Source organism: Sceloporus undulatus, chromosome 3, assembly GCF_019175285.1.
Source record: "Sceloporus undulatus isolate JIND9_A2432 ecotype Alabama chromosome 3, SceUnd_v1.1, whole genome shotgun sequence".
Taxonomy (NCBI): Eukaryota; Metazoa; Chordata; class Lepidosauria; order Squamata; family Phrynosomatidae; genus Sceloporus; species Sceloporus undulatus.
In genome coordinates, this window is record NC_056524.1 from 115,806,302 (window position 1) to 115,878,390 (window position 72,089).

The 72,089-nt window shown below is 40.1% G+C and overlaps 1 protein-coding gene across 2 annotated transcripts; it reads left to right on the forward strand.

Moving 5' to 3' along the window:
* The first annotated feature begins 10,775 nt into the window (after positions 1-10,775).
* On the forward strand, positions 10,776-51,050 carry NDFIP2 (Nedd4 family interacting protein 2). Of its 2 annotated transcripts, XM_042457658.1 has the most exons (9): positions 10,776-10,966; positions 29,097-29,256; positions 30,682-30,818; positions 32,972-33,031; positions 37,902-37,989; positions 41,569-41,693; positions 43,900-43,966; positions 46,114-46,219; positions 48,814-51,050. In XM_042457658.1, exons 1-8 carry the CDS (start codon positions 10,913-10,915, stop codon positions 46,215-46,217), a joined length of 795 nt encoding a protein of 264 aa, XP_042313592.1. In that variant the 5' UTR covers positions 10,776-10,912; the 3' UTR covers positions 46,218-46,219; positions 48,814-51,050. The 2 variants fall into 2 exon arrangements, with proteins under 2 accessions (XP_042313592.1, XP_042313593.1); XM_042457659.1 differs by lacking the exon at positions 32,972-33,031 and having other exon boundaries at positions 10,777-10,966.
* The last annotated feature ends 21,039 nt before the right edge of the window (positions 51,051-72,089 follow it).

Consider the following 72,089-nt stretch of genomic DNA (forward strand, 5'->3'; position numbering starts at 1 on the left):
ACAAGAAAGCTCATATATAATGTCTACATTAGCCATAACAAATACTGTCAGCCTCTCATATCCATGGGCTCCTGGTACACATATTTGACCAACCACTGATTCAGCTGTAGTGAACAAACAAGGCATGAGGCTGGAGAGAGAATGAAGATCTGTCAAATGGTGGGAATCCAAACATAGTGCTTGATGTGAATCTATGCCTCCCACCTCTTCACAGATTCTCACTCTTTCTGCATCCTCACACCTTCTTCATTCATTAAACAATAGTATGTATTACAAGTATTTACATAGCATTTACATTGTATTAGCTGTTAAAAGTAATCCAGAGATGATTTAAAGTATATGGGAAGATGTGTATGATTTTTTTTTTACAAATACGACATCATTGTACATAAGGCACTTTATCATCCACAGAATTGGTATCCAAGGTGAGTCCTGGAATCAGTCCACTGCAGATATGGGGGGCAGACAATACATGGTAGGCTGGACTATACTAGGAAGGCTTCCAAAAGAAAAAGAACAAAGAGTATTCCTTTGATAAACATCAAAAATAAGATTGAATATCTAGTAGTATGTATGGGAGTTGCAGTCCAACACAGCTGGAGGGCACAAGGCTGGCTCTGGAATAACCTTTATGCAATATATAGTACCTGTTTGTTTTTACTCATAGCATACTTTGATCTGGATTGGGTAGATGGATTAGTAGGTGGTGGTGGTAGGGGATGTGGGACTACTGCCTTTTAAAATATTCCTGCTGTGATGCCTTTAACATAGGCAAATGTAGATAATGAACTCCCACACATCACATTTCTCTCTGCGTCTGCTTTCATTTCTGCATACCAGGCAGCTGATAAAGATTCAAGCATGGATCCAGGGCTTTAGGGGAAAGTATTACCCTCAGAGTTAAATTGATTAGCTCTTAAAACTTGAATGTCTTCATTTGATGGAATATCAGAAACTGTCTTATACGTCAGGCCACTGGTGCACCTATAGGATTACCTTATTTTGAAAAGCAAAAAAGAAGACTCATCTATCTGATGGACTACTTCAAATTCCCAATTGCTATGATGACTCTCACTTCTGTATAAGCATCTGAGGAAGTAGGCTCAAGTCTCTGAAAGTTCATGGTATCAGTTTCTTTCCTTCAATTAGTCTCAAAGGTGCTACAAGATCCTTTTGCACACTATATAAGCTGTGATAATTGCTTGTAGAAATATTTTTACCCATCATTGTATTTAAATAACAACAAAAAAATTGCCTTCCCCTACCCCCTTCCCAGCCTCTTCCCACAGTTGCTTCACCAAGCTGCCCTGTTCCATTGTGCTTGTGTGGCCTCAGCTGCCTTGCTTGGCTGGCTTGCCTATCTGTTCTCTTCTCTCCACCCAATCTGTGGCTTTCTCTCTCTGTCTCTCTCACTCTGAGTGTGATGTTAAGTTGGCCTCCCTCTCTTCTCCTAGTGTAGCTCTCAACAGAGATGGCCATCAGGAGGTTCTGTTGGAGGACAGGAGACAAAGCAGTAGTGGTCACTTTAAAAATCTGCTACGACAGAAATTTTAGCTCCAAAAAGCAACAATAATGACCACAGATGATTCAGATAATTTATACAATATATACAATGAAGCCATTGAAATAGCTTAAGACTTTCCTTTCCTTGGCTCAATTATTAATCAGATGGAGACTACAGTCAAGAAATCAGAAGAAAACTTGAACTTGGAAGAGCAGATATGAAGGAACTAGAAAAATCCTATAGTGTAAGGATATATAATTGAATACCAATATTAGGATTATCTATACCATCATATTTCCCATTTCTATGTATGGTTGTAAAAGCTGGACATTGAAGAAAGTTGATATGAAGAAAATCAAAATCTTTTAAATGTGGTGATTGAGTAGAGTTTGAAGCTTATTGCATGAACTTTAAAACCGTCTCAATCCTCCCGGCCTGCAGCTAGGATGTGGGATGGAGGCGAGTCCCAGTCACTTTTCAAAGTCGGAAATTTTCTGGCTTCTAAAAAGTGCTAGCATTAGGTGGCGATTTAGCGTGCAATAATCCCCGCCTCCGTACCGCATCCCGGCTGCACTCCAGGAGGCTTGAGACGGTTTTAAAGCTCATGTGATAAATTCCTTCTACAGATACTGTGGACTGCCAAAAAGACAAATGGGTCCTAGAGCAAATCAAGGCTGAACTATCCTTAGAAGCTAAGATGACTAAACTGAGGCTGTCATACTTTGGCCATGAGTACTCTGGCCAAGATATGACTGATTTGAAAAGACAATAATGCTAGGTAAGGTAGAAGTAGTAGGAAAAGAGGAAGACTGCATTACAGATGGATAGACTCAAACAAGGAAACCACAGCCTTGACTCTGCAAAACGTGAGTAGGGTAGTTGATGACAGAGTGGCTTGGAGGTCTCTCATTCATGGGGTTGCCGTAAGTCAAAGTTGGCCAGATGGCAGTTAATAGAAATAACAAATGGTAACCCTGTGCATCTAACAATACTGGCTGCACTAAGGGTGGGAATCCTGCATCTTACAGTCCAATGTGCCACCCCAGGCTTTTTTAAAAAATATCCAGGCCACTCTCATAGTGACCCAACCACCCTCAGATGAAAACAAATTGTAAGAAAGAAGAATTGCTATTTCTGGAAGTTTCTGAAAGTGATGATTCCCCGTTTAAATAATTTTCATTTTCTCTTTTCTGCTTCTCCACTGCATTTTAAAGTGGTAGAATGCAAACATATAGTTATGCATCTGAGGAAGTAGACTGAAATCTATGAAAGCTCATGCTGACAACTTCTTTATTTCAGGTAGTCTTAAAGGTGCTACAAGATCTCTCTACATGCATTTTTTATAAAACCAAAACGGACTTCAAGCTACTTCCAGTTTTATGATGAGGGTTGCTACTATTCTCAGTCAACTTGGCCCCTTGAGACAGTAAATTGGGCCCCAATTTGTCAGAGATTTCTTACATACGGACTAGTAGCAGCTATCTGAGGTTTAACTAGCCTGATATGGAGATACTGGAAACTGGGGGTTTCTCTGTGTAAAGCATGTGCTTTACCACCAAGTTACATCCTCTCCCACAAAGAATGTCTCATCTGATCTGATACAATTGGGCACTTAGTATATTGGTTTATTTCCTTGAACACTGTCCCATTGCATTCTTAGCTAAAAATTCAGCCACATTTCTAGAGCAACTGCAGACCTTATTCACAACCTCCTTACACCAAAAATCCTAATCATTTCAAAGCTTCTCCCCACCACTCTTCTGCTCTAGTACACACTTTTGCACAGATATTATTTGGTTAATTAAAAAACAGAACAGTGTTTCCTATTCCCCAAATGTTCCAGTGTGTTTCAGTTATCAGTATGGAATTGACTTTATCATATCTTGATTGCTATGACGCAAAATACTGCTGAAGCATACATCTACCATGCAAGGAAACAACACTGCTTACATTGTATAAAGAAACCAAAATGAAAGTGTCTGATAGCCATGTACAAAGCAAGATGTGTAGGAGAGCAGTGTGGGTTGCAAGAAAACCTTTCTCTTAGAAGTGATCTAACTGATTTTTCCATCACCTCCTACTTTGTGCAGTCACTAAGTGGTTCAAAAAGGGTAGCTCTCTGAACGAGAGACTTCTATAGCTATGGTAAATAAGGTGTTACTAGAGGCAAACAAGAGAAATTATAAAGTTCAGGAGGAGTGAAGCTGGTTCACTGGCCCCACAGATATGTCAGAGGAATAGTCCAGCCCAAGACATGCTTGCTAAGGCAATCTTCATTTCCAGATACAGTAGTGGCCTCCCTTTCTCATTCCACATACAAAAGCAAAGTGGAGCAGCTGAAGCTTTCTTCAACACAGATGGCATACCCTCCAACATTTCACTGATGAAAAAGTGTGGCCAAGTAACAACAGAGCACAGTCAAGGTGGCAAAAGCTGTTAATGAGGAAGGACAAACAAACTAGGAGAGGCTGCAGCAGTTTGCTTTCCCATGAGCCTACGGGGAAAGATGACAGCCAGTGTAGATTAGCAGTTTGAGTGTTGGACTATTAATTCTGAAGAACAGGATTCAAATCCCCAGTTAGCAGTGGAAGCCTAGTGGGTAACCTTGGACAAGTCACATTCTCTCAGCCTCAGAGGAAGGCAAACCCCCTCTGAATATATCTTGCCAATAAAACCCTTAGATAACCTTAGGGTTATCATAAGTTGGAAACGACTTGAAGGCAAACAACAACAGGGAAAGACAGGAATCCACCCCATCTGCTCCTCCCCCTCCCCTTGCTGAGTTAACTGAATGACAAATACTTTTTGCACTTTGAACTCAACTTGTACCAATGGATGTAAGCCAAGGACAAAGGAGTAAATGGGAGGAAGAGAGAGAAACTGGGACATTCTAAAAGCATCCGAAAAAGTGAGAAGACAGAATTAATCGGGACTGCCCCTGCCAAACTGGGACAGTTGGGGGCATAGTCTAATCCCATCTGCTGCCCGAGGCAGCTACCTTGCTCTGTCTAATGGCAGGGCTAGCCATGAAGGGAGTGGGTTTCAAGGCAACAGGAAAAAACATGATGTTAACCTGTACAGTGACTGAATAATTCATAAAGTAGTTTCACGTTTTATTCTGCTCTACAATTCCCCTGCCACTTTGTGTCATGACAATAAATTACATATTATTGACTAAGGCAGGGCTACACAAAGCGGTGGTCTGTGGAATGGTGCTGGTCTGTGAGCCTTTTGCTGACAATCTGCAGCAAATGTCCAGGAAAATCTACAAATACAGTAATAATATGGCACCAATTATTGATCCTTGATACATTTGTGTGGCGGGGAGGGGGGGGATTGCTTGTCTACCACATCAGATATCTTGAGAAGTACTGGACTTTGCCACTACACAAACATTTTGTCAAACTTTCAAAAGAAAGTAGCATAGTGCTCAAGTCCGAATCTGAGGAGACAGATATTAATAACATGCAAAGAAGAAAAAGAAAAAAGGAGAGTTTCGTCTTCCAACTAAAATGGTATGTTCCAACTAAAAATAGTATGTTTGAGGGAAATCAAAGATTTATAGTGTGTGTGTGTGTGTGTGATCACAGAATGTTAAAGTGACTGTTGAAAGGAAAAGAATTAAAAAAAAAGATTTGGTGGTGATGGAAAGACAGAATAGAATGATATTGTTCACCAGATGCTCTCCAGTTCTGAAGGGAACCAGCTTGCACCACATTTTTTCCTGTTTAGCCTCTCAATTTTATAAGTATTAACAAATAGTACAGACTGCCCTTTCAGGGAACGATTTCTCCCCCAACCTGCCCAGTTAATAACAATGACTGCTGGGTATGCTCAGTGACTATGAAATGCTGACTGAATAACAATGTGTGTGGGGAATCAAGCAGGAAGCAGAATAAAACAGTACTCTGGAAGAGAATACATTGCCTTGCTGGAACAGTGAGCCACAGCGCTCACTGCAACATTTCCATCATTCAGACGCCCCCTTTTTAGCGTGACAATGCCAATCATCTCACTCATGCATTCTGGCTATGTTATTCACACTATGGAACCGCATCGATGCACATCTCTGCAAGTTCAATTGCTCACACATGCAAGCATTCAAATAAAGATGGAGTCAAGTGATGCAAATGCATCTGGAACATATTCAAGGCCTGCAGCAATTTATCTCAAGTCTTTTCAGGTCTATTCTGATTGGTTATTCACAGAACTGATTATGTGGATCTTAAGGGGAAAAAAACTCAGGGGAAACTCCAATTATCAATTAATTACTACTACTACTACTAAGCTTTATTTATATCCCGCTTTTCTGTTACAAAGACAACCGGAGCGGCTTACAATTTAAAATTCTAACAATATATTATATAAATAACCCAATCTACCCCCTTTAAAATGACAAAATAATCAATTAAAAAGAAACCATAAATTAAAATTATCCATAATATTAACAACTTTTCAAATTGGGTGAGGAGGTGCAGGAAACGCAATGTGAGTAACTCCATTTATGGCCAGGGTTTTCCTATTCAGAAAAGGCCTGTCAGAAGAGGTCTGTCTTGATAGCTTTTTAAAAGCTATCTAAGCTGGTTATATGATGGATCTCCTTCGGCAGGCCATTCCACAATCTGGGAGCGGCAGAAGAAAAGTCCTCTGGGAAGTAGCAGTCAGTCTGGTCTTTATAGGCTGCAATAGGTTCTTCTCAGCAGACCTGAGTGTGTGGGGTGGATTATACGGAAGAAGGTGTTCCTGTAAATAGGTTGGGTCCAAGCCATGTAGGGCTTTAAAGGTCAAAATCAACACCTTGTACTGCACCTGGAACCAATAGGCAGCCAGTGGAGTGATTTCAAGCTAGGTGTTATATGGTCACTACTGGTTTTTCCAGTGACCAACCTGGCTGCCATGTTTTGTACTAATTGGAGTTTCTGGGTTATGCACAAAGGGTAGCCCCATTTACTGAATTAAATGGGATTTTTGGCAGCCCCCCAACTTAACTGGCTGCATTTGGGATGCATGTGAACAATGGAGATTCAATCCGGATTCATCCTGTATTATTCTCACAGTGTAAGGTCCCATTCTCACTAGCTCAGTTGTCCTGGGTAGATCCAGTCCAGATTTGCTAAGGCAGTACTGAATCTCCCCGGCAAAGAAGTTCCCACTACCCTTTACCTTGATCGAAGCTCCCGGATGCAATTTGCCCCGCTGAAGTTCACATTTGCAGAGTAGCGCTTTAACAAGCCTCCTTGTTGTCAATCAAATTCACTTCCACTCGTCAAAGGTGACCTGTCCTACAACCATTGGCCAATGAAATGGGTGCTTTCCCCACTCCTTTAAAAAAAAAACAACTGGCGGCAGCATTCACATATTCTGTCAACTTGTCAAATTTAAAAACTTCCAGGTGTTTGTGTGTTTGTCTTGTGTGCATTTGGGTCATTACAGATTATGGCAACCCTAAGGTGACCCCATCTTGGGGTTTTCTTGGCAATATTGGTTCCGAGGAGATTTGCCATTGCCTTCCCCCTGAGAATGAGAGAGTGTGACTCCCCAAGGTTACCTCATGGGTTTCCACAGCCTTACCTCTGAATGCCAGCCTCTTGCCTCCTCTTCACTCCCAGTCCAGCATTCCCTCCTATTTGGAGCCTCTTCCTTGCCTCCCTTTCCTGCCCAATGCCACCTCCAAAGCCCTTGCCTTCCCTCCAAAAGCCAGCCTCTTCATTTCCAGGGGATTATTTGCATAATCTGTCATAATAATAATAATAATAATAATAATAGTCACTTGCAAAGCAACCAGTGTGAGAGGGGAGGCAAGTTCTGCCCACTGCCCACCCTCTGACGTTGATCCCTCCTCTGAACTTGACTCGATCATGATCGGGGCCAAGTTCACATTCATTTGCACCGGGTTTTCTGAAAAGAAATGGGGAAATCCCCCGTTTCAAAAATCCCATGCTGAGGGAGATTTGCCTTGGATCGGGTGTGCAAATCCCTGATCCTGGTGTACAAACACCAGTGCCAGTGGAAACTTCCCACTTTTAATCTTGTTTGGGATTCAGGGTAAAAGATAGTCTGAATGGCCTCTAAGTAACCCCCAAGTAAAAAGTTTTCTCCTACTGAGCTGAGCCAGCAGAGAAAGGCATGTGAAGCACTATCACTATCAAGGGTGGACACAAAAGGCCATTATTTTTTCTTTTTAAATGTAACCACACAGTTGAATATTTCCTATTTATTACAGGAGTGTCACAAAATAAAATGCCTTTGTTGCTGGTTTTTTCTTTCTTAGGTAAGGCAAATCAGCTGGGAAAAGTGAATCTATGCCTTGAGCATCACAGAGGCTGCTTAGTCACTTCGGAGCTGATTAATATCCCAGGAGATCCTACCAAGTATTTTTTGATTTCTGTGGGTTGCCCAAATTCTCTGTCTTACTCATGCAGCAAAATTAGGTGAAAGGGTTGCTATTTATAGAAAAAATGGCTTTGTGCTACTGTGCTGTTCATATGAGAAATACGTTTGTTAAATTTTGAGCCCACCCTTCCCCTAAAATGTCTAAAAAAATAAACTTCTCAGGGGAGCATGCGTGGTTTTCTTTGTCCCACTCCCTTCATCATAACAACCATTGCTGCCAGTGACTAGTCTGACCCTGGCTTTGCACAGAAGATAGTTGGGACCCTGTGGCCCTCCATAGGGCATTGAATGCCAACACCCATTTTGAAAAATGCACCTTTATCCCGTCAGGGATAAGGGGTTTTAGAGCCAATGAGCTAATCTCCTATATCTATCCATCTGGTATATGGCCTTTCTCTTTTCCTATTGCCCTCAACTTTACCAAGCATGATAAGTCACACTCTCTCAGCCTCAGAGGGTGGCAATAGCAACCCTCCTCTGAAGAAACCTGCCAAGAAAACCCCACAATAGGTTCGCCTTAGGGTCGCCATAAGTCAAAATTACTTGAAGCCATTCAACAACAAGTTGTCTTTTCTAGTGAGTCCTTTCTTCTCATGATATGGCCAAGTCTATGAAAGCTTATGTTATATCGTGAGTCTGAAAGGTGCTACAAGATCCCTTTGCATACTGATATTCCAGGCGAACACAGCTAGGGCTCTGAATTCAAGTCATCTTTGCTTCTATGCAGAGTTCAGGTGTGATTTCCATTAGGACCCATTTATTTGTCTTTTTAGCCGCCCACAGTATCCTCAGAACTCTTCTCCAAACTCAATGAGTTTATTTTCTTCCCATCAGCTTTCTTCGCCATCCTGCTTTCACAACCATACATAGAAATAGGACATAGGATGGCATAGACAATCATAACTTTAATATTCAGTGATATATCTTGACATTTCAGGATCTTGTCTAGTTCCTTCATACCTGCCCTTCCAAATCCTAGCCTTCTTCTGATTTCCTAACTGCAGTCTCCATTCTGACTAATGATTGAACCCAAGTATGGAAAATCTTGAACTATTTCAATGTCTTCATCCTCTTCTTTAAAATTATGTAGATCGTCTGTGATTATTATTTTTGTTTTCTTAACATTCAACTGTAAATCTGCCTTTAAGAGAGTCAGTGTAGCATAGTGTTGGACTGAGACTCTGGAGACCAGGATTTGATTCCCAGCTTGGCCCTGAAAGTACTGGGTGATCTTGGGCAAGTCACACACTCTCAGCCTCAGTGGAAGGCCATGGCAAACCTCTGAACAAATCTTGTCAACAAATCCCATGGCAGGTTCGCCTTAGGGTTGCCATAAGCTGGAAATGATCTAAAGGCACACAACACAGACACAAGCCTGCTTTTGTGCTTTCTACCTTGACTTTGTTAATTTCTCTCCTAGTTTAAAAATAAAATCAAGGAATACACTTTTTCTCTTCCTTTTTCTGGTTTTGGGGTTTTTAAACAAGCTGGCAGGTTGTTTAAAATAGGGATGTTATTAGACTAAGACCCTGGAGACCAGGGTGCGATTCTCCACTTGGCTATGGAAACCCTCTGAGTGACTTTGGCCAAATCACACTCTCTCAAGCCCCAGAGAACCCAGTGATAAATTTGCCTTAAGGTCACCATAAATTGGAAAGGACTTGAAGACACACAACAATGCATCTGATGCTGAATCCGCACTGCAGAAATTATCCAGTTTGACACCATTTTTAACAATCATGGCTCAATGAGACAGAATTACAGTCAACCCGCCATATCCATGGATTCATTCATATATATATATATATATTCCAAAAAGCAAATACTGATTTTGCTACTTTATATAAGGAACACCATTTTACCATGCCATTGTTTTTAATGAGACCTAAGCATCCACAGATTTTGGTATACATTGGGGGTTCCTGTAACCAAACCCCAGCAGATGCCAAGGGCCCTACTGTGTGGTTATTGTAGTTTGCTGTGGCACCAGAGCTCTGTGACAGAGGAGTTTATCAGACTAGAGAAATTGGGAGTATAATCCAATGGCAATCCAAACGCATTCATGGGGTTTCACATTATTGCATGATAGACTACCACACGCAATTTTGGGCAATGGGAAGTTAGTCCGAATGCAATCATGGGGTTTCACGTTATTGCATGATAGACTACCGCACACAATTTTGGGCAATGGCAAGCCATTTTCAAGCAATGGGAAGTCAGTCCGAACGCAATTCGAATTCGCATAAATTTGCTGAACTAGCAAATTCACGCGAATGTGTTCTGGCCCCACTTTCTTTTTATTCGAAATCCGCTGTGTATTCATTGGGTGTCAATCAACCTTTTATCTATATGTTTTATTTTCACTGTCCTCAAACTGTTGATGCAGTACTTCCTTTCATTTGGGTTAAAATCTCAAGTTAGGAAATATTTCCAAACTGTTTACATCCCTCCTCCAAAAAAACCCCAACAACAACACATTTGACATGACCTGCTGGAATAATAATAATAATAATAAATAATGCACTATAATTTTGAACTTCTGGGCATAGTAAAATATCTGGATTTTATCCTTTCCACCACAGTATATGATGACTCTGGAGGCCAGGGTTCAAATCCTGGCTCTCCCCCTGAGAGACCCTTGGGCGAGTCACATTCTCTCAGCCTCAAAAAATAAAGAAGGCCATGGCGAAGCCCAATCTGAACAAATCTCGCCAAGAAAACCCCTCAGGGTCGCCATAAGTCTCGAAAGAAACAAGGGGGAGGAGGAGGAGGAGGAGGAGGAGGAGGGAAGGAGGGGCCGCCATTTTGCCTCCTTCCTGAGAGAGGCAGCTCCGCCTCGGCCTCTCCTCCTCCTCCTCCTCCTCCTCTTTAGTCACGTCTCTCTGGAGGGAGGAGGAGGAGGAGAAAGGCAAGGCCGGCCTGAGAGGGCGCTCCGAAGGGAAGGGAAGGGAAGGGAGGCGAGGGGCCCTGCTAGTCTACCGAGGCGTTTGGGAGCTAACCAAGGGCCAGGCCGACATGGAGCACCTTCACCACCCGCCGCAGCCGCCGGCCTCGAGTCGGTACCAAGTGGTGAGTCAGGGGCGGCCGGGCGGAGGCCTAGCTAGGCCCCAGGACTGAGGGAGAGGGCCTGGGCCCGGTTTATGCAACCAGGCAGGGCCGGGGTCTGCCCTTGCAGCACCATGGACACTGGCTGGCTGGGACTGGAAAGGCTGGCTTGGGGAAAGGGGCCACAACAGCACCCCCAAGTCTTTGTGGGCAGCAGGGGGACAAGAGGAGGGAGGGAGGGAGGGAGGGGGGCATGCTTGAGCCCCACTCCCTTAGATGCCCTGGAAAGGGAAGGACCACAATACCCCCAATCCACAAAGCCTTGGTGGGCAGGGGGACAAGAGGCATTGAGGCCACTGCCTCTGGGCATGATATGGGGGAATTGGACGACAGCAACCCCCCCAATCCACAAAGCAATGATATCTTTAGGGGTGGGCATTTGTGTGTGTGTGTGGGGGGGAGATTTGAAGAGAAATGGACCCCAAATCCACAAGGCAGTAATGGCAGTTTGACAAGAGAAGGGGGTAATGCTTGAGCCCCACTCCCTTAGATGCCCTGGAGAGGAAAGAAAGGGACCACAACACCCCCAACCCACAAAGCAGTAATACTTTTATGGGTGGACATTTGTAGGGGGGAAAGGTTTGAGGCCACTGCCTCTGAGGCTTGTTGAGGAAAGAAATGGATGGCAACACCCCAAATCCACAAGGCAGTGATACTTTTATGGGTGGCCTTTTGTGGGGGAAAGAGTTCAGCCCACTTCCTTAGAGGCTTGTTGGGGAAATGGACGACAACACCCCCAAATCCTGAGTTATACCTTCTTTATGGGCAGAGTGACAAGAGGAATTGAGGCCACTTCCTTAGAGACTTGTTGTTGAGGAAATGGGTGACAGCACCCCAAATCCACAAGGCAGTAATGGCAGGGTGTCAAGAGGAGGTGGAAAGCCTTGAGCCCACTCCCTTAGATGCCCTGGGGAGGAAAGAAAGGGACGACAACACCCCAAATCCACAAAGCAGTGTTACCTTTATGGTCAGGGTGGGGATAAGGATGTGTCCTCATTGCCAAGGAGGAGGATCATCAGGCGTTGCAAAATGGAGGACCTTCCAGTAAAAACAGAGGACGTGACTAAATAAAAGCTAAAAAACACAGAAGTAGAAATTTGTGCTTCTTAAGTCATGCCCAAAATGGAGGAGATTGTGAAAATCCTGGACAGGAGGTTAAAATGGAAAAGGAGGACCTGTGGAAGAGAAACGCACCATCGCAACCCAAATCCACAAAGCAGGGATACCCTTGATGGGGCCAGGCAAAATAAAGGGCACCTCTGTTTTGTGGATTTGGGGTGGATCAGTTTTGTGGAAGGGAAAGAGAAATGCCCAGAAGGAAGTGGTTTGGGGTCTTTTTCCCCCGCTCTTGTTTCCTCTTCCTCCTTCAAAACCTCCTCATAGGTCGTCTTATTTTTGTTTCTGAGAAGGAGAATACAATTGACGCTCCTTATCCATCGATTCCTTATCCACAGCTTGAAAAACATTTTAAAAATATATAATTTCCAAGAAAACACACCTTGATTTTGCCATTTTATATAAAGGACACCATTTTGCTACACTGTTGTATTGCGTATCCAAGGATTTTGGTATCCACAGGGAGGTTCTGGAACCAAATCCCAGTGGATACCAAGGGCCCCCCTGTCTATTATTCAGTTATATATAGGTTCATCCCTATGTCTCCTTCTCATCTTGATCCCAATCCCAGCTTCTTTGGCTTTTCTTTCTTTCTGCCCTTCCTTCACATACTAATGTTAGGTAATTGGGCCTGCTGTCTTCTATATATCCTTGCCTGGGAGTAAACAAACACCACCGAACCCAGCCAGATATTTCTGAGTGTCTGCAGGGCTGCGACCTTCTCCTTGCTTTCCAATCACAGTCACAATGTGATCTGACAGTATGTGAGGCCAGGCTTGTAGTGTTGCCAGTCGAGTAAACATTTCTGGTTTTGTGACTTCTAATTGATATTTGCACATTTAGCCAACAGATATAATTAACAGGTGTATTTAAAAACTCAGTATGGGTGGCTTCTTGGAGTTTGACCAGGGAAATGGTACTTTGTTAACAGGGAACAACTTCCTTGCTTTTGTTTCCTGGTATGTATAAAAGAGCCTTGACTGTAAGCCTGCCGATTAAAATGGCCTGCTCTGATTAATAAACATTAGAGTTATCACCCTGACTGTTAATTAAAACTTGGATAACCCTTCATTTTGAGGAGCATGGCTTGTCACTGCATTTCAGAGCATTTTCAGATGGTAATGCTGAAAATGTTATAGTTCTTTTAAAAAAGGAAGGAAAGAAAGACCGACCAGTGGCAGATGGGTTTCTGCTTTCGAAAGCTCATTTTGTAATAGACATGAGTAGCAGGAAATAAATAACAAATAAATGTATAATATTTTTAGTATCATGTGCAGCCACCTCCTTGAGAGACAGGCAAAAAAGGGCATTTGCTGCATTTGTATGTTTCTGGCAAAGCTCTGTAGGCTGGAGCAATTTGGTTCCTACCTTAGTGGCAGAAAGTCCCCCTTTTGCCCTCTGTTTGGACAGCCTGATATAGGGGCTCTTTAGACCGTCCATTAAGGCCGGCCTGGGGGGTGGAGTTGGGGAATCCTGTCCACATGATGCACTGCCTGAGTCTGCCCCCCCCAGGACACCTTGACACCATGCGCTGTGTCGCTCCTCAGGCGCTGTGTCTGCCTGATGCAGCGCTGAAGGAGTGCTGTATAGCCACAGCTATCGCACCCTGGAAAGGCTGGATTGTGGCCGCGGCATGCGATAGCCACGGCCCCAATCTGGCTGAAGAAGGTGCGGCTAGAGGCCGCCCTTACGGGGCTGTTTGTACAGCCCCATAGTATATCTTATTTAGCCCCATCTTTTGGAAACTTTCATTATCAGTATGAGCATTCATTTTTTTTAAAAATGATATAACAGTGCTGAAAGATTCAGTATGTATTCTCAGACTCTACAGAACTGTAAAAGGCTGAGCTTTCAAATAAGCAGTGTATTTCCATACATTACACAAGCACATATTTTGGCATAGTAAAGTGTTTCTTTTCACACCCAATGAATGTCTTTTGTAAACAGATAGTAGCATTTGTTTATGCTGAGAAAATGTAGGTGATGATTTCCTGATTCAGCAGGGCTGGCTTGCAGTTACATCATTCACGGGTGCCTTTAGGAAATGGACGCTGACAGAGTTTAAGGAAATGACCAATGAACTTCGTTTCTTCCTTGCTTGTCCTACCAAGTGACACCACTGTAGGTTTTGAATACAGGAAGCCCTCACTTATCTGATGTATTAGTTCCCAGAGGACTGTAAGAAAGTGGAACTGGTTGATTGAGAAATGGAAAACACTTTTTTAATGCTTGTAAATGCATTTTGGCCACTGAAAATGCAAGTAACACACTATACAGGTTGAGTCTCCCTTATCCAAAATGTTTGTGACCAGAAGTGTTTTTGGATTTTGAAATTTTTTGGATTTTGGAATACCTGTATTTGCATATATGTACATGATGAGATATCCTGGAGATGGGAAACAAGTCTAAACACAAAATTCATTTATGCTTCATATATGCCTTATACACACAGCCTGAAGGTAATTTTATACAGTATTTTAAATAATTTTGTACATGAAGCAAAGTTTATACATTGAACCATCAGAAAGCAAAGGTGTAAGTGTCTCAGCCACCCATGAAATAATTTTGGTTTTGGGCATATTTCAGATCTTGAATAAAGGAGACTCAGACTCTATATTAGTTTTGAATGTGTGTATAAGCTAAATTAACACACTATATACTTACAAAATTGTGTACAAGTGGTCCCCAAGAGAGCCTTGTAGGAAAGAAGAACTGACAAAAGAGCAGAACCCCTGTGGAATTAATAGAATTGGTCTGTAATTTGCAAGTGTTGGAAGAGTGAGTGTCGGAAAGCAAGATGTCAAAAGGTGGGCGAAACCTGTAATGTTTAAAGTGAATATCTTTTCCAATATTGCTTCTGGTTGTTTGTTTTTGCTTTGTGGGTAGAATGGGAAGGGGGTGGTAATGGCAAACCTGTCCCTAAAAGAATATGACCTTACTTTTAATTGGACACCAAGTGGCATTTAAACAAACTAACCGGGAGGGAACAAAAACTTGGCTTGTTAAACTTTCAGAGAATGTGTGAGAATTTCCTCATGCCTCTCATTTTACATGTCATGCTTCTATATACTTATCTTGTTGATATAGTGCAGTGCAGATAAAATGCTGAACTTGTTGGTGATAGTATTGATGTAGTTCAAAATGGATAGAAAAGAAGTCTACTATTAGGCTTGGAGGAGAAATTAAGTTGGATCCAAGGACAATTTGAATGATGAGGCTGCTGTGATTTGTACTCCACCTCCCTTTTTTTAGCCAGATTTAAAATATTTGCCAGAAAATCAAACTTAGGAAAAAATAATTTGCCTTTTTTGCAGTAGCAAATTATGCAGTGTTGTCACAAAAGCCAACTGAGTCCTCAAGCCATTAAAAGCTTCCCAAAACATATGTGATGTATAAGAATAAAATTCAGCGTTAAATCCAAAGCTCTCTCTGTGTGTTTATGTTTATAGGTACAGTGATCAAAGAAAAGAGAGACTACTCAGTAGAAATAAAAGATGCTGTGGCTTATATAGTTAGGCACTTATCTATATGCGGCCATCATTTTGAAAGGTTTGTTTGTGGGAGTTGTATGAGTAGAGTTAGCCAGAGTTGTCAGGTTCTTAAGAATATAATATATTCCATTGGAAAAAATATTTATCTGTTTTTATATGACATATACAGTCACTCAGTTGGATGGTGTTACTAAGCAACTTAGCCTTGCTGCATTTTGAGGATCTCCCTAGCACCTTGATTCCAACATCTCCATTGTGTCTGGGAAACATAGGACCAAATCCCACTGCAGAAAGCATCCAGCTTGAGACCACTTTAACTGTCCTGCCTCAGTGCTGGGGAATCCTGGGAACTGTAGTTTGTTGTAGCACTAGAACTCTCTGACAGAGAAAGCTAAATGCCTCACAAAACTACACCCAGAATTCTCTAGCACTGAGCCAGGGCAGTTAAATTGGTCTCAAACTGGATGATTTCTGCAGTGTGTTTTGGTCTATAGATTAAGCAGGATCTTGGGCTAATTGGGAAACCGTACATATTGATGTCTTCTATTAACATATATTACGAAATAGCTTCTACTATGAGACCTCTGGAATATGCAGATATCTTGCTCTCTTCAGTTTCCTGTTGGTTGTATTTCTTGTCATCTTTTTGATGAAAACTGTCTCCCGAATTAAGGTTTTAAGACAGCACAGAATCTGTTTAGTTAGTGTTCCCCTCCAGTTGTCTGTACAGTCAGAAGCTGACTTCCATGTAGCATAGTATTTTTGTAAAAGTTTGGAGGGTTCATGAAACATGAATTTAAACTAGTGGCTGAGGCTTCTGAGAGCTGAAGTTCAAATTCTCTTAAAGGCCACAGTTTGGGGACCACTGGTTTAAACCCTGTGTCATATGGGTCTACAAGGGCTCAACCTTTCCTCAGTCTCTGTCATAGCCTAGTAGCTGTCCTTGTGCTGTTCTTTGACAGCTGGTGGCGGAGTTGTGATCTCATGTACAGTTGAATATATAGCATAATGTATGATGGTGAATCCCTGAGTCAAATCAATGCAAATTCACTGGATCTGAGCCTTAAGCTTCTGTTTCTGCTGTACCACCTTGATTTTAATATGTTAATACTTTGCATGACATTTATAGTAATTATCAGGGGAGCTGAAGTTAGCATTTGATATACACAAAGTATTGTACATTATAACTATAGAAGAATAACAATATAGGTTCAGTTTATCCAAAATTCTAAATGCTGCAAAATCAGAAACATTTTGAGTGCCGACATGATGCCACAAGTTAAGTGTACCCAATGTACACAACTTTGTTTCATGCACAAACAACATTATTAAAACAATTATATAAAATAACCTGCATCCTATGTGTATAAGGCATATATGAAACGTGAATTTTGTGTTTAGACTTGGGTACCATCTCCAATATAACTGATTATCAATATACAAGTACTGTATTCCAAAATCTGAAATGCTTCTAATACCAAGGTTTTCGGATAAGGGATACTCAACTTGTAGCATTCCCCCCCCTGCTTTTCTTGAAATATTTCCTCCATACTGCTGTATGAATATATACTGTATTTTTAAATGTCTTCATTCCAAATAACACAATAACTGCCCTACTTTGTGCAGCTTCTTTATGACATAGTTTCCCAGAACTGTATTGGGAAAATGAAGCAACTGCTACTGTGTTGACCTTGAACATAATTTAGCTAATCATCTGTTTAGAAAACTGGAGGAAAATTCAGAATACAAAGTCTGTCCGACCTCCAGTAAGTTATGACACACACACACACACAGAGAGAGAGAGAGAGCGCTGTGGGAGTGGATATTGCTAGTCATACAAAATGGTGAAATTGTGGGCTATAGCTGAATCAGTGCTGTGGCTTCCAGCCAGCAAGATCTACTAACTGCTTGTTTGAACATGAGAGGCCTAAGCTGATAGAGATTACTTTTGCTCCACATAGAGTCAGGTCTTGCTCTTTTGGACAAAGACAAGATTTTTCATGTATGAAATGCTGCAATAGATGTTGTGTCCCTCCCCCTCAACTGCGTGACAGTATTGGGGGATGTTTTGGACTTCCGCATGTCATAGTTATGCCCAAACAGAACACAACTCAGATTATAGAAAAGATAAATTGTCATTTCAGGTTAATGGTAGTATCTTATTGAGTGCAAATTCTTTGGGCTTTTCTGAAATTGAATTTGCGTATGGCAAACCTGTGTATGGCATGGGCACGCTGTATCGGGTGTGCTACACATTTCTAAGTTTGCCAATGTAAAATGGAGCTCCCAGATTCAAGAGGAAGCTATGTGGGATGATGTTTACAACACTACAGTATTACAAGTTAGGGATGGACTTCCCTATTATTTCTTTCCGTAAACATTACATTGAATTCTTTTTCACGTAGCTGAGTTTAACCCAACGGTTTCCAAAGTTCAGTCCTGTCTCCTCAGAAATATGTCCTCTTCATTTCAGTAGGTTTACTGCATTATTATTATTCACTTTATTAATTTTTGGGCTTTCTTCCAGGTAAGTGGATACAGAATTGCAGCCCTAAAGTCAGATCTCTAGTGCATTTTTGGGATGTAGGATCTTTGGGGGGGGGGGAGTTTATATTATAAATGTATTTCCCTCAGAGCACAGTCAGTGGACATGTGTGTCTTTGCCCTTTTCCCTCTTAGTGTTATCCCTCTGTGGACATCACAGATTCAGTTTGGTAGGTAGGAGTGAAACTTGTATTTTCTTCTTTGTGTGGAAATTGTGTAATTCCTGAGTAAAATAATTGTAGAAACTAGTGGGGCTGGGTTCTGCTTTTAAGCTTCACTGGGCAGGCCCCAGTGAATTTGGTAAGGACAGGAGCAGTTCCAAAGGGAAAGGCTTCTTGTCACACATATGTAAGCAGTTTCAAAGGGAAAGGCTTCTTATCACATATATTGTTCTTTTGGCAAAACAGAATTTAAATAAATTGATGAATACAAATAAATTAAAATACTAATAACAAAAGGCAACAGTCCCAAAATCCCATTATCAGCCTTGCCATTTCACTGAGACAAACATCGTGATCCCATGCATTTTTATTCAGTTCTTACAGTTAACATAGGTGCGGTACGTACTGCCATAATACGGTGTACCAGTGCCGATTCTAGGGTTAGGAACCGCATGGCAACCGCACGGTCCCTAACCCTAGAACACGGGTGCCACCATTGTTATGTAAGCACCGCGTGGCATCTAAACATTGCTGCATGGCGCTTACGTAATGAGTGCACCAGGGGCACACTCGTTATGCCGTCCCTGTTGCTTAAAAAGAACGCAGTTTTATCGGGTTCTTTTTCCTCTGCAGGGAAGCCGCACAGTTTGGCAGCTGCGGCTTCCCTCCAGAGGAAAAAAGGACCCTAGCAGGCTGCCCTTTTCGGGTGGTCTGTCCCAGGCCATAGATAATGTTGATTATGGTCAAACCTTAACTTCCACATGTTTAACCTTCATGGATTTGATTATTTGTGAGTTTGCCATCAATAGTTAAATGGGATACCCCCCTTCTAGACTAGACCACATCTTCCTTTGTAATGAACAAGCGCAAGTGTCTTCGATGCCCGACTTGTGTTCTTTTTTCCAAAGAGCAGAGAAGAGAACAGGGTTTCTCTTCACTCATTCCAAAGGCTGGTGGGCTCCTCTGCTTTCAGGAAACTCTGCAGTCACTTCTTTTCCCTTGGGCTTGGGTGAAGAGAAGGGAGTCTTCCCTTTACTCCTTCAAAAGGCAGAAGCTGATGGCTGGCAGGGTTCCCTGGCTCAAAAGTAGTGGAGAGAAACTTTTTCTCTTCTCCTTGCTCATTCCAATGGCAAAAGGGATGGCATCAGATTCTGCCTTTGGAAAGAGTGAAGGGAAGCATCTTTCTGGTGTTTTTTTTTTCATTCCAAAGACAAAAGCTGTGGCATTAGCTTGAACCTTTGGAAGGAGTGAAGATCAAAGGCAAAAAGGGTGGCAGCCATGCTCCCCAGAGGTAGTGGAGCTTGCCAGCCATCTGCTTCTGCCCTTGAAGTGAATGAGCATAAGCGCTGTATTAGAGTCTCAAATGTACTTATTCTCATTTGTTCCAAAGGTGGAAGCAAGTGGTTGGTGTTAAATATTAAGAGTTAGATTTCAGTAAGCCTAGAGATATTTGTGGCTTTCCCACTTTCACAGGGTCCTGTACTTCAACACCTGTGAATGTAGAGGGTCAATTGTATAACAGATGTACTCTCAGATCTACACAGAATAGCAGCAAGTGCTGAGAAAAACTAATATTAGGCCTTTACATGATAACCATAGGTGCCTCGAAATCACACATTTACATCTCTGTTTGTACAAATAAGTCAGAATAAGCTCAAAAATCTGGTTATGGATGTCTATTTGGAGGTAAGAGGGACTAGGACAAGGCACAGGCAGCACACTATATCCAGGGAACACTGACAATCCATGTCTTTGAATGTAATGCTAAGGATTATAATCTACAAAACTGTGCAGAAGCACTACTGTGAGATCACATTTTTTTAAATTCCATCAACATCCAGCATTGTCCAGCAGGAAAACAAACCCTCAATCAAGAAACTGGGAAAGAAGAGGGCACAATAATTCTAAGCAAAAATCTAGTACACTTACCCATTCACTCCAGGGAAAAATCCACAAACTCCCACCCTCGCACATCTTGCCACACTATTTACATAGACACATAGACATACATTCAAATCCTCATGAGACTTAACACAGATCCAACTATTCTCCAAAGAAAACACACAAAAACAAAAGAAAATTCTGAATCCTGGAGAGTTGCAGGACACCTCAGTCTACCAGCTTTTTCTACCCACTCTTTTGCTTTTGGAATTGGCTGGAAAGCTAGAAAAAAAATCAGTACATAGGCATGCTCAGTGTGGACACCCTGTCAGGCAATGTTTTGAGCATGCTCAGCCAGCAAGCATGCTCAGACGTCACTCAGGATTCAGGAAGTGACTGCAGAATTTATTTATTTACCTCCGCACTAGGCCATTAAAATGTAATGTGCCCAGATTTATTGAGCTAATGATAATCAGTCCCTGAGACTGGAACATTGTTTCCAGCCTTGCTGGGACTATGCTCTCCTTTCAAGTCATACTCCACTTTACTGGGAATCCATAGAATTTGTGCAGTTGTCTAGAGTACATTTTAAACAGAACTGTTACTAAACATTGCAGGAAGATGCATGAGTTTCCAATGCCTTCCAGTGACTGTTTAATTGTCTCAGACTAGCTAGCTGAAAAGGATGGCACACTCACGCAATGACCACTCTTTTTCTATTCTTGATGTTATCAGTGATAATTGGGAATGTGCAAATAGCAGCAGACAAAGGCAGTTCTGTTGTTGGCACCACTTAAGGGATGGAACCAATGTCAGAGTGATTTAGATGCAATGCATTGTGCCGTATTAGCAGAACACAGGATCCAGGTGCAGGGTTTCTACTGCCTGTGAAAGCTTTCTCTGATACAGATGGTGCACTTTCTCCTCTATGCTGAAACAGCAGTAGAAGCCACTGGTGGTACAGTCTTGTGATAGTAAAGTAGCATACATTCTGTTCAAAAGAATGGGGTGTGTGAAATGATGAGGGCTGGGAAATGTGGTGTAACTACTGATTCTTAGAAGAATATCCTAGTAGCTGTAGAAGAAGCCGTATCTACTTCCTGCATGACAGTGCTGTTAAAAAGCACTGGATAGGTTTTTCCATGACAAGTGCAATAGACCTTTACAGAGAAGAGGCCTAGGAGCCATTTCAGAGGACAAGAATGGGCTTCCTATTATTAAAGGAACATTTTCAACAGCAGTTCAGCCATTTAATGAGTTCTCCCTAAAGGCTTGTGATTCTGAGTTACATAATATTTATTTGTGTCATCCAAGACAGTGTTTGGGTCTGGCTTACAGCTGTATGCAGCAAAGGTTTGTCAATTCACAGTCACTATAGTTGGTGATGGAGCTAGAGCGTAGTAGGTAGACATTACAGTTTTGACTAGTTGATTCAAGAAGGCCAGATTTGCATAATTATACATGGCCTATTACATTCCAGAGGCCTGAGATCCTCTGACTATCACAGAGCCTAATATTTTTGTACCTGTTCCATTCTTTGCGTGAATGCGACTCTCTGAGGATAAAGTGTACACAGTCCCAGGCTTTTATTATGCTTGAACCCAGATGTGTACCATATTCCTAGTTTAAACCTGTAGTCTTACGGTAGGCAGAAATAGTTGTTTAACATCTGCTTCACAGGTTTCTGTTTGTTCCTATTTCAAAGAGCAGACATTGACACCAGAACAGAGCTATTGATTAACACTTTTTTCTTGCTCACTTGCTGATTCAATACACTGGAGCAAGCTGAAGGATTTTGAACAGTCCCTTACTAATATTAATTATGGTAAACCTTATGCTCGTCATTTCTAGACCTTTACCTGTAGGGACCATAACATTTCCAAACAGTTATGATTCTGCTTCCTCTCTTCTTGACATGTTTCATCATTTTTTTTTTTAAAAAACCAAACAAACCAAAATACACTTGTCCCTCCATATTTGCTAGGGTTAGGGGCACAAGACCTCTGAATATGGAAAAAATGCAAATAACAAAACCACAATTTTTTACCTGAGAAGACGCCTCTCTAAGAATCTCTAGGTCCTCCAGGGCAACTCTGGTCAACGTCCAACAGACACTGACCATAGAACAGCACTGGAGGAGCTACAAATGCCTAGTATTCTCTCTAGGAATCTCTAGGGCATTCAGTGCAACTTTTAGTTAAAGTTGACCTTAGAGTTGCACTGGAGGACCTAGATATTCCTAGAGAGAACATATGAATTAAATCTGTGGATAATCACATCCGCAAATATCAAAGCCACAAATATGCAGGGATGAGTGTATATGTTTTAAGAACAAGGCTGGGGAGTAGTGGTGATCTTGGGTTACTTCTTGTCTTACTTCAGAGTAATTTTTTTAATGTTACCCTTACTCCTGTAAAAACCTCTTACTCCTTTACTCCTCACTCCTAATCCTATTCTCCAGCCCCTGGGAAAAGCCCCAGTTGCTTTGCAAGTCTGATGTGTGTTTGTGTGTACGTGTCTCTCTTTGCCTCCCAGTCCCTTCCCTAGTGCAATATAATAAAATTGTTTTTGGTGTTTGCATGGACAATATAATAACAGGAATAAGGAGTAACAAATATATTTTGTTACTCCTTCTTCCTCCTCCCGCTCCTGTAGAAACGTCTTACTCCTTTACTCCTACTCCCCAGCCCTGTTTAAGAATATCTCAGACTTCTGCCCTTCCTTAAGCATAACAGTAATCTCACTTGTGTACTTCCCTGATCATACGGCTTTTGTTAGTCAACTTTAAAATCCATTTTTAAAAACTTCTATGAGTCTTTTGTGACTGTAGCATATTTCTGACTGCCCATATTTAGCCATGCTAATTAATTTTTCATGTTCGTTATGGTGATAACATCATGTCATTTTCCATTAAAAAACAGCAGAAAATTGTTGTTAAAAATGATAAAATGAGGCAGATGGTTTCCCCAAGAGACCATCCTTTCTGCACCTTGATGCTGAGGAAATTGTTACTGTGTTCTGGCAGGACATTGTTCAACTTGATGAGATTTTTTTTGTTTGTTGTAATGAGAGCTACAATCCTGCATATGCTTCCTTCTAAGAAAGCCACCATGAAACAGTTGAAACATTTTTTCCTGAGTAATATACATAACATTTGCACTATAAGTTATGAAAGTAATGTACAACTTAATGATTGTACAGAACATGATTTACAAAGTTTGTCTTGTTCTGTAATTTTTTAAATTGCTTGTGTATATTGACTTTTTATAGTACTTGTATCATTTGCAGGCACTGAACTTACTTTGTTGGCGTAGCCATGAGTATTAGAATCTGGGCAAGCAAGCAAACATACTTCAGAAGCGTTTTGGCTTCAAAAGAGAAAATTTAAATCCACAGGGCTTCTGAAACTATATATAATTTAAAAGGATTCAGCTCAGAAACAAGGGAGAGTTCTGGAGGGCAAGGCTGGAGCTATGTCTTTGACAGCTACTTATCTCTCCTCCCACGAACTTTGTGGGTTTCATTTTTTTCTTTACTTCTGAATCAGAAAATTTTCCAATTCCCTGTATTAATGGAGATCAAATAAATAATAGTTATTTGACTTGTGTTTAGTTTTGTTCATAAAATGCATGTCATATTTATGTGCCAAATAAGTCACTGAAAAGATGTCATTGAGTCAAAAAGGTAATTTGCTTTTTCTTTCTTTAATCTGTGGAATATACATTCCCTTTTGGAAGTGTACAAAAGCAACACAAATAATTCCCTCAGGGAGAAGTTTATTTTGAAAAAAGATGTAATATTGCTCAAACTAATTAGTATATTCTTATGCTGAAGGCAGAACCTGTTCTTCTGCACCAGCATGCCAAAATTCTCCTTTCTCAGACAATTAAATAGAAATAAAGGGGTAACTCAATGACAGAACAGTAATAAAAGTAGAACTGGGGGGATTCACTTTTCCCCTCAAATATGTAGCCATGTTAACCCCTTTCAGCATAAAAAGGAAATTAAAAAGCGTGTGTGTGAGAGATAAGGGAGACACTAGCCGCAACTTTGAGAGCAACTGATTTATTTTAACATGAGCTTTCATGGATTTCAAACCACTGCACTTCATCAGATGCACTGTTGAAATATAGTATTAAGGAACAGGTATATCAGGTGCTGTAGGCTGTATTTCAGAGGAAGAAAGTATTAAAACTGCCTCTGAGTATTCCTTGCCTGAGAAAACCCTATGAAATTCATAGAGAAACTGTCGGTCGACAGGTGAACTGAAGGCACACACATACACACACAGTTACATAGGCCTGTTACAGACTGCCAGAATAAAGCTGCTTCAGGTCTCTTTGGAGGTATGCTATTTAAAATGATGCATGGGTCCTAAGAGTCTGGAGGTCGCGCCAAAGCCACACTCCATTCCTAAGCACTGGAATGCAGCTTTGGTGCAGCTTCCGGATTCTTAGGATGCATGCATCATTTAAACAGCATACCTCCAAAGAGACCTGAAGCAGCTTTATTTTGGCAGTCTGTAATAGGCCATAGTTTGTGAAGTCAAAGGCTTTCATGGCTGGCATCCATAGTTTTTTTGTTTTGTTTTGTTTTTTTGGGCGATGTGGCCATGTTCTGGAAGACTTTATTCCTGATGTTATGTGAGTGGGATAAGAATGGAATGTGATACACTGTAATGCCAGTTCCTTCCTCTAAAATGTAGCCTGCACCACCTAGTGTTCATTGGTAGTATACCATCCAAGTACTAACCAGTGCTGGCCATGCTTAGCTTCCAAGAGCTAGAGTATTTAAGCCAGACAACTATGCCTATATCCCAGTCTTCCAGAGGTAGATAATTGTGGCAGGTCCAGGACATTTTTCTCCTTTCGTACCCTCTGGGGGAGGCACACAGAATGACAACATTATTCCAAACAAAAGTAAAAACAGAAGTGGCATAAAGCCTTATACAGGAGGCTTTTAAAATCTTAAATAGTGCAGGGAGTTTTTGAAAAGTGAATTTCTACTTCTAGAGGCTTCCAAAATTGGAATTGCCCCTTTTCAGCATGAGTCTTTTGTGAAGTCTAGAGGGATTGAATACTGCTGCTTTGGAAGGCCCCACGCAGCCCCACAGTTGCCCTTTGTCCATCTCTGCTTTCTTCCAAATGGTACCCTGTCTACACAAGTAACCAAACTACGAATTTAGTTGGAATCTAGCTGCCTTAGATAGGTTTTGTTGATAGTGCAGATGTGAATTTGTATGCATAAGATACTTTGGCTGTAGATGAAATAAAAATTGATTCTGTTTATTACCTGTCTTTGATGAGTCTCATCATTCAAAAGGCTGGAATTAATGCGCATCATGTAATTAACGTTCTGCATAGTAGCTTGGTAAGTCTTGCTGGATCACATCTTTTTGGTAAATGTCTACTGTTCTGAAAAACCTGAGCCAGTTTTTAGAAAATGTTTGATTGAAATAAGGAAATTTTGAAACAAATGACAACAAAAATGTCATCCCTTATCCTCCAGGTTTTCTTGATTATTGCTTTCTTCTGCATTTAAGATTTGATTGGTATGGTTATAACTTCAATGAAATGCTGAACTTTTTAATGCAAAGCTGTAATGAGAGGAGAAGGAAACACATCAGGAAAAAGTTAGATTAACACCCATCTCTTTAATTTTGTAATTTCTCATGTATGGCCTCATACATGTGTATAGTGAGGTGATATATGTTTCTTTGAGGACTACACTATAGTATATGCTTTCTTTGAAAATATGTTCAGATTGGTCCTTAGATACTAAGCAGAAGACAGACTTCAGTTTCCAGATAAACCATCAAACACCTCTCAAGTATAAAAGGTGTTCAAGGTGTCCAATCCTTGTCAGATCATGACTGGGCTTGTGTCTGTTCTTGGAGCCTGGCTAGGAAATAATCAGGGCATATGTGATAGACAGAGGATGCTTTTGCTGCTTCTAAATGCTTTTATGCTTGGAAGGTGGTGTCAACTCCCCACTGCCCAGCTGTCTGGCATGATCTTCATTTATTACTGTCACATCTCGTTCAGACTCCATATTCTAAAACCAGAGCCTTGCAAACATGGTAGAAAAATAAAAGACTTCTGAAAACAAGTCTGGCAGTGGTTATGGAGAATTTTTTGTTGTTGAATAAATGGAGAGTTAAAATGGGAGGGGCAGAGATGCAATTGTACATGAAAGTCTTTTCCTCAGACATGTCTGAGTAACTGGAGGTAAATTAGATTTTCTGTGTTGAGCACATAGTTCTGAAGAGAACTTTGTGTTTGGATAAATGTGTGTACAGAGCTTCCATGTTTTGCTCTGTAACTACATACAGTGAAACACAGTTACAAACTCCTCTTCAGATCTCCTTGCTAATGTGTAAAGGTCTGTGTTGCATGCTGATGGGTGTGTAGTATTGTCTGGGGCTGGGCTGATGTGCTTATCTATATATTCAGCCTTACACATCTTCAGGCAAATGCATAAACAAGGTAAAAAGTTAATATGCAATATAACTACAGTGAGTTTGGTTTTGTTCTGTATACTCTCAGTTTGGAGTATACAGTATTTGACAGCTGGTCATTTACAGTTGATGTACAGCACATAAGGCCACAAGAATAAGTCTGCTTGCTGTGTCTGTATGTTGCTTGCCTTCAAGTCGTTTCTGACTTACGGCAACCCTAAGGTGAACATATAACAGGATTTTCTTGCAAAGTTTCTTCAGAGGGGGTTTGCCATTGCTATCCTGTGAGGATGAGAGACTGACTTACCCAAGGTCACCCAGTGGGTTTTCATAACCGACCAGGGATTTGGACTCTGCTCTCCAGAGTAATAGTCCAACGCTCAAACCACTACACCATGCTGCCTCTCTGCTGGCATGTATTTACATGCTGGATATAGAAAGAGGAAAGGTTCCTCTTCTGCAGACAGCATGCAAATACAGTAATAGCCTCTTAAGAGACTAGTTTTAAAAAAGTCTTCAATCAAACTGGTGATGGAAGAAGGATGGAATAATCTCTCATCAACCAGCTTGCTTGATTTTCGGCTTGAACATGAAGGAAAAGGACTTTGTTTGTTCTGTACCTAACATACTGGCTAAATTAGACTGGTAGAAAAAGGAAAGAAATGCCTTCTCCTTTGTCCTCTTCACTCCAGGGCTAGCCATATAACACCGATAACTTGAAGATCTTCATTGGCTGCCTATTCGCTTCCGGGCGCAATACAAGGTGTTGGTCGTTACCTATAAAGCCCTAAATGGCTTGGGCCCAGGGTACTTAGAGGACCGCCTCTCTCCATATAATCCGCCCCGCACTCTCAGATCTGGGGATAAACATCTTTTAAAAGTTCCAGATGCGAGACGAGCTGTCACCACGCAAAGGGCCTTCTCAATAGCGGCCCCTAAGCTCTGGAACTTGATCCCCGACGAGCTCCGCTCGACCCCCTCCCTAGCCCAATTTAAAAAAAGGGCTGAAGACGTATTTGTTCAAACAGGCTTACCCCCAATAGCCCTATTATGTTCCCCTCCCCCATTGCTAGCCTGGATGTTTGTAAATGCTATTGTGTATTGCTGTTTTTATGCCGATATTGCAACTGTTTTTATTGTATTTTATCTGTTATTGGGATGATATATCCCATTATTGTATGCCGCCTTGATCCCTGGAAAGGCGGGATAGAAATAAAACTTTTATTATTTATTATTATTACCTACATAGAATTTCTGGTCATCTGTGGAGACCAGTAAATAGATTAAATACAGGGTTAATTTACAGATCATAAAAATGTTTCATACATTACTTTAAAAAAAACAGTGGGGTTGGTGGATGGGTGTGTACTGAAACTCTTCCAGTTTAATGTAAATCTTTCTCGCATGGCAGGAACTGGGAATTTCCTCTTGGAATCTCAGTCTAGTCCTTGGGTTTCCTCAGATGGCCATAACCCAATCGCTTGGATCCCATCATTTGGTTATATTTTCTGATTTCATTTTATCCCAAGGCTTAATTAACAGTTTGTAAGCCACTCTGATAGCCTTTTGGCTTAAGAGCGAGGTTTATTATTATTATTATTATTATTATTATTATTATTTACTGGCAGTAACAGTTTTAAGCTAAAAGTAGGCCTCTTTAATCACTGTCTTTCCTTTTGGCCCTGGTCACCATTGAAAAGTGACCCTCGCATTCTCTCTAAAATTGAATTTGGCACTTTGCCTAAAAGAGGGTCAACATTCTTGCTTTAATGTGTGGGTAGCCTCAGAATCCCTGAGTCCTGTAGACCAAATGGATGCATCTGTCCTTTCCTATGATAATGTTAATGAAGTTACCAAGAGAAGAGACAGTAGTGTAGTAAGGTAGTGGCTTCTTAGGGGGTGGAGGTATTCCATTTGCATAGTGAATCCAAGCAATGACATTTTAATCTGAAATAATGAGGAATGACCTTTAATAACAAATCCTGAAATCTCTTAGATGAACAGAGGCAGATATTAATTACTGAATGATTTAGAGATGTTTTTTTCATTCCTTAATTGTAAACCATCCTGATTTGCAACCCATGCGTCTTCCTTTTTAAATTAAGAAATTAATTAAAAGGGCTTTAGGAAAGGGCATCACTATAACATTTTTGACGTCAGTGATGCTCATATGTATGTTAAGGCTGGGAAAGAGAGAAAGAAGGAGAAGCCCATTTATTTGAACCTGTTAGCACAGATATGGACGTTTGGGTTGTTCGATAATTTTTTTGCTTGGTGTGTGTTTTTTATTCAAGTGTTCTGGTTCAGATTTTATAGGCACAATACAACATTGGAATGGGGGTTATTTCTTTCAGTACTTTTAATAGTTTCATTATGTATCTTCACTTTTGGGAACAAATGAATTGGGTTACTGTAGGTGAACAATTATATTTCTTTCTTAAAAGCTTCATAATGAGGATGATCCCCCAGAATCATCAGTGGTTGAACAGCCATCCACCTCCACAGAAACTGTACTAGCTTCTCAAACAGAGGCATCTTTACCTGAAGCAGATACTTCACCTCCACCTTATTGTAGTATTGCCGCAGAAGCAGCTGCAACATCAGGTATCTCCCTTTCAGTATGTCTCATTCACAGATATTTTTAACAATGCAAATAACAGCCCAAACTCTTTTTTCCATTCAGTAGTAATATAGTACTATGATTATTTCGTACTTTCTACTTCTGTTCTGTTTAAATATTATTTGCACAGTTCTCCCCATACTCATCTTATTTAAAGAAAAGAACAAATAGTCTTCTCTTGAATCTTAAACATCTTTTTTTAAGAGAAATACTTAGCTGAACAAAATCAGTAGTTGTGATTTTCATTAAAAAAAGAAGAACTTCACAGTTTTTTTTGTACGTCAGCCCTTCGTATCTGTGGACTTCCCATCCACTGATTCAAACATCTGTGGGCAGCAAGCCAGTGTTGTCCCAAATGGTAGTGCATGCCAGTGGCCACACTGTCATTAGGGACAGCCCCTGTTGCCCCATGGTGGCATGTGCACATGGCCGCACCACCATTAAATTTGGTTGTCCCCAGTGGTGGCGCGGCCGCATGAGCACACTGCCACGGGACAGTGGGGGCTGTCCCTGTTGGTGGCTTGGTGACAGACATGCACCGCCGTTGGGGACAATGCAGGTCTTGAACATCCACAGATTTTGGTATCCGTGGGGAGGTGTGTCCGGAACACATCCCTATGGATACTGAGGGCCAACTGTACTATGTTGATTTAATCACCACATGACAATATTATTATATTAATAGTACACATGGATACTATTTGCTATCTTCATTTCAGTTCAAAGTTAAAAAAAAGTCTTAGAGTCAATAGGTGCAAGAAAACTATTTTAATAGAAAACTATTTTGCAAACTGGTTATCAGAGTGTTGAATATGTTTTTATATCTGTGTCCTTCTGTGTTCTTTCTTATGGGAAACAAAATGTTACATGCACAGAATTCTAAATTATTGTGACACAATTAATTTAGAAACTGAAAGATTGAGAATGGCATTTATGCTGAAATTTAATAATAATAATAATAATAATAAATAATAATAAATTATTTATTTATAGCCCACCCAATCTCAAGGAATCCGGGCAGGTTACAGGAATAAAAATATACAGTATACAGAATACAATTAAAAATTCAACATTAGTCCCTTTCCAATCCCCAATTCCCCTCTCTCCCTCCAGGCTAGAAGATGGCAGTTGTTGCCATGGAGGGAGGGCTCAGTCTCTAGTGGGCGTTCCCGATGTCATTGGACCCGCCCCTTCTCTCCTTCCATGATGGAAAAATTTGAGAACACATGCACATACAACTAAAATATTCTTGTAAACAGAAAAAACTAGGAAGACCATGGTTTTTTACATTTTTTTAAAAAAAGTATGGTATATCTGGTCTAGTTTAGTGTAGCTTCTTTAACAGTGCTGTGGATTGTAGTTCTGGCTGGTTCTTTAGACTGAATGTTTGGTTTTTTCTTTCTTTCCAGAAATTGAATCACCTAATGAATTTTATCCTGTGCCACCTCCATACAGTGTAGCTACCTCTCTTCCCACTTACGATGAAGCAGAGAAGGCCAAAGCTGCAGCAATGGCAGCTGCTGCAGCAGAAGCAGCAGCCCACAGAGTAAGTGAGAAATTTGTGCAATGTTGAAATACAGTTTTTCTTAGACAAACATTTCTAGTGCTTCCGTGATTTATCAAGCTCAGTTGGTTATTGAAATAAATTTGGATTAAAAAAAACAGTATAAAACACTTTAAAATGTGGGGTGTCTGCACCACACCTCCTAACTATTTAAAGTCCATTTGACTACTTCACGTTTGTCTTCATTCTTTGCATAATCATTAGCCTCACATTCCAGAACCTGTGACTGAACAAGCTTTGTGTGGCCCACAGGCAACATATTTGTTTCTTATTCTTGCAGAGTGTATGGTGTACCATCATTCATACTGCTTGAGTTGCATTTGGCATGACAAATCAAGTAAAATGCAGGTGCTTGACTTCCTGGGTATACTTAATTAGCACATTAGACTTTATGTGAATGTTCTACTTGGCTATTTTAAAATATATTCATGCGTATGTAATTATACTTATTTTCCAGTTCTGATGATGTCATTTTATTTGTCCAAAGTATGTCTTTCATTTAAATAAAAGGAGATAAAAGGCTAGTATTAGAATCTTTTTTCTACTTTAATTGTGTATATCTGGCAGGATGTAATTGTTCATTAGGTTTCTTCTCAAAGGTAGCAATGAGTAATTTCAGCAATTTTCTTCCCACTGCGAGAAAGTCTTCCAAAACTATGTAATTTTCAAAGGCTGTTTGCAATTCAGGACTTATTCTGTGCAGAATTAGCATGTGATTGATTTGAATAGAAAAAGCATTTTCTGTGCAGGGAACAGCATTTTCTGTACATAAATTGATATTTCTGTTTTGAAATGCTGTTTTATGTGCAAAACAATCATGTGTAAATTTTGCACAGAATAGGCTCCGAATGGAAAGATTCTGATTAGTTCAGGATTCTGCTAGTCAGGGTTTCTCATCACTCTAAAAACTTGTTTGTTGATCTTTTTTCAAATATTTCAAAAATTCTTTCCATCCCCAATATCCTTTTAAAATTATTTTTATTAAACATATACATTTGAATTCACAAAAATAGCAATTAATAAACACACACACACACATTCCTAACCTCAGAACATTGTTCTGAAAATGATAGGTAGCACGAAATGGCCCCTAAGCAAGAAATTTAGAAACCATAAGAATGATAGGTGCAAAAGCGTATGTGGAAGTGGAGTTATCATATTTTTTGTGTATGAGAACATGATAAATTTCCTTTCCCTTCATCCTGAGGGAATGCAATATATAGGGGAGCAATTTGTATGGAAATAGCATGTATCCCAGAAGCATCCTCATACAAGAAAGTTGCAGTATTTCAGAAGACTGTCTCTAGTGGTTGGAGAGTTGGGTTTCATGCAAAACAATTTACCATTTTTAAAATGGTGAAGCATGGTGTCATTGTAGGAATGGCCATCTCACTGTCCCATCTTTGACTCACTTCATCTCATCAGTGCTTTCCCATACTGCTTAATTGTATGAGAGTGGATGGGACAATTGCTGCCTAATTTTTATGCTCTATGCATACTACCACATACTGTAGCTAAGCTAGTTGTGCAGGCAAAAATTAATAAAAAGTATTACTGTTTGGCTGTCTGCTGTCTCTCCAATGTCACAGAAATCATGAGGTTTATCAAATTCCCAGTCCTTAGATGACAGTGATTGGGCATATTGTGGTCAAATGAAGCCTTAGAAACTGGAATTGTTGGTCATTCAGCCTGACACACTCTCCTTTCCCCTGCCCCTGCCCAAGGCATTTGCAGTGAAAAAGATCCCAAATTCCACATGAACCTTTTGGCTGCAGTCCAGCTTTGATTCTGGTAATTTTGTTGAGAAGCCTGCTTTCATTGTGGGAAGCACCAGTACTTGTTCAGATCAGGCCAGTTTGTTCAAGCTTCATCCACTTCCAGTACATATCCCTACTAAAATGCATGTTTGTATATTACAGTTTCCTGGATATTTCTCATTTCTAATTAGTGAAAACACATTATTACTATACAGTATTTGAATTGTAAGATTTGTTTCAAGCTATGTATTTGCACTTTGTTTTGAAATGTATCAAATTTAAAGCTAGTTTGGTAGGAACAGTGCTTCAATGTTTTACTTATACTGAATGGCTTAACACTCCTTTAGTTCTTCTGTCTTATTTTCTTTACATGCTTAGCACGGCCAATTTAGGGAGTCTAGGAGTCTGTTTGATGAAATATTCCTGAGTCCACCAGAGGTATGGTACAGTTCTATGAAGTTCAGATTTTGTAGCTATTCTTCTTTCTGGCAAGCAAAACTGAGTAATACTCCCTATACCTTTTCTTCCTCCTTTTGATGAAATTGTCATTATTCAAATCCAGAATGACACATAAAATTCTCATTTGTTTCCTAAAAGGCATTAACTTACAGGGCAATCCTCTCCAGTTTCAGAGTAAGATTTGCTGAGTTCATTTGTGCTTACTCCAAGGAAAGTGAATATAGAAGGCTGCAGTTTCAGGCGGGATACAGACCACCCCTTTGGGGCGGCCTGCACCTGCCCCTTTCCCCGACAGATCGGGGCCTGAGCTGCCACAGCGGCAGCCCTGGAGGACCCGATCCGCCGCTTTTCCAGGCTTCGGGGAAGCAGCAAAATGCCGCTTCCCCGAAAAGGGGTGTCCTTGGGGCTTCATGCCCCAAGGACACCCCGAAAGCAGCGGGGAGACAGAGAAAGGGGCCAAGCTCTTCAGTGTAAGGGCTGCACCTGCGATATGTGGCGCGGTACGTCAAAATGGTGATGCCCATGTGTACAAGGCACCGCCATTTTGACGCCCCCATCACATGCTAGGGGTGAGGTCGGTATGGATGCTGCGTCCTTGGCCAACCCCTAGCACGTGACGGGGACGCACTATCTGCCGGTATGTACAGTGCCTCACTCAGGCATATGCAAGACTAAGCAGCATGGGACGAAATGGGGTTTACTTCACACTAAACATACATAGTACTGTGCTGATAGAAAAATATATTTTTAGTTCTTGTAGTTGTGGAAGTAAAAAGCAAATAATTTGAAAGACCAGGAATTAACAATCCAGTAAAGTGAGCCATCCTTAACAGGATTAGGCAACGTGAGGCAATACAGATATTGTTGAAAGTTCAGATTCCAACAATCTGCCGGGAAGCCGGCATAGCCAGTAATGAGGGATAATGGGTGTTGCAGTCCAACAGCATCATTTTAATCAACAATACAATTCAACTGCCCCCCCTTTTATTTTCTGATGATTGTATAATGGTGTCACTGGTCCTGTTCATGTTATTACTCACATGAATATGATAATCCTGTTGATTATGCAGGGGACTAATTTACATAAAGAGCCTCTGTGAGTACAGGAGGCTCTCTTCTTCACATGTTGTGCCAAATGTAAATTAATGAGCAGTGCACCTTTGGGGTCGGAGTTAAATATATTAATCCACTGTCCCATTCAACATTCTTACCTTTTTCTTTTAGTACATTTGAATTACATGTAGGACTAGAAGCATGCCAAAATTGTGTAGGAGCACAGAATGTGATGGCAATTTTTTTAGAAATAGAAAGTTGTATTTTCAATCTTTAGGACTGCAAAGATATGACTGAAAGTATTTAATGAATGCCTGCTGAAAGTGAAAACCCAGAAACCAAAGAGAGAGGCAGATAAGATTTTTAGAAGATAGAAGTTGGGGGCAGTGTATTTGTCTTATTTGTTGTGTGTGGCATTCCTATGATTATCAAAACCAAAAATATAGATAAATGGGACAAACCAGTACATCTGCATAATTTATATAGATTACAACAGAGAATTAACGTGAGTTCATATGCAATTTGGACTGTATTTGTTTTGTTTTAGTACAGTCCTTATACACTGCTGAATGTTCAACATTTTCAGATAAGTTTAGAATTGTGCCAACATCAAAGTTTAGTTACATGCTACAGATCACATCTGGCCTTTATAGCAAGTAACCTTAATTATGGTGCTCTTGGTGGCATGTTGAAACATGTAAAGAGAGGAAACAGTTTTATTCATACTATCCAGTTTTGGAGGACAAGTGAAAAGACAAAAGTTCAACGGATATTAAGATATCATTAGGTATAATGCAATCAGTGTCTGAAAATTGTAGGGAATTGTATCTACCCAGAGTAGTTAAAGAGTAGGCTACAGGCTGTCATCACTGTTGAGCAGTCTGATAAGAAAGTTGTAAATGAATGCTCACATGAATTGTAGGGGCATAGATACACTAAAAAATAAATATTAAAAATTAAATGGGAGATTGAAAGCCAATTCCACTTTTAAAAACACAAGTATGCATGGCCATCTTCTAAAATAAATCCTGATGACAAAAGAGAGACTCTAACTAGTGTACCTGTTTCTTGGCACAGGTGCATACTATCTAGATTATCTTGAAGAATTTTACCCAACATCAATCCTTTTTTAGGCCTATTCATTCATATGTATGCTTAAAGGGAAAACATGCCTGAGGTAAATTGTTTGGGAAATGTCATGACTTTAATGTCATGCTATAAATCTTGGTCTATCTGAATTATTTTATGATGCCGACAATAATCTTTTAGCATTTGTATGCCAAAAATGTGAATCCACAGTACGGATAACATTGTTCATTAAGGTTTCTTGGATATTAGCACCCTCTGGTGCCTGAATATCAGCAAACCATTTAGTTTGAAAATATTGTTAGTCTTTTGTGGATTAAATGATCACTTCAGTTACCAGTGTGATAGCATAGTTGCATTAGAGTATGTCACATAGTACTAAGTAGTAATATTTTTCCAAAATGCAAGAGTTGTTTCTAAGAGTGGGACTAAATTAAAATTAGTTGGACTCAAAACCACCCGAAACTCCAAAATCGTGTGTGAATACTTTGGGAATAAAAGTGTGTGCAGTCTTGCAAAGGTGCTACTAAATTTAAACATTGGTCCAGTGTTGCTTGTTTGTGTTTTAATTCTCTTAAAAGTCTTTAGACTTCCTAGAGTTCCTTGAGAATGGGGAACAGTGTTTCATGAAAGACACAAGCTTTGGAGAAATTTCCAAAGGGTAGTCATGTTCATGCAGCAAAACTACAGTAGTATGATACTTTAAGGAGTAATAGATCTATTAAAGCATGGCATTTTATGAACTGTAGTTGTTTTTTAAAATTAAAAGTGACCAGATGTCTTCCAGTTTTGAAATAGCATCCTGTCCAGCTTGTGGCAGTGGGAGGGAGAGGGAACAAAAGTGTAGTAAAACCATAGTTAAAAATGTAAGGGGGGTATAGGATGTTTTTGGCCTCACTGGAGCACTTGTTGTGTGCATGCCATCCATGAGCTGCACCTTGTGCATTCTAGCATTAAAAGCAATAGACACACATCTCACATACAATAACATAATTTTACACGTTAATGTTTTAATAATTTTAATATACAGTATTAAAATTTACTTCCAAGACAGTGATTCTGGGAAACAGGCCCCAATATCCACAACCACTCGGGCTTACATAGAAATAGGAGTGGCATCTACATAGAAGAAAGTTGCCATCTCCAAAATAAGTAGATACAAATCTTCAATGAGTTCTACCATGTAGTCTAACTGATAAAATAAGCCTATTTTTTCAAAATTCAAGGCATAGCATGAAGGTACTCTAAGTTTGATCAGTATGCAATCAGTACCCTTCATAAATTGCTCTGACGTCTGGGAAAGATGGGTGCAATGTGAATGCAATAAAATAAGTGCAAAAGAGAAAAAGGTAATTCTTTTCAGTAGTAGGCTCCAATGTTGAATGGACATAATTATGAATATTATATGAATTTCAGCTGTTTCGAACTCACTTCAAATCACATCTATACGCTGTCCTGTAACAGTGTTCTCAGAATGGTTTACAATAAGATATAAAAACACAGTTCAGATTACACATATATAAAGCAGGAAGAGATGAAAATTTTTGGGAAAATCATCATGTTTTACCTGGTGAAACACCAGAATCTGTGCCAGGCAAGTCTCCCCAGAGAGGGTTTCCATTAATGAAAATGTTCTTACCTTAGTAGTCACATGTTGTACCTCACCTAGAAAAAGACCTCAGAGGAAATTCAAGTATCCTGGTTCTAAACTGTAAAAGACTTTCAGAATCAACACTTGTACCTTGAACTAGGCCCAACAAAAGTCTGGGAGCCAGTGAAACACTGGTACGATATGCTCATCTTGCTCAGCCCAAATTAGCAATCTTATTGTGTTTACAGTCTGTCTTCAAATGAAATCATAGATACAATTCATAACAGTAGAAACAGGAACTTACTTGGGCATGGATAGTTGAAACCAGACTAATCCCTTCATAGGTATGTGTCGCCGTAGGTTGGTGTCGCCATTTGAATTGGTAAAAGGCACTGTGTGGCATGAAGGCTGTCTGTGGCTCAAGTGACACAGAAGGATCAAGATCACCCCAAAACTGTTTTAGGAGCACTGGAATCTCAGCCAAAATAGGCATAACACTGTCTACTTGGGTAATCTAAAGGACTTTGGACAGCAAGACCTTAAAAACTGCTTAATGCAATTTGAAATAGCAAAACCTCTTTAATGTAGCATGGCATGTGTTTTAAAAGAACAGTATTGAAGGGTAATACAGATTATTATGTATATTCAATATCTGTGCAACTTGTATATGTCTGTAGCAACCTTGTTTGCTTGCATGAATCTGTATATACTCATGTATAAGTCTAGAAATTTTAGTCAAAAATTGATCCAAAAAACTGAGTAGATTGAAAGGCAAGAGTGTAATCTGTCTTGGAAGCACTGAGCTCATCCTGCCAACCTTTAGAGTGAAAACAAAGTTATGCCTGCTGGAATTTTGTTAGGTCTTTGGCATCATTTTCCTTTGCTTCATTCTTTACAACTTTTGCTACATGCCCCTAAGTTTTACCCTTGACTTATCCATGGGTCCTGTCAAAATCTATAATTTTGGCTCCAAAACCAGCCCTTGACTTATACATGCGGTTGATTTATAGTCTAGTATATATAGTAACTCCTGCTTAAATATTTAGTTTGCAAAATCTTAATTATTTTAATTCTAGATAAGCTGTATTATTTTAAAATGTAACTGTCATAAACTTAAAGGAAGAAGAGTATCCCCCAAGGGATGATTTCAGTGATGCAGACCAGCTCCGTGTTGGCAATGATGGCATCTTCATGTTGGCCTTTTTCAGTAAGTATCACATAACTTTGCATCTGCAATTTCTGCAAGCAGTATTTCTGTAAGGCAGAATGATGAACATGTAGTTTTCCTAATGTTGATGGACTACAACTCCAGTCAGCCTTAGCCAGTATAGCCAAGAGGTGATTGGAGTAGCAGTCCAGCATCTGGAGGGTCACATGTTCCCCCTCCCTGGTTTATGGTAAATACAGCAAGAAGCTTGATCTAGGTAATGATGCTGTTGTTCTAGTCACACAAGATACAGTGCTCTTAGTACGGAACAAAAGGTCCTTTTTATAATTGTGCAGTCATCGCTGTGCTACTTATATGTTATGTAAAACTTAGTTTGATGTGGTGTGTATGCACATGTACAACAGGTTAAAGAACTTAAAATTTCATATGTTGTGTAAAGACAAGTTGAACAACTTGTAATCTGTAATTTAAAGTCCATCTGCTTGGTCCAGGACTCAGCGGAAGAGAAGAACTGCTGGACCTCATTCCCTTACTCACCATCATTCCCTTCTCCTTTTGTGTTATGTCTTTTTAGAGTGTATGCCTGGGGGCAGGGAAGTACAGTATCTAATTAAAAATAATAATTGTAAGCAGCTCTGAAAGCCTTTAATATAATAATAATAATAATAATAAATTTTATTTGTATACCGCTTTTCCATAGATCAAAGCGGTTTACAGACCATATAAAAACCATTAAAAACATCTCATAAAAATAGATAAAAATAGATAAAATCCACTAATAGAAATTATACAAAATCTGAACACAATCATTCAACAGGGTAAGGCAGAGAATCGATGGGAACGGCAATACCACAGCTTCATTTTACAGAGGGGAAGGCTTGACAGAAGAGGAAGGTTTTGAGCCTCTTTTTAAATGTTACCAGGGAGGTCACAAGACGGAGCTCCTCGGGGAGACCATTCCAAATTTGTGGGGCCGCCACTGAATAGGCCATCTGGGATGTAGAAACATGTTTGGAAGATGGAATTTCCAACAAGTTCTTCCCGGATGTCCTGAGTGTGCGGGGCAGATTATATGGGGAGATGTGGTCCCTCAAGTAACTCGGGCCCAAGCCATATAGGGCTTTATAGGTAATAACCAACACCTTGTATTGTGCTCGGAAGCGAATAGGCAGCCAGTGGAGATCTTTCAGAATAGGTGTTATATGGTCAAACCTGGATGCACCGGTGACCAATCTGGCTGCCATGTTTTGTACTAGCTGAAGCTTCCGGGCTTGGTACAAGGGTAGCCCCATGTAGAGTGTATTACAGAAATCTAGACGAGAGGTTACCAGAGCATGTACCACAGTTTCAAGGTCCCTTTGGCCCAGGTAGGGTCGCAGTTGGCGTATCAACCGAAGTTGATAGCAAGCACTTCTGACCGTCAAATCTACTTGAGATGTCAACTGCAGAGACGAGTCCAGAAGTACTCCTAGACTGCGAACTTTGTCCTTCAGGGGAAGTGTGACCCCATTCAGGACAGGTAGATAAATTTCCTTCCCCGGGCCTGGGGAACATATCACCAGTACTTCCGTTTTCTCTGGATTCAGACTGAGTTTGTTTTCCCTCATCCAGCCCATTACCGACTCCAGGCAGGCGTTCAAAGGAGAGACTCCATCCTTAGTCACTGCATCAGTCGGAGAGACAGAGAAGCATATTTGGGTGTCATCAGCATACTGATAACACCACACCCCGTGTCTCCGGATGATCTCTCCCAGCGGTTTCATGTAAATGTTAAACAAAGTGGGGGACAAGATAGCTCCCTGAGGGACACCAGATGTAAGTTCCTTCTTAGAGGAGCAAGTGTCCCCCAACAGCGCCATCTGGGATCTGCCCGAGAGGTAGGAACGGAACCACTGGAGCGCAGTGCCCCCGATACCCAACTCTCTCAGGCGTTCCAGAAGGATACCGTGGTCAATGGTATCGAAAGCCGCTGAGATGTCCAAAAGCACCAACAAGGTCACACTTCCCCTGTCAATGCCCAGACGGAGATCATCGACTAAGGCGACCATGGCAGCCTCAACTCCAAATCCCGCTCTGAAGCCAGTTTGAAATGGGTCCAGATAATCGGTTTCATCCAAGACAGATTGGAGCTGGAAGGCAACTGCTCTCCTTTAGGGCTGAAGGGCGGAATATAAATACTGTAAATAAAAAAAAATGTGTTTATCAGATAAATTAGAAACAATCAGACACAACCATGAAATAATGAATATCAGAAATCTAGAACCATTTCCATGGGATGTTTTAGATAATGTTTTGTTTCATGTACCAGTACCAAATGTATTTCCTCAAAATTGTCTTGCTCAAGAGTAATGAATAAAAGGGTCTCATTTTGTATTTACAGACATTGTAGATCAAAATCCAGACATTCATTTTTGTGTTTTCATTACATGCACTAAACACAGCCAAAGACCTTTTTAAAAAAAAATTGTTTCTGTAGTTGGCATATTTCTGTTATGGAAAGGGTTGTAATCCGTGTGTGATATATGACTGCCATCTTGTGATAATTTTCTGTATTGCAGCTTTTAGGGTCCAGCATTTAAGCTGGTAATATGTTAACAGTATTTGCATATTGCTTGAAATACATTTGGCTTTCAATGTACAGAGGTTTTGTGATTTTTAAAAGTCACATACTTATAGATAGGTTATACATATATGTGGATTTATTTTTATCTATATTTGCTAAATTTATATCTCATCTATCTGCCAAAAATGGCACTTGAGGCAATTGATAATTGTAAGCCCAAATACACACACACACACACACTTTTAAAAATATAGAGTGGAAAGACATTATCAAAAAGAAACAGGAGCACCCAACCTGTCAGAGCCATCTTCAACAAAAGCCTGTCCCAAATGTCAAAGGCCTTTAACAAAAGGCCAAAGAGGTCTTTGCTTTTATTAGATACTGCTTGTGAGACAAAAAGACATAGAAGACTGAAGAAGGATAAAGAGTCAGTGTCAACTCTTAGCATCATGTAAACTAGGCCAGCATAACTTGTGACTCAGAAATCCCAACATAGCATACCAGCTATATAGTCACCATTTTTCTGTGCCACAAGCAGGTGGTAAAACCAGGTTTACTGAACTGCTAGTAGGCTACTGTACATGGCCTTTAGGGTGTGTTCTGTTTGGTAGATGACAAGTTGTATAACTCAGATGATGGCAAGAAAACAGTAGTAGACCAATAAATCAAATTGACACAATTGATTTATTTATACTTCTAAAAATGCATGTTCTAGAAAAGTAGAGTTACACTTATGAAAATAATGATAAAAATAATGGTAGGACCTAACCTCTTGCAAATGAAAGGCAAGTTTGAAAGGCAAGTTTGTACATTTGTTTCATACAATGTATAAAATTACAGTTCTCTCAAACATTTAGTGCATTGCTGTGTTCCTTGATTCCCTCTGCTAAGTGGTTTCACTTCTGTTGTTCCTTGTGTAAAATCTGAATCTGAAGTTTGGAAGACCAGTAAAAACTCTTCAATAAGTATACTGATAAAGTCAGACTTAATAAGCATTATCAGAATTCAGCTAAATTGGAAAACGTTCTTAACAAGAGATATTTATTTCATTTCAGTGGCATTCATTTTCAACTGGATTGGATTTTGTTTATCATTCTGTATAACTAACACCATAGCAGGAAGATATGGTGCCATCTGTGGATTTGGACTGTCCTTGATCAAATGGATACTTATTGTCAGGGTAAGTATTGCTGTTTAAATTACAAGTTGATTTTTTTAAACCTTCATACATTAGGATAGGACAGGCTAATTCCTGAGAGTCATGTTTTCTTTCAGATTCCACATAAATATTAAAATCTAAAATAAATATTCTTTGATATTGGCAAAGATCCTGTTCAGTGATTGCAGAATGCAAAGATCCACCAGTGTACTTAAGGTGGAGTTCTGAAGGTGCCATCTGTTTCATTTTCCCTGTTTGTGCAACATACCACATAGTCTATGGAGGGAGGGGAATGAGGGCTGCAGAAAATTTTAATTGTACATGAGGGAAAATTTACCTAGATATGAGAAGACCTTTAAAAAAATCAGAAGAAGTAAGAGATGGGAATGATTTTCCCCCTGGTTTTTCCTCTTCTTCTTCTTTTTCCCCCCGAAGGCATTTTTCCCTCCTGGAAATGGATTATGGAATATTTTCCTTTAGATTGGTGACTAAAACGTTTAAAGCCAAAGTGTTCGCATCTTTATGACCCAAAATAACTTCTAAAGACTATGTAAGAGTCTTTAGAAGGGCTTTTGTGTAAGATTATATATTGAACATACAAAATATTTTTCTTTCTTCAGTCAGTCAGTCAACCTTTATTAGGCATAGAGTTTCTTTCTTTTACTAATGTTGATACTTCTTGTTTTCACTGAGATTTTGCTGCCCAAGTTCAGAGTTATCTTTACAGTTCAGTTCAGAGTTCAGCTGTTTCTTACAGTTTAGACCCTTGTAACAAAAGTGTTGCTCCATTTGTAACAAAACAGAAAAATTTAAAAAGTAAGTTCAATTTGTAACTGTTGTTGTAAGGCTAAGAAGCCACCTCTCCTTAAATGGTAAACAGCGTTTTCATTATTTAAGCACTGGCCTAAATGCATATGCTAGTTACAGCTAAAGTACACCCATTGAATCAGTGTGATTTAGAAACGTGTTGGTTCACCATTCAATAGTTGATCCAGTATGAATTGAATGAATTGGGGCTCTAGTTTGCACTTGTAATGCAATTCAGGTTAAAGATGTTTTAAAAAATATAGTATAGTCTATAATACTGAGGGAAGCTTATTTGTATATCTGTGGGTATTGGAATTTATTAATTTACTGAAATGTATTCATTCATTTATGTAAATACTATAAACTAAAACGGTGAAAAACTGTTTAAATAATTAACCTATGAATTGTTTTAAAGTATCAACCTGGGCAAATAAGTATGCCATGCCATCTGATGCTTTACATTAAGAGCCCTATGTTGTCTATTTAAAATTTGACTTAACCAAAAAATTTTGCTGGCTGACTAATCATTTTGTGACACAAAACAACATAGAATTGACAAGTTGAATCAGTTGTGATGTCAACAGAGAAAGAAATGATGAACCTGCAGTAAATTTATTTTTCCAAGTTGTAGTGAAGGCTCTATAGTATTAGGAATATGAGGCTAAAACTCTGGTCAGAGTTCTTGGAGACGTTTGATTCAACTTTTTTTTATCAGCGAAGCATGTCGTCTGGAGACTGTTCAAGACTAGATACCTGTCTCCAAAATCATCACACCCTACCCTCCAGCTGCCTGTTCAGATTCCCACATTACAGAGAAGACAAAACTGTCTACCATGCTCACTAACAGGAACGATTGAATTGGCCCTTCAAGGTTCATTTAGCTGCGTTCAGCTCACTGCTGGGAACTGAATGCAGGAGCATCTAGTTTGAAAATGAAAAGAGTTTAATGAATTGGAGCTCTTTATGGGACTGGTTTACTTGGCAGCAATTATCAGTAGGGGGTGTACAGAAGGTCAAAAGCTTTCCTTTTGTGGGGTCAGCCAAACATCCCCATCTGATAAGATTAAACTAATGTAACTTTTGGTGTTAATATCAAAAGCAGCAGGCTGTTGTAATGTATTTGGGATGGCAGACAATGGAAGGGGGGAGGGAGAAGTACCAGCAGAACTTCACACCAGCAGAACTATTTATAACAGTGAATGATAGGTTCTAGTGAGCAGTGCTTAATACACTTTTTCACAGACTGGTTCATTTCACAGGTTTTCAAACTACACAAAGAAAAATACCTCAAAACCTATTTTATATTCTAATGCTTTATAGAATATTTGTCTTCCAACATGCATTGACCATGTATGTACTAAAATGCATTTGGTTTGTCAGGTATCCTTCATATGTAATATAGCTTACCTGTTTGTTTTAGTTTTCAGATTACTTTACTGGGTATTTCAATGGACAATACTGGCTTTGGTGGATATTTCTTGTGCTTGGTAAGTCCTGAACTTTGAATTTTGTAACTAGAATTTTATATAAATAAAATTTTATACAAATAGAAAAATCTAAATTTGATTTAATAAGTATTTTGCCAATGTGTGAATTTTCACAGGTATGTTAACAAGCATCAAATGTTGATTGGTATTGCTAACAAAACTTATTGCAAACCATATACCATGGAGTGAATTTTTATATTGCTACCTTTCAAATAAAATACTTTTCAAAAGAGACACTTACAAGTTAATAGTGAAATACATACAACCAATCTCCAAGGTGTAAAATTTGAACAGTATTTAGCTTTTTAAAAGATGTTTGTGAAAATATTGCCCCATATTTGTCTTTAAAATTGTATCTGTATTTGCAAATGTGTAGGTTATTTTTTCCTAAATCTAATTTGTAAACTAGATTTAGATCTCTGTTACAACAAACTATGCTGAGGATAAATTTTTCTGAATGTTGTTATTAAATCCCTTCTATTTTTGAAATGATCTCAATGTGGCTACATTATACCATCAATCTAAATATAAACATTCCCAAAGTTAAAATTTATTCCTTTCCTATTTAAGGAGCCTAGTTTTCATAAGCAATTTTGTACTATGATCGCCTGGAAAAAAACCTCTGAGACTCTATAAATTATTTTGAATACCAATGTGTCTATCAGTTTCTATATGATTCATGGAGGCATCCGTTTTTGCCTTAGAAATGCACCATGCATTAATCATTATGCACTCAGGCAAGGGAAGGGCTTTATGCCTACTGAACACAGTGCTTCTGTTTCCCAGTTGTCTTTTGAAAAGCTGTCTGCTAAGCTTCAAGCTTTGGGGGAAGGGAAAGAAGGCTTCGTATTTTAGCACCCAGTGTGTCTCCATAGCTTAGCACACTTGGCTGGGTCAGCTGGTGAAATTGACTTGGTGTGAGACTGTTAACCAGCTTCATGCATCTAATCTTGTTCCTAGGCCACAAATCCTGTAGCCTATCTCAACTATAACTTTGTTTATAAAAATCTCCAAAATAAAGATGGCCAAGGCTGTTTGCAAATTAAATGAAATACAGTTGTCCCTCAACATTTGCGGCTTTGACACTCACAGTTTCAGTTATTCGCGAGGTCAAGGCTGCTGCACATGCACTCCTCCTCTTCATCCTTCCCAGGCTTTTTCCCTGGGGCGGAAAAAGCCCAGGAGGGAGAAACCAGGAAGAGTGTATGCAGGATGGAGAACTGCCTCTTTCCTTAAGCAGCTCTCTGCTTTGGGAAGGGGTTTGGGGAAAATAATCCCCCATACTTTTCCAGAACAGGGAGCTGTGTGGGAAAAGACAGCTCTCTTGCCTTGGAAAGGGGTTTGGGGAAAGCAAACTCACCTTTCCTGCCATTCCAAAGCATCAGAGAGCTCCCTGGAGCTCCCTGAAGCCTTGGAAGGGAAGGAGGGAGCCGCAAATGCCCACCCCCCTGCCTTTCTAACACCTTAGAGAGCTTGCTAAAGCTGTTTGATGCTTCAGAAGGGAGATGGGGGCGTGGACACACACCCTGCTCTTGCACCACCATCTTATTTGAGAATTTTGTCTTTCGCAGGGGTCTTGTGGCTCTAACCCCCAGGAATGTCAAGAGCCAACTTGTAATAACATATAAAATAAATGTATACAACAGCGATTCATAGAAAAATAGGCAATACATTCTCAGGCATACAGAAGCCAAAATGCCCAGACAACCAATAGGATAAAACTAAAAGTTAGGGAAAAGGTCTACACTAAAACACCAAGAAAAAGTAAGACTGCAGACTGGAACATGCACACACACGTGCGTTTTGATTCATACTTCGTGCTCCTTAAATGGTAGCATTCCTATGAAAAAAACACGTGAAAAAGATCAGTGAAACCATAGTTACATATTAATCAAAAATTCAAAGTTGTCTAAAGATTGTATCCAGGAAATATTGTCTTTCATTTGAGTTGTCATGCAACTTAAGCTTCTGCCTATCCACTTAGAAATTAATCATTAGTTACATTTTGTACCAATTTTTCTGTACCATTTTTCTAAAATGGCAAATTATTCTTTATCCCTTTTTCTTAATTCTGCACCTGTGTCCATATTATTCTGTTGCCACAGAAGTACATCTTTTAATGTTTCATATTTTATCTTTGGTTTTAGGCCTTCTCTTGTTTTTCCGAGGTTTTGTTAATTATCTGAAAGTCAGAAATATGTCTGAAAGTATGGCAGCTGCTCATAGAACAAGATTTTTCTTCTTGTACTAGAGGTAAGCAGTGTTGTTCCTCCTGTAAGTGAGAACTTTAATTCTATCTGAATGAAAAAATTAAATAACAGTGTATTGAATTTGATTTGTTAATTTTAATAACAACCATATACAAGACGTAATGATAATAACTTTTGTAGAGAAGAGTTTGGTTTTTTTAATCTGTCTAGAATATGTTTTCTTTGCCTTTAGCATTGCTGAAAAACCCTTTGTTTTTCAGATCTTGCTGGACTTGGCCAATTTTGAGTTAGGATGGGTAGTGTTGATCAGATCACCAGGAGAGCCACCATTTCATATTGTTCCTTTCAAAACAAAAACATCTTGCATGACTGTACATTACATGTTCTTGTAGCACTTTTGTTGTTGTCTACCTTCAAGTCGTTTCAGACTTATGACAACCCTAAAGTGAACGTATCATGGGGTTTTTTTTGGCACGTTTCTTCAGGGAGGGTTTGCTATTGCCTTCCTCTGAGCCCGAGAAAGTGTGACTTGCCCAAGTTCACCCAGTGGGTTTACATGGCTGACCCAGAATTCAAATCCTGGTCTCCAGAGTCCTAGTCCATTGCTCAAACCACTACACCACACTGGCTCTTAGTTCTAGTTGATAGTAATGCAAGATGGGAATATTCTCCAGTGAGTATTCTCTTGAGAATTTTTGAGAATTTAAAATTTTTTCATTACCTCTCTAAATAACTTTCAGATGACTCTTGAGTGTTATATAATGTTTCAGATGGTTTGATAACATTGCAAATGTTATGGAACTTCTGCTGCTGTTGTAAATTGCACCCTCCCACTACACCACCATCATTTTTCACTTCCCTTTCCACTGTACCTGCTCTTCCGCTCCCTCGTTCTTCTACTGTTTTCATCCCTTCCCTCTCCTTCCTCACTTTTCATATGTTTCCCGCTTGCCACTTCTGCCTTCCTCCATCTCACTCCCACCATTATAATCTCCCACCTCTTTGAAGGGGAGAGACTGACACAGAATAGGGATTCTGTGTTCATCAGTTTCCCTTTCTAACCTGGTTGAGCTGGTATCAAGGTGGTGCTTGAGTTACCAGCTTGTGCCCAAACTTCAGGTTATGCTATACCTACTTTTCCATGTTGGACAGGATAGTGGTGATCTGGGAGTAGAGGCACTGTCCATAGGTTTTTTTTTTTTTTTTGTAATGTTGAGAATCACTATATGAAAGCTTTTAAATAGAAATGTTATTAGGATAGAAAAGATGCAAGATAAAATTGATTTGTGTAAATTATTTGAAATATGGGATAAAGCTTGTTTGTTTGGATAAACTTTTTAAAATGAATAAATTATAACAAAGGCCTGAAAGACATGGGCCAAAACAAGTGGCTTCCAGCTGCATTGGAGGCACGTTGTTTATACAATCACATCTTCAATATAGCCGGAAGTTGCGGTGGGGCCATGCTGTGACCCTTTAGGCTGGAGCAAAAAGAAGCCAGGATAATCCAGCTCCTGACGGCACAGCTTGGTTCAGGCTGTGGCAGCCTGCTTTCAAGGTGGGACATGTGGGCACTGCAGACCTGATCAATTTGTGGATGGAGTGGCCTTGGGCTGTGCTTTCTTGGACATCTGCTTCACCCCTAAGTAAACAAAACTAAGTAACAATTCTAAAGGCCCAATTTAACAGAGAAGGTTTTATGGCCTTCTCAAAGGGTCTTCCAAATAGATCCACATAGTAGTGAGAGAAGTGGGTTTATAATCATGGGGCCACCACTGAAAAAACTGTCACCTGCAAGGACTAGTTACACTTCTGCTGGTGGCCGCAGCAGCATTTGAATAAAGGCTTCATTTTCCAAAATTCAGCTGGGAAGTTGCTTAATTAATATTTTAAGTGGAAGCCATAGGAGACTTTAAAAGCACCTTAAATTTAGCCTGTAAGGCTACCCAGTTGACTCCTTGCACTTGTTTTGTGTCTTCAGTTCAGTTCTGACATAGGATTTATTTGATGTGATTTATTCAGTGCCTTCCTTGGACTATAGCACTTGATATTACTTGGTCCAGGGCAGACGGTCCCGAAGCACCGTGCTGCCGCTGATACTAGGGTTAAGGACCGTGCACCAACTGCATGGTCCCTAACCTTAGCACAGTATGGCGGTGTCCTGTCTACGGTGGTATCCTGTCTACACGGATGCTACATGGTGCGCAGCATATACACGTTGCTGCATGTAACCTATGTCACAAGTGCACCATTGGCACACTCAGGATGGCCACCCAGCGACCCAAAAAGAACCCAGTTTTTCTGGGTTCTCTTTAGGGGCGGAGGGACACCGGGCAGTTTGGCTGCTGCGGTGTCCCTCCGCAGGAAAACAGGCCGCCGCCAGCTAGGACTTTCCCAGAGGTATGTACCGGGCCACTTGTAAGTCTCCCTTTCTAGTACTATCCAGGCCCGAGACTGTTTTTGCTGGTGAAATACTCTCTTTGTCCTGAAATCCCCAGACTAAATTTAAGAGAGTGCATTTATTTTTACATGAAAAAGAATTATTAAAGATGCATCTTAAAGAAGCTTCTTGATTATATCATTATCTTGGTAAATGGAGGTTTATTTAAGTAAAATTAACTCTTTCTTTATTCCCAGACTGCATCGGCCAGACATTCCTTTCTCGTACCAATGTGAACTTCCAGCAATCTGTAACCTTCCAAGCGCATAGGGAAAGACGACTACTAAAAACAGAAGACAAATTTGAAGCAGGATCTTTTTGCCACTTAGTGTGAATGACAGGGTGGTTTAAGCTAAAGTGCCATTTCTGTTCATTCTAGTCAATATTTATATTAAGCAATGCCTTTTGTCTTGCACATATGCATATGTGCTAATTAATTAACAAGAACTTTACAAAGAATAAAGTTCATGCATATAGTCTGCTAAGCAGTTGAATACAGACAGACTTGACTAATCTATGTTTTAATCTGAGAGATTTTAAGTGGGAGCTTGTTTTCACAGTATTATATCCACTTACTGGGCTGATATTTTGTTGGGTACAAACAGCTTGTACCAAATGATTCATAGTAAACCCCTTGGACTCCGTTACTACGTAAATTGCATTCATCCAATTATGCACATAGAACATATTTTATCACATAGTTTGTAGTTCTATAAATGCATGTTTAAAAAGCATTTTATTGAAGGCTGACCAAGGTTGTTCAAGTGTACCTCTCGCAGTGGTCTCATTACTGTGAATTTGCTTTTCCCTTTCATGAACATATGCAATATCAGCCTTAATTGCTGCCATTCTAAAGCCTGATATAAGCAGCTGCTTGAAGTTTAGCAGTCTCAATATATGGTCTGATTTTTATGTGATGGGAAGTTTCTGGTTGTTGCTGCCCTGCAGCTCCTTTACTACTGCTCTGGTGATATACAGAACCAGAAGACAAAAAGGAACTATGGCTTTACGTGGGAAAGTCTGCAGTGGCTTCCATTCTCAGGAAGGAATGGAATTACTGGGGCTTTTCCAATTTCTTTCATGGGGGAAAAATGGGATTGAGCCACTCCAAGAACAAGGAAATCAGCTTTTACACTTGCAAAAAGATGTGTGCAAAGTACCATTCTTTTCCAATCATGGCAAAACATTATCAGTCAACATTTTTTTTGATTTTGCCTGTTTGATCTGCTTATTGATTTTTCAGCTGGATAGTTTGATTTAGTACAAGTCTTGTAAGAAAGTTAGGCACAAATCTGTAACGAGCCAAATGAATTAAGTTGTGTGCCTGAACAAACAGTGTCCTCTAAGTTCCTGGTGTGGTGGAAGAACGTTATACTCAGTTAATTCTCACATTCATCATCTCATTAAAAGGCCTAGCATACACAGTTGCTAGCCCAATCCTGCACTTAACTAGGTGGACCTCTGCTTGACTTCTTTGCCACCCAATCTATCACCATCAGGTGTAACTGGAGTGTATGTTCTCCTGGCATTCCAGCTGCATAGCCTTCTTTCTGCTGGATGTTTTTAGGGATGTTATACTCAGTTTTAATTGAAAGGAATGGAAATGGCATGGCAACAGTGGATGAGCAGCCTAGATTTTCAGCTTGGAGCATCAATTTTCATTGTCATTACATTCTGTGAAGATATTTACACAACCATTTATTATTTAAGGAGTAGCTCAAGTGTCTTTAAGATGTTATTCATTATGCTTTTTTAATGGAAATGCAGATGAAGTTAGATAAATTGTTATAAGCACATTTTCATTCTTCTCCCTGATAGCAACACACTGTTGATGTTACACACATAACAGTACTGATGTTCCTTTTCAGTTAATAAAACAAAAATACATCTAGGGCTTTATGGGGAGGCAGTGTGAATAAGCACATGTGTAGCTTCCCCAAACATCTCTGGGACTTTGCACTGTGGCATGGAGGGAGATGATATCTCTTAAATATCTGCAACAACTCTCATCTCAGTTTGCTGCCAATCACTAATCACCCTGCCTCTTGGGAGTGGGAAATGCACATGTATTCTTCTGTTTATTTCTTAATTTGATCTCTTGCATTTTTAATACTAACATGTAGAGGAATTATATGTTGTCTTATTTAGTGCTGTATCCAATTTTGTATCTATTGTATGCACAAGGATGACAGTTTATATTCTTTAATATTTCAGGATTACTTTTAAAAAAAACATGCAAGATTTTAAGTGCAAATGCCCATTCCTGCTTTTCATGAAAACTAATTCTCTTATGAGTTTTTATGTTCCTTTTTGAATTTGTCTCTATTTTTCTATTTTTTCCCTCCCTCCCTTCTTTCCTTCCTTCCTTCGTTTCCTTCCTTCTGCATTGTTTGTTCTCACGAGAGACAAGTGAATAAATTGTTTTGTTTTGAAATTAAGACTCCCAGATTCTGCATTTTACATTTAGGCCACATTTTTTTTTGATATGCTAAGCGACTCAAAATATGAACACTTTACCCTTTATTCCATTTTAAAAACTATTAACTTACAAGTCAAACTAATGGTGATACAGGTGATCTGTGAATATATGAATGTCTCTGTGTTACAGATCAAAGCAGCTTTTGAAACTAGGCTGCTATAGAGCACTTTTTAAATTCTTTTCCTCCATGCCAGTTTCCTGATTTTAATCACATATGTGTAAAAACTATTTGTCCTACAGCAAAAAAGTGTTATATGTGATGCAGGAGTAAAGTAACATTGTTCTGGTTATAGTAATAAGTGCTTTTCAGCTAACAAATTTCAAAGTTTTAAAACCTCATATAATAGCCAGGAAACTATGGCTCCACAATAGAAACAGCAGAGCTGTATAAAATATTTGTCCCTCATGTAAAATGATTGTGTAATAGAGCAGACTATACATTTGCTATCCTTCCATTGGAAAGTGAAGTCTACAAGATCTATTTTTTTAGAGTATGTGTGTGTGGGGGGGTTAACTCTTAAAAATGAGCATGCTAAATTTTTTTCTTTGAAAAATAAGTTTTTCTGTAATATGAAGCTATTATGCATGTACATCTGAAAGCCTGTGATATGATAGCCCTGTTTTAATATTTGAAAATGTGTCACATTGAGGATGGAGCAAGTTTGTTTTCTACTACTCCGGAGAGTAGGACACGGAGCAAAGGATGTAAACTACAAGAAAAAAATATTCCACCTATACCTTAGATTACCTCTTGACAGTAAGAGCTGTTGAACAGTGGGAGAGTGATGGAGTTCCCTTCCTTGAAGGTTTTTAAACAGATGGTTATCTGTCAAAGGTGTTTTAATTCTGTTTACCTGCTTGGCAGGGGATTGGACTGGATGGCCCCTGAGGTCTCTTCCAAACCTGTGATTCCATGATTCTATGAATCAAGTGACAACTTAAATATTGTTTGCTGCTGTTTTCCCTTCAATCCTTTATCCCAAGGTGAACTACCCCCAAGGTAAAGTTTCAAGACAAAATGAAATTTAACTGCTGTGGCTGAAACTCTCCATACTTTGTGGGACGTTGTTCATGACCACTCATTGCCAACCAGTTCCTCCTTATGTGTGTGTGTTGTTTGCCTTCAAGTCATTTCCGACTTATGGGGACCCTAAGGCAGACTTATGGTGACCTATCACAAAAACCCTTTGATTTCCTCTTTGTAGTAGAAATAAAAGCTGAGCCATTTCTAAATTTTGACTATAGTGAGTTGGGACACAGGTCATAGACTCTCTTGGCAACATAAACATTAAAAGCTGTTTTCTGGCATAAAACACTTAAAACCTTATTATGTGAGGAAAAGAAAGTCAAAATGGAGCTCTGTGTCCACACATGGTTTCCAAACATTTATTTTCTCTTCCCAAGGAAGATGGTCATAAAAGCTTGCCTTCTGTTGAACAAATGTTTCCAGTATGACAAAAGGAATACTTTCCCTTAGGAAAAGAATATAAGTGCTATGATATCACGTGGAGAGGCACAAAGGAACCTTCTCTCCTATTTTTATTTATTTATTTAGGCTTTCTTTTCTCATGAGATAAGTTACGCAATGTGTACTAGTGACCTCACTGGATCCTTTTTGCATTAGCTTTGTAGTATAGAGGTTGGAAAAGATGAAGTCTGGGAACAGACTGGGGCCGTTTTTTCTCTGTTGTTAACCTGCTTGAACAATTCTCATAGCTATTGAGGGAAGATGAGTCACACTTGTGGAGTTGTTTCTCTTCGTTTTCTTCACTGCATAACCTTTGGGAGTCCATTCTGCGCTGGTCTTGCCTTAGGGATGGGTGCACCTCAGCCCAAGGGCTCCCCATACGTCCAGTGAAGAGAATTTGAATTTGTTCACACACCAAAGAAAAAAAATAATTTGTTTGGAATGCTAGTTCTGCCATTGGTGGTGAGGGGATGCTGGACCCTATCAGTTAAAAGGCTGGACTACTGCTATGCTGTGTACCATCTGCTGTATCATTTACCATGAACAAAGCTTATGCTATAGCAATAACGTGGCAGTGTTTGGCACCAAAAGAACCATTGGAGAGGACTGGAACTAGTACACATAGTTCTGGAACAAGACATTAACCAGAAGCACAAGAGCCATGAAATTTACGACATGTATGGCTTCCAGTATTGGTGGCACTTACCTTTGCTGTCTCCCAGTTGCCTCTGACAGTTGATCTGTCACATTAATAAGCCAAGACAGCCACTGGAACCAGAATAAAAAAAGAGATTTATTTTAATTTATACCAGAATGGGCAATGAATTAAGAGGCATAGTGGCCAAAGGAAATTGGCAGAGTTGAGGACCTTTTAAGGGGAGCACACTGGGGAATTGTCCCAGGTCTCACCTGTGTTGAGTTCACACATGGAGGGGGCACATCAATGCTGGCACTGATGCATTGTTTCCAACTAATTTCTTTCATAATCCCACCAGTTTGAGCCCCTTAACCAAATGGAAGGGGGATCATTCCAGATGCAAAGTGACTATATGATATCTTTCTTGTTTTGTTTATATTTTTCATTTTTTTCTCCCCAAAGGACCTCTGGCAGGTTAAATGATATTCCTCCAACAACTCCATGAGATAGGCTTCGGTTGAGAGTCAATAACTGGAACAAAGTTGCCTGGTAACCTTTGGGGCTGAATGGGGACTAGAGCATAGATCTCCTAAATTTCAAATAATCTCTCTACCTATTATATCAGGTTGCTCAGATAAACATTCTGCCCCAGGTTTCTCTGTATCTTAAGATGACCCTGGCAGAGGAAACAAGTCTCAGAAAAGATGTGTCTTAGGAAAGAAGGGGCCAATAAAGGAAGACAAGAGTAGAAAAGACCTCATGCCAGGCTGAAAGATATACTAGGGCTGGGGAACTGGCCTTCTGGATGGTGTTGGACTACAGTGACTACAGTGATATGAGATAGTTTTCTACCAATATGGGACCCAAGGCACTTTGCAATATAAATTAAAACAATATTTAGGTAAAACAAAATATAATGGAAATTATAATGTTAAAACATTAAACAAAAAGTCCAATTTAAAACAAAACAGTTAACATTCAAAACAGTATTTTAAAAAATACAGCAAACCTCATTAGAGATCCATCTGCCACCTTCAGTTAAAAGCTGAAGATCTGCTTTTGTTTGTTTGTTTTTAAAGGGTATGTGCCTGTCAAACAAACAGAGAAGGAGCCAATTGAGACATCTATGGGAAGGAATTCCGTAACCCATATAGTTATGGCAAGTTCCATACAGTAACAAAAGCCCAAATAGGGCCAGTGGGAATTGGAGTTCAGCGACCACAAAAGAGCCACCCAAGTTTCACAGCTCTATTTGTTATGTTTTTCCAGAGATCATGTAACCAGATGCATTGTTCCTCTCCTAAATCTAGAACACTTTTTCCTAACCAGGTATCCTCCAGAGGTCATTGATTATGCCTGTTGGGGATGATGGCAGCTGCAGTCTACCACCTCTCTAGGGTACTGGGTTAGAAAAGGCTGGTCTAGATTTGGGTTAGCAAAAGCTGTTCTTAATTTGCTATTAAATCTTTAAAACCATAACTTGTTCACAGAACTAAAAGAGAACTGAGACCTTGATTAATTTATTCTATTTTCTGTCTGCCATGTTGGTCTATTCTTCTATTCAGATCATGGAAGCAGGGGTCTGAATGAATTTCAGATCTGATAACCAACTTTCTCTTTTGCCTTGAGTACCGAGGAAACTTAAAAAAAAAAACACGAAAACTCAGCACCCATAGCTACTTAGGATAAATAATAGCCAGATCCTTACTGAGTATCCAGATGAGGAACTGATGGGTAATGAGTTTATTGAGCTTTGGTTTCTGCTTGACCGTTCTGCCCACCCAGAAGGCTCAATAAACCACTTCGCTCTCTTCCGTTGTTCTACGGAGAAGAGGCCTTCCTGAATTCAGCTATATAAGCATTTAATGAGTGACCTATTTGTAAAACAGCTTTCCTAATTGGCAATTGCAAATGAGAGTGGAGATAGAATGTCGAAAGCTTTCCCCTTTTATAACCTCATCTTCCTCTATTTCCCCTCTGAATGGAATGTTACCAAGGCAGAAATGGCATAAAGTTTATTCTACTCCAGCAGTGAAATGCAGTGTTGACAACACCTATCCACAGCTTTTCTCACCTAGCTGTCATCAGGCGAAAGGGGACGGGTAGGGGGAGAGAAAGAAAAGAAACATTCAGTCTTTTGGATTTCACTTTTAAAATCATCTCCTAACCTGGATTTAACAATTTTGTATAAATAGTGGGGCATATGAGTACAAATGTAATTGTTTCAAGGAACAGCCACCTTTTTTACTTCACAGCTGTAGATGAGACCTGGGCAAATGGAACAGTTTCTGGTTGGATTGTGTTGGGTAAAAGCAGGAGGAAAAGTCAGCACAACTATTCCTAAATTTTGAACTTTAAGTGTTGCCTAGAAGCTATATGAAGGCTGGTTCCTATCTTCCGTACCATAGTATCTTCTGTACTATTACTTTTATTTCGAGCCTTGAAACTATATAGACTGATTGTTGAGTTAGTGTAGGAACTTAAATGTCCTTCCTCAGGGAAGTGTTTCTCATGTGAATGGATGTTCAAAAAAGTGCATGGATATAAAATAGTTTTTAAAAAATACACCGGTACTAGGAAAATGAAGATTTCTATCCTACAACTTGACCTGTTGCTTCAGTTATATGAATTACTTCCAAGTGCCATGTGGCTGAGTGCATGCCATGTCATGGGCAGCCAATGAATGACGACATCTGAATGATGAAATCTTCCATTCTGCTCCCCTTCCCATGCCATCTCTATCTGTGTATTTTTAACAAACATTTGGCCACCATTCTGGGGAACAGTGAGCTTTCCTAAAATGTAGCAAAGGTTCCTCCAGTGAGCTCAGTTTACATAGTAAACACATGATTGCCTTTAATGTATGGCAATCATGTGTAATGTGTATCATATCATGTATATTCTTGTTCTTAAAATAGCATCTCTAAGGGATTGATTGCAATTATGGTGCATGGAGAAGGGGTCTTTAACTATGTTCCTCTTTAAAATTACTCTCCTCTTTAACTATGCACTATGCTCCTCTTTAAAACCAGAGCTTGTAGCAAATGTGTTAGAAATGTGTTAGTAGTGATTGGTTTTATTTATTTTTTTAAAAAAAATGTTAAAATGCAATACAGGTTGAATTACTCTTTCCAGAAGTGTTCTGGATTTATTTATTTATTGGATTTTGGAAAATATGCATATACTTAATGAGATGTCTTGGAGATGGGAGCCAAATCTAATATATACCTTATACACATATCCTGAAGATAATTTTATACATACAGTATTTGTAATAGTTTCATTCATGAAACAAAGTTTGTGTGCACTGAAACATCAGAAAGTAAAAGTATAATTATCTCAGCCACTTGGATTTTAGAATACCAAATAAGAGAGAGACAACCTGTAGTGCTCTAGTATGCTTCTGGTGTACTTAAAACTGCACTACATATATGGTTTCCCATATTTCCTCTCAGCACCTGCATTTTTTGGCTCTCCGCGGAGGTGTTGCTACACAGCAGGGGTGGGCAACATCTTGTCTGTGCGCTGCATGTAGCCCACAGGGCCAATTCTGTAGCCCTAAGGGCCTCCAAGAGGTCAAAAATATTTATTTGTATTTTTCAAAACGCTGTGAAATGCCTTCTAGAGGCCATGAAAGGCTTTTCTGCCATGTTTTGGGCCCCCTGGGCCATTTATGGGTTATACAGACGGGTAGCATGCAGCCACCCCTTTTCACCCCAGATTGGGGCCGTGGCAACCCCATGCCACAGCCTCCAGAGGATACAAAGTGAAGCTACAAAAAGCAGCTTCTTTTCAGCATCCAGGAAGGGATGACAGCCATTCCACGCTGTCCACAGTGGCATCATCATGGTACACCAGGTGAACGGCACATGCCAAAATGGTGCCATGGGGGTGGGGTCATGGTATCGAGCATGTGGACATTACGCCTTGACTCCACCCACAGGTTGGCACAAAGTGCCAGTCTGTATTACCCCAGAGACTCACAAAATGCCTTTTTAAAAACCATATACAGTATGTATATATATATATATATACACGCATGCGTGCATGCAACGGGAGGAGTGCAGTGGGAATTGTGTGCCCCCCCCCAGGTCTCGTAGGAGAATGTGGCTCTATAGCCTCCCACAGTTGCTAGCCTCTGCTACAGAGATTGCCATAGTGAGGGTCTACCCTTGTACCACTAAACCACTGAACAGGCTCAGACTGTTGAGCAATACAGAAATAAGAACAAGGAAGAAGAGACTGAGGTTCATCGGGATGAAAGGTGAACAACCAGCTTTCCTAGCATGCATCTTTCCAGCCTTAGAGAGACAGAGAAAGGGGAGGAGAGAGTTTTAAAAAACATTGTATGGCCCAAGTGACTTTAATACTGAGTCATACAGGGACTAGGGACATGAACCTGCCCTAATGTGGCAGTGTTCCAACTATCCTTTTTTACGGGTGGCAGAGATGCACCGCAGCTCAAAGAAGCATTTTGGTGGCTTCTCATAGTTATGTCTTGTTGCTCTGGCAACAAACTCTTAAAATTATGCAAAAGGAGCATTCTGAGGGCTCCAACAACAAATTATGCCCCTAGGCGGCACCAAAGCCAGCCAAACATAGGCCGTCCCATTACCCCTATGGCTTCAAAAACTCATGAATCATGTAGTGTTGCAAAAATGTTCTAACAGGATTAACAACAATGAATTATCTGTTGGGGACACTCAAATTAATAATTTAATGAATTATATTTTAAAAGTAACATTACAAATTTTACTTAAATATCACACACCCCAGAGGTTTCTTTTCTCAAGCAGTAAAATTGGCATTGCTGCCCAAAACAAAGGATGATTTTTCACTAGGATCATAGTGAAGGGACATTACCTCTTCCTTTCCTATCTCTGCTCTGGTGGGAAACTGTTTTTCATTAACCATATGCTTGTATTTTAAACCATGTACGTAGCACAACATCCAATTTGTACAAGTACAGTCAGCCCTCCTTACCCATGGATTTTTTTATCCACAGATTCAACCATCCACAGCTTGAAAATATTCCAAAAAAATATAAATTCCAAATAGCAAACCTTGATTTTCAATTTTATATAAGGGTCACCATTTTACTATGCTATTGTATTTAATGGGACTTGAGCATCCATGGATTGTGTTATCCATGGGGGATCCTGGAACCAAATGCCAGTGGATAACAAGGGCCCACTGTACATATTTTTTAACTGTTTGATCTTGTTTTAGTATCTTAAACAGTTTAATATGTTTTTTTGACTGTAAAAGTTCTTTTTTACATTTAAAATGGCTTTAAATTGAGCCATTTTAGATCAAGGTTTCAATTCATATTTTAAACCAGGCTTTGAATCTCTGCTCAGCCATGGAAACCCATGGGTCACCTTTGAATAGTCACCACATCTTACTTTAAGAGGAAGAAGGCAATGGCAAGCTTTCTCTGAATAAATATTACCAAGAAACCCCCATGATAGATTTGCCTCAGGGTCACCATAAGTTGGAAGTGACTTGGAAGCTCACAAACAGAACAGTAACAATAAAAAATAAATAATAAATGATAAAAACAGTTTGATCTCCAGAAGCTCAATAGTGGCATGCAATCTTTCTTCAAAGACACATCCACCTTTACTGATCCTTTGTACTGTATGGTATGCACAAAGCAGGCTAGTTGGTACCTTGCATGAACTGAGGATTCCTGAGAATCCTGAATCCTTCACCCCATGCAAGGCTTTTATGACAGATCATCAGGCAAGGAGAAAAGCATCTCTTGAAGGTAAAAGGCAGATTGGGCAGTTGCTAAAGATCTAGAAGCCATACCAACCCCATTTTGGCACACAGCCTGCAGTAGCGTAGTTCACTATCCATCTTTCATTCCAAAACCAAAACTGACTTGGTCTAAAGTAGACCCAGGGGCACGGTGGCTTAGCGGTTAAGAAGCTGACTGACGATCACAAGGTTGACAGGTCAGCAGTTTGAGACCCAAATGCCATGTGACAGAGTATGTTCCCATCACTAGTCCCAGCTTCTGCCAACCTAGCAGTTTGAAAGCATGTAAAAGTGCAAGTAGATACAAGGTAACAGCATTCTGTGCTGTCGTGATGGCCACATGATAACAGAGTTATCTTTGACAATTCTGGCACTTCAGCTTAGTGATAGAGATTAGGATCACCCCCTACAGTTGGTCACGACTTAACAACCTTGTTAAAGGGGAAACGTTTACCTTTACCTTAAAGTAGACCTAGCTTCCTCCCCAGTAGCCTTTAATTGGTTAACCACAGTCCTCACAGGCGTCTAAGGGTGCAATTTTTAGACTTAACAATTTGGCATAGAAGTCCAAAAGGGGTTGGTGTAGTCTAGGGTCCCTGGGAGCCACATCAGAAGTCTTGGTAGGCCTGTGTTGTCCATGAACCATGCAATTTCCAGTCTGGTTTTGATGCTGCATCATTGTTTTGATGCCCAGTACTCATACATGTGTGATTATTTACATAGCTAATTTGAAAGAAGAAAATCATTAGTACAAGAAAGAAGCCCTTTCCTTCAAATGTCCAGCAATTTCACTAGCTCCCTTTCCGAATTTGGGCTGTGGACTCTCCCCTGCAGTAATGAAATGCACTGTCTGCCTTTAAAACAAACATTTCTTTAAAGCAAAGTCTTGTCAGTTCAATTTCCTCACTTTCTTTTGCAAGGAAGTGCACTGACAAAGCTCTACAGAAAAACAGTCTGCTATAGCCTAGTTTCTCTCTTGTTGAGACTGGATAAAATGCTGTGGGGGACTTGTGGAAGGATCAGGCGAAGGACAAAGATGCAGTTATGGCATGTTTTTTGGCTTGTGTAGATAAGAAAGGAAAAACAAGAAATCTCCACCGATCTATGAGAAAATACCCCTCTGTCTGAGAGAAACTACTATATAATTTATCATTTTTCAGTTATGTCAAGGAAAGGAAAGTTTTCTTTTACTTTTGCTCTTCCTGTGCTTCTATTATACATAAAACAAGTGAGAGAAAAATCAAACCTACCTTCCTTTGAAAGAGCTGGGGAGAGGGAAAGAGCAGTGAACCCCCACTGTACATCCTGTTTACTTAGTTGGGCCATTTCTGAGATGCTCTACAACACTGAGACACATTTAGTCAGCTGGGGTGGAGGAGGAATAATCTCTCTTTCAAAAAGAAATCTGCAACACAATCCTATGTAGAGCTAGGTGAGGTCAGTACAATCTGCTTTCAAAGATTGCATACAATTCTTGACTGTACCTTCAGCCATTTCCATCCATATTTTCCTGATGGCCACATGATCAGTTGGGTCACAGATGAAAATAAGTTTCTGTAGAGACATAGCAATCCTAATTTTGGTCACAGGAGGGTGCACTCTCTTCAGAACTAAGTACATAAAACTATGCTTACCTCTGCTCAGCGATCAGATGCCAGACCAGTTTAAATGCATTTAAACTTGAAAGCAGGGGTGGGAATCATGGGACCCTTCAGATGCTGTAGGATTGCACCCATAGACAGCATAGGCAATGGTGAGCAACACTGGGAGCATCAGTCCAATAGCATCTGGAGGGCCATGTGATTTTCATTCTTGCTGTAAAGCCTATACCCATTTGTTAAACTCAGCTAGAGCAAACAGTCAAAATCAATTGCTAAATGATGTTGAGATTTATGTCAGTTGCACTGATTCCATTGGTTTACGCTGGTTGGAACCAGCAATTGGATCGAGGCCTTAAATGTTCTAGTAACTACTTTTTAAAATGTTATTTAAAAAACAGAGCATTTAAAATTTAAGTGCAAACAACTCAGCTGTTATTTGTATATAATATGAAATTGGATTGAACATGAAGACTATGTACTTACCTTGTGATCTCTGACAAAGCCACTGCTTAGTATGTTATACAACTGGTGAGGGATCTCAACCCAAGTCTACACAGTCTGCCCAACATTCTATCCACTATGCCACATGAATGATGACCATACCAATATTGTTTGAACTGAAAAGCAGAAATAGCCATCAAATTTCCATACCCTTCCAATCTTCCTGATTTGAAGGGGCAATTCATATTCCATCTTTCCCCTAGAACTGGGACTCAAGACTACTTATAAAAATTAAAACAGATATTGATAAAAATGCATAAAGGGAAAAACATGTAAAAAGTTATGATTAAAATGTAATTAAACTCTATAAATAAAAACAATTTAAAATGTATCCATAAAAAAACAAAAACAAAAATACAACATTGGACTGTTAAAAGCTCTTTCCTAACCAACAGCCTGATCCTAAAGGACTGTTGGAATAATTTTTAAAAAGATGTCTTTACATGCTAATGAGAGGACAACAGGGAGGGAATCAGACAGCGAGCTTCCCTAGGAAGAGGGTTCCAAAGCTTGGGAACAGCAGAGAAGGTCCATCCCTGAAGATCTCAAAGCTGTTGGCAAAAGCCATTGGCTCTTAGGCTGTATCTGCACTACAGAAATAATCCATTTTAACAGCCATGGCTCGTTGCTGTGGAGTTCTGAGATTTGTAGTTTCTTGTGGCAACAGAGCTCTCTGACAAAGAAGACTAAATGTCTCAAAAAACGGCAAGTCCTAGAATTCCATAGCATTGTGCCATGGCAGTTAAAGTGGTGTCAAACTGGATTATTTCTGCAGTGCAGATGCAGCCTTAGGGGGAGAATACAGTCCTTCAAATGGTAATACACTGAATTCAACATTCAAGTGAGATATGATATTGGAATGGCCTCTATAGGTAGGTGTGTGTGTGTGAGAGAGAGAGAGCGAGAGAGCACAATCTTGTTGGCAGGACTGTTCACACATGCTCATAAAAGATTATGGAGGCACTTGCTGGTTACCTTGCCTATTGTAGGCAGACACACACAGCTACAGCTAGAGGATAATAATATTTGTTTCCAGTTCAGGCTTTAATGCATTGTTTACTGCAGAGACGCTGCAGCAAATTGGCAATGAAAATCTGTGTTTCTCCAGCCTGCCTTCACCATCCCTCGAATGCTTCTAAAAATTTTTCAGCTAGACAGAAGATGAGGATAAAAGGGAATGGCTGGTTAGATATAAAAAGCCTTTTAAAAAATGAGCTGTGCTAGTAGAGGTTCTGTTAAATGATATATGAATACACAAATCTCGGTCAGATACTCCACCAGCCCAGAACCACCAATTCATCATGTGCATGTGGCCTCCCCACACCCAAAGTGCTTTGCATCTGAAAATTTAACGCTGCTTAAAGAAATTAATTTCACTTGACCTCATCTTTGGTAAGGTGACAGTGATGTTGGCCTCCAGTCCAAGTTATAGGAAGGTTTCCTTCAATAATTGCAGAGCATAAGAAAAGCACTAAATAAAAAAATGTTTTTCCACCCCTTCTAAATACTAGCCGCAAGGAATATCTTGCTTGCTAGTTGTAATTCCTAAAGCCTGAAATATTCACTGTTTTCGTAGATGTGGACAGTAAAATGTTATGTATTTTTGCAAACTCCTTACAGCCTTATGCATACAATTCTTATATTGTAAGGTGACTTGGGCAGGTAACTTGCAAACTCTGAAGTAAGAATAAAATGAGAATGTTCTTCCCCCAAATACCAATAAGTTGGCCTTGCCAAAGTTTGCATCGCCTGGAGCTTTTGCTTCAAACTGGTTGGAGCGGATGTGCTGAAGAATTTGATCATTTATTTGTGTGCATCACAAAACCACTGCATAATTTGGCAGAGGATAGGAATGGAAACGATTTTACAGGTCAAGAATGAGGTCAGTTGGCAGGACTTGGAAGGAACTGCACAAGGGTTCTGGCCATAGTCCTTCTGATGTTCAGTCCTCTTACATCCGCATGACACTGAAGCTGAACTTAATATGGTGTTAAATACTCCATAGAGGTTCCTGTGCACCCTGTCCCCTGGGCAAGATAATAGTAACATTTATTTAAATCATATCTAAGAAAGAATTTGGAATCAGACAATTACAAAACAACAGCCATGTTGGGAGTCCTTTATAAGCCCTTTTGAATTTGCTTTAAAACTCCATTGTTACATTAGACATTTTGCAGGAATTTTGAACATCCTCCCCTCCCCTTGCTTTCCACTAAATGTCTGGTTTCTGTTTTCAATACATCTACAAAACAGCTAGAGCCAGTAGTGAATCATTGCTGTTATCAAGTTCTCTGACAGCCTGGTTTCAACAAGTCAAGCCTCTCTTTAACCTGCTATTTTAAGCTGGCTGAATGGAAACCTCTACCTGCCAGAACAAAACCCTTTTGCATGTATTAGGAACAATCTCTTATTGTCTTCAAGGATAACATGGTGTCAGTAAAAAGCAAGAGCTGAAAGCTAGTGTGGTGATTCAGAACTTGCAATAGCTATATTGCCCTTGCATGCTGCTGTTTCAGTATAAACCTGTAGACAAGATTAAATGCTTGCACAATAGGTTGGTCTTCCTATCTCTCTCTCTCTCTCCCTCTCCCTCCCCCTCTCACACTCAGAGCAACTAAAGTAAGAGTGGAGTACACACTGCTGTAATGTAAGCATACCTGACATCCCTTGTGCTGAATATGGGGTTTCATATTTTCATATCTAGGGCCAGGCATGTTCTTAAGAAGTCACAGAACAGTAGAAAGTTTCCCATAAGAAAGGCATGTTGACCCGAGGGCATGTGGAAGGCCTGGGTGATATTAAAATAAAGGTTAAATGGGTTTACTGATCCATCCTCCACCTAGGCTTTCCACATATCCTCTGGCATTGGAGACTAGCAAGTTTATCACATTAACAAATAAACTGGTTTACCCCTTATGGCTGGAATTCAGGATCTGGGATGTTATCATACCTAAATCGCCACCAATCTAGCCAGGATGCCACCACCCAGATGCATCCCAGGTCAAAGCCTTGCTCATCTGGCCAATTTTTGAAGTCAGAAGCTCCCTGACTTCGAAAAAGTGCTGGCTGAGCGAGGCTTCGACACAGAATGCATCTGGGCAGTGGCGGCTTATTTGTTAATGCGATAAGCTCCAAAGACAATTCCATTTCTCCTACCTTCTGCCTGCTATGTTCCCAGCCAACTTTCCTATCCAGCTACTTTAGGGTTGTCCTACATCCAATCCCTGTTTTGTTAATCCAAAATTAAATCCATTTATCAAAATTGCCCCCTTTGTGAATTCCATGAGAGAGCACCTAAACTCTTTGTATTTTTATAGTTTTTTGTGGATTTTCCAAGCTATTTGAGCATGTTCTAGAAGAGATTATTCCTGACACTTCTTTCTATTTTGTGTGGGAATGCTAAGTATCCCTTGAGGCTAAGATATCAGATATAAATACAAGCCCCAGCTTTAGCCTTGAGTGTGCACAGAGAGCCTCTTCTGTCACCCTCAAATGCTGTCTGAGCTACATCCCACTTTCCGTGGATCTCACTTCAGGACTGGTAAATATTATCCCTTCTACACCCCTAAGCCTCCACTATCCAGTTTCTGTATCCCCATCTCAACTAGCTCTGCCTGGTGTTTCTGCTCTGACCAGTGGGGTGCCACAAGGGTCTGTCCTGGGCCCAGTGCTATTCAATATATTTATTAATGACTTGCATGACAGTACTGGGGGCATAGTTATCAAATTTGCAGATGACATCAAATAAGGAGGAATAGCTAATACCTCAGAGGACAGGATCAAAATTCAAAATGACCTGAATAGACTAGAAAGTTGGGCCAAAGCGAACAAAATGAAATGCAACACAGAGAGATATAAGGTACTGCACTTAGGGCAAAAAATAAAAAATAAAAAAATTGAAATGCACAGATATAGGATGGGGGACAACTGGCTGAACAAGAATACGTGTGAAAGGGATCTGGGAGTCAAAACACTTCATTTATTTATTGCTTCATACTGAAAAACAATGTCTAAGCAGTTTACAACTGTAAGCTAATTGCCCCCAACAAGCTGGATACTCATTTTAGTGACCTTGGAAGGATGCAAGCCTGAGTCAAGCTTGAGCCTTTTTGCAGGTATTGAACTCACAACCTTATGGTTTTGAGTGAGTGGCTGCAGTACAGACATTTAATCACTGCGCCACCAGAGTCCAAGTAGACCACAAGTTGAACATGAGTCAACAGTGTGATATGGCAGCTAAAAAGGCCAATGCAATTTTAGGCTGCATCAATAGAAGTATAGTGTCTACTAGATCAAGGGAAGTAATAGTGTCACTCTATTCTACTTTGGTCAGGCCCCACCTGGAATATTGTGTCCAGTTCTGGGCACCACAATTCAAAACGGAAGTTGAGATACTAGAGTGTGTCCAAAGGAGGGTGACTAAAATGGTGAAGGGTATGGAAACCATGCCCTATGAGGAACGATTTAGGGAGCTGGGGAATGTTAGGCTGGAGAAGAGAAGGTTCAGAGGTGATATGATAGCCCTGTTTAAATACTTGAAGGGATGTCATAGTGAGGAGGGAACAAGCTTGTTTTCTGCTGCTCTAGAGACTAAGACCCAGAGCAATGGATGCAAGCTACAGGAAAAGAGATTCCACCTCAACATTAGGAAGAACTTCCTGAGAGTAAGGGCTGTTTGACAGTGGAACACACTCTCTCAGAGTGTGGTGGAGTCTCTTTTCTTGGAAGTCTTTAAACAGAGGCTGGATAGCCATCTGTCAGGGATGCTTTGATTGAGAATTCCTGCATGGCAGGGGGTTGGACTGGATGGCCCTTGTGGTCTCTTCCAACTCTATGAGTCTATGATTCTATGATTCTATGCTTGAATTACTATTGTCTTTGGCTGCACTTTTTCAGATTTCTAAATAATTTTTTTCTTTATTCATTAAATCTGGCGACCTCCTTTAGCTAAACTATTGCCCCAACATTTAAGGAGACTCTGACACAGTTGGTGGGGACTCTCAGTCCACCCACCTTTTTATTTAACAATAAATAAATACATACCACTGCAAAAAAGTTTAAATTGTATTAATAGAGATCAAAACATGCTACAAAGGCTTGACCTGAAATATGAAATTAGCTGTCCATCTAGGGCATATAGGTTGGGCAAACTGTTCACCACACCAGTTTTTATGCCCTCAAGAGCCTCTGCTTCTGTGGATCAAGGGATAAAGCTATTTATTTTCAACTTCAGATTCAGCTGTTTTCAAATTTGTTCATCATTCCTATATATGCCCCTCTGCTCATATGACCAATACATGGAAGCCTATGATAAGTCCATTTGTCTAGCACAGCAGATATGTAGCCCACTGTATTTTGCAGAGATTTTGTATGTAGTCTACAAAGCACGGAGAGCTAGCGTGGTGTTGAACATTGGATTGCTACTCTGAAAACCAGGATACAATTCCTTGCTTGGCCATGAAAACCTACTGGGTGACCATGGGCAGATCACACAAACTCAGCCTCAGAAAAACCCATGCCAGATCCACCTTAGGGTCACCATAAGTCAGAAATGATTTGAAGGCATTCAACACCACCACAAATCAGGCAGAAGTGCAGTGTGGGGGAAGCAGGAAAAAAACAACCCTTGTCCTGGGCTATAGTCCTCCCTGCTTTTCACTATATGTGCCAGTATTTCATGTTGTGTGTGCCACTTGTGATACCCATTTATGTGAGAAACAGTTCCCCATAAATCTTACATAAAGGAACATAAAAACTGGGTGCTGCAAACTCTTCGACACATAAAAGCACTCCCTGTCAAAACGAAATCATTCCATTCCCTGATGTGTGTTGCATTAACAACATTTGTAGTATGTGGTCCTTGACCCAATCTGCCAGAAACTGTCAATTGTTCATCTCTCTCTCTGCCTCTCTCTCTCTCTCGCTCTATCTCCTCCGCCTTCTCCTTTGCTCAGGTAGGCTTGCCCCACATGAACAATGGATCTTTTGTGCTCCAGAACACATTCCACCACACCTAACATCCGCTTTCACACATAAAATCTTTTCCTCTCACCCATAGCATTACCTGTGTCCCTTGGGCTTTATGAACATTCTTTTGCTTTTCTTTCTTCTTTTTTTGCATAGGGAAGCGGAAGAGAGGCTTCATTTGAAGAGCATTGCTTAGATAAGATGAAGATGGACAAGATGAAGATGATGATGATCCCTAGGGACATTATAATTCTCTTCATGTAAAAGCTTAAACACACTTCACAAAATAATCAAGTGTTTACCAGAATACAGTATTTTCTCGTTTTTATTTTAAAATGTCTGCCATTGTTTTATTTCTTTCCCTTTACAACAGTAACTAAGCGCTTAAACCACAATACTGTCTCTCCAAGTATTTAGCCCCAAAGCTTCTGTATCTCTGTCTGTCTGTCTGTCTATCAATCATAATTTTTATCCTGACCTTCTTTCCTCTGACATTCCTCTGTTTATAGTAAACAACAAAAATTAAAAATGTAGGAATTCCTGAATATACCAATGGTGTTACATTTCTCTTCTCTTTTAACTTTATCCTTCCTCAACCCATATTCCTCCTCCTCCTCATCTTTGATTTATTACCCATCTCGAGGTGAGGTACATCAAGAGATTAAAGTACAATATAGAAGTAAAGATATTAAACAATTTAAATGCTTAGGTTAAAACACGTAAACATAGGATTAAGATTACCATTACACATTAATATCATCCTGACATAATATTAAAAATATGCCAATTTAAAATTCAAAGTTGAAAATGAACAGGACTAAAATGGCCACAATCCATAGTCGGACTTGTAGTACAATAAATCTATGTGCCCTAAGGTTTTTTTTTTTTTTCATTTTTCTTTTGAAGGGGGTGGCTTTTCTCTACCAGGTCCCTAAAGCAGCTTCTTTCTCATTTGCCTTCCTTCCCTTAATCTGATTTCCTGTTGTTTTCCTGGGCTATGGCTTGCCTCCTTTTCTCCAGCTGTTATTTTTCTCCAATCCTTTACTATTGGTCACAGAGCTGCTTTTGTCTTCCTGACATCCACAGCAGATGTCTGTCTGACTCAAATGCTCCTGAGCACCTGTTGATTTGCCTCCTCTCCCTCTCCAAGCTCATACTTTAAAGAGCCCTGCAGAGTGAACACACATCTGGAACCCTGCTGTGGGGAACAAGTAGTGTGGGGGGAGTTGTTCTGACTGGAGCATGCTCCCCACATCCCCTCCTCCTGCTGTCAAAATCCCATCCACAACTGGTTGCTTTTTTAGGACTTTGTTGCAGTCCTCTGTATATAACACAGCCTACGGCCTTCAAATGCAGTCAGCCACAATGCATCCACATTTAGATTATGATAACAGGGACTTGAAACAAAATGTTGCGACACAAAATATTTCTCTTAAGCATTTCAATCGATCAGCTGTACTGGTCTTCCATGTTAATAGTATTCTGTTCTCCCTTCTCATCCAGTTTTCTCTCCACTCATGTCATTTATGATATTATGACTAGTCTACTGAGCATGTCCAATTGTCATGGCATTGTTTTTATTATTATTATTGGCGTGGCAGCTCTGGAAGGGATTCTACTTCTTACAGATGCTTTTCTAAAGATCATTCCCCCCTTTTTACCATTTTATAAACATGAGTGTCAACCGTATGGACACCTCCCTTTTGTACTGTGGGTGGTATCTTTCTCACTACACAGGCAATGGCACTTATCTCCAAATGTCAGAAACGTTATGTTCTGATAGATCTTCTTCTGTAACTTCTCTTTCTCAAGAGATTTTTTTTTTCTTCCTGTTGATTTAGCACACTTTGGCTGAAAGGGCTATTGAAGTGACCAAAGATGAATCACATTACAATAAATCATTACAACATGCTTAAGAAGAAGGAGGGAGAAAGAATATCAAGAGGAGACATACAAACCCCCAATTCATCCATTTGTCAGGGTTGATGGTGGTGCAGCCCACAAATCTGTAATCCCACTCCATTCCTTGCAAATGGCACCCAATTTTCAGGAATGGTGCTGGTTGGTAGTTCCCATGCGAGTGGTGCAATGAATCCTCTCCAGATTTTATTTCAAACTTCAAGGGACATATCCAAAGTGCTGAATGTAATTTAGGAATAGACAAAGGACATGGAGACCACCAGATGCCACTGCCAGACACTAACAGAGGGGCACCTTAAAGATTTACAAGCATATTGTAATAGAAACTCTCATGGATTAGAACCCACAGATTTAGGTACAAAGTATGAATGCCTAAACACTGGTTTGTATGGTGCTCCCTTCCCACTTTTAGAAATAGCAATAGCAAGTGGTTTACAGTATGTATGCTAATTGCCTCCAACAAACTGAGCACTCATTTTAGCCACCTATAGAAAGATACAAGGCTGAGTGGGCCTTGGACCCCTGCCTGGGATTGAACTCACAACCTTGTGGCTGCAGTGCAGGCATTTAACCACTGCGCCACCACTTTTGAGGGGTTGAGAAAGGGGAGATGGAATGTACTGAGAAACAATTACTTGCATAATGTAAGTTGATAATATAAGCTGATAATGGAGCCAAAGACCTGTTACAGACTGCCAAAATAAAGCTGCTTCGGGTCTCTTTGGAGGCATGCTGTTTAAATGATGCATGGGTCCTAAGAGTCCGGAGGTCATGCCAAAGCCACACTCCATTCCTAAGCACTGGAGTGCAGCTTTGGTGCAGCTTCCGGATTCTTAGGATGTATGCATCATTTAAATAGCATGCCTCCAAAGAGATCCGAAGCAGCTTTATTTTGGCAGTCTGTAACAGGCCATAGTCTTAATAGCTGAAATATACAGCTATTTTTTTTCTCTCCCTTAGGTTTTTCTTTCACGTATTATGTGTTATGAAATGTGGGGGAAGGAGACTTTTCCTCCTGAATCCACTTCAGGGTTGTGCACACTTGGAAGTTTCCTTCTCTCCTTCAGGGAATGGGATGAAGGAATTATTTTTGACATCCACAATTTATTTTCAGGATAGGTGGAAATAGGCTGACTTCTATGGATGGTTCCACCTCAGCCCTGAGATCTGAACCATCATGTTTTGAGATTTCATATCCTCTAGCTATAATTGTCCATTTTTGAGATACTATCATAACATGGTGGACATACAAACACATTTCACAATCATGGGATGCAGCTTTTGCAATATAAAGATGCCAATTTGATTTTTTAATATCTATCTATCTATCTATCTAATCTTCTTTCTACTCTCCTCCTTTTTATCCTCAGCTTATTTCCATTGGCACACACTGAATTCAAGATGCAAACATAGATTGAACTCAACTCAGAAGGATCCAGGACAGGGCAAAATATTTCTCTACCCTGTAGGCACAGGCAAGAGTAAACTGCTGCAGCCTCGCCTATCTTGTGTATTTTTTCTCTTTGATGACTTTTTTGACATCTTGACCACATTCTGCAAAAGGTGAAGTTAACACTGGGAGGAAAGACTTCTGCAGTGGCATGGGATGCTTGGACATTCTCCTTTCTGTACACCTTCAGAGGTTTTTGGATCTCTGCTCTCATAATCCTTAACCACAGGCTGTCCTGAAGGTGCTGCAATGCAGGATTACTGCTGCTTGCGGTGATCCTGCATTATGTCTCAGGGCTTATTGCCCTGGATCTTGGCCATTAAAAGTTACGTCTGAATGAAGTTCTTTGATCTTATACCCCATAACCTTTTTTGCAAACAGCAATGCTAGAAACGTTTTTTTATAAATGCATCTGGAACAGCTCCTTCTGCTAAGATTGTCTGTCTGCAGTGTCAGTTTTCTCTGATCTTTTCACCAAGAATCTTGGCCCTCCCTGAGGCTTCTGCTTCCTGGGCTCCAGCTGACAGCTCAGGAGTTCCTCTCCTTGCAGCCTGTTTCCTTCCTCCGTTTGTGTATCTGCCAGTCAGTGTCATAAGGCTCTTCCTGTTTCATCCCTTCTTTGACAAGGTTAAGCCAGACTGATGATCTGCAGTTGTGCTTCACTTCATTCCATCACCACCACGCCTGCCCCAATCAGAAATTCTTTCTGAGCAAATGTGAACTCTGTGGCATGTGTTAGGAACTGAAGGCAGGGCAAGTATTATGTATTAGCCTATGTATTTCTACATTCACTAATTCTCCAAGGAATGAGAATGGAATGACATCTATGGTGGATGGGGAAGGGAAAGATGAAACAGACTCAGCACCCTGCCTCTCCACTCTCTCCTCCCACCTCACAGGAATTAGGGTTGCCATAAGTGAGGACCTCCAAACCGGGACAAATGTAGGACACGTTTTATAAAAATGGAGGACACGCAAAAAAATTGAGGCTTTTTTTAGAAATGTTACTATAAATCCATGTTTCTTAGGCATGATCAAAATGGAGGACATTTTGACATTATTCGTAGACAGATCACGGAAATGTCCTTCCCTTTCTGGCCACCCCCTTTCCCCATTCCAAACAGCACATTTGAGCATTGAACATGGCTTTATTTTAACATTGCCTCTTGCCTATTTCAGAGGCTTATTCCACAACCAAACCCTTTGGTCAAGGGACTTTGGTATTTCTTCATTTTGGCTTGTTTTGTCTGTATTCCTCCTCACTAAATAAAGGAGACATGAAATGGAGTTAATGGGTACAAGTTGTTAAACAAAAAAGTCTTGTGAGACTCTGTAGGCAAGAGGTGCACCATCTTAAGAACTGCATTAAGCACACTTAGGCTGCTGCCACACTGCTTTCACTCTCATCACTCCATCCTATGGAATCCTGGGATTTGTAGTTTGTTGTGGTGCCAGGGCTGGGCTTTGAAATCTCAGGCATAAGAGAGGCAAAAGGCTTGGGCTGCATCTACACTGGAGAAATAATCTGGTTTGAGACCTCTTTAACTGCCTCGGCTGAATGCTATGGAATTCTGGGAATGGTGGTTTGTTCCAGCACCACAGCAGAATGGCAGTTAACCCCTGGAAAGCTCTCTGACCAAGGTGACCAATGCCCTCACCCCAAAATATAGGGCACCCAAGCAAAAAA

Bases quoted from the DNA above. Each gene is read 5' to 3' on its own strand.
- NDFIP2 (XM_042457658.1), top strand. From the start codon at position 10,913: ATGGAGCACCTTCACCACCCGCCGCAGCCGCCGGCCTCGAGTCGGTAC. The intron at 10,967-29,096 runs GTGAGTCAGGGG...CTTTCTTAAAAG, and splicing joins CCTCGAGTCGGTACCAAGTG to CTTCATAATGAGGATGATCC. The intron at 41,694-43,899 runs GTAAGTATTGCT...TGTTTGTTTTAG, and splicing joins AATGGATACTTATTGTCAGG to TTTTCAGATTACTTTACTGG.